Raw genomic sequence first — 71,102 nt, 5'->3', positions numbered from 1 at the left:
AATGTGTAAAAGTCACACACTAGTATCCAGCAAGCATATGAGTCAATGCAAGAATAAACAATAAGGTAATTTCTCAAGATCTTGCTCACCCAGGGCTATAATAACAAGGGCTATCTTCACATTTTATAGCATAATTTTCACTGTCTTAAATACTTGCACTTTTTTTATAAACCTTGCAAAAAAACACCTTAACAACAGGGGAAAGGCACTGCAGACCTACAAACTCTCAGGCAGAACCTCCCTTTCATTCATCCCCTTCTGTTTTCAGCATGCTTTAGATAAAATCACATGTGGTGATTTGATTCAGTTGGGGTCAAGTAAGTCTGTAAAAGGATAGGCAAGGTAAACAATTGACTTTGGAAGTTTTCCAGATTAACCCTTTAGCTTAGTTCAGATCTTTAGCTTACTTAATAGGAACACACTATCATCTTGATTCTGTTAATTTTTCCAGCTCCTGGAGTTCTTAACAATCCTCAGGGAGATTTTTTTGACCTGTGTAATTGAATTAGTTAAATAGAAAAATCTACACTGTCTAAAAGTTATCAAATTGATATATATTTTTCTCAGAAATATATTGGCATCTCCTTTAGTCTTAAGTGAATTTAGCGTAGATGAAAACAAGAGAAAGTTGTCAGGGAAGGGAAGCTTACAAGTGAATGTGAGAGTTTTATAGTGGAAAAGGAGGCAGGGGTTTTCGATGCTAACAATTTTCCACTTGCAACATTAAAATCTTACTAGATCAACGTTTTTCTTTAAAAATGCATAATCTAGACAATTATATACCTTGTTAATACATACTTGACTTAGCTTTTAATAATAATTATAGTACATTTTCATGGTGTAAATTTTTTTCTAACAGTATAGACGAATACAAGGTCAAAAGTAAGCCTTCTACCTCCCCTATTACCCGTTTTTCACATCCCAGAAGTAATGGCAGTGAAAAGATTTTGGTTAAATTGAGGCTATCTAATAGTCCCTTGTCACCCTTGATTTCCATTCAAATTGTAAGTGCTTCCAGTTCTCTGTTATCTGCCCTATTCTAAACCACTTCAAAGTCATGGACTTCTGACCTCCTTGATCAAACCCCTACCCTATCTCCCAACTCTTTCTGCCACTGGCCTATTGTCTTGAGCCACCTCACACTGTTCTGCCTTTTTGGCTTAAATGAAAACCAGCTTTGCATTCAGCAATTCCCTTTAACCAGGCACTTCATCTCCAACTTGACTTCTTCTGCTTACCTTTAGATACCTCTGATTCTCATTCAGCTGTATTTCAAATCTTTAAAAACCTCGTTTCCTGAGGCATTTAAGCCTTCTTTCCCAACTCACAGCAATTTCCTGGGCAGCAAGAATTTGGTCCCAGACCAGCAAGGGAGCAACCCACACGGCACAGCAGACCTCTTTGGTCTCACTCACTGCTCCCCTCAGCAGTGTATTTCAGTAGATCTGCCTGTTCTGCTCCCCACTCTCTCTGGTGACTCCTCTTACCACCCCCCCACCTCTGGCTTACACCCCAGTTCTTGTATGCATAAATAAATAAATTTTTAAAAAAACAAAAAAACAGAGATAATAAATAAATCTTTAAAAAAACAAAAAACAGAGAAAATTCTTCCCAGAGACAATGGCACTCAGGTTTCAAAATCTGACCCTGCCTCAAACTATAAACACTACAACACTTCTGTTTTCCCTTCCTATTTAAGGGAATACTCTCTTGGACTTTGTAAATATCTACACCTCAATGACCTTGATCCAACAATGAATTATTTCCTTTCTTTCTCAAGATGTTCAATATGTGCAAACTGATCTATTCTGCCTTAAAAAGAAAAAAAAGATGCACCATTGACCTCATACTGCTCACCAGTAACCAGCCATGTCTTCTCCATGGAGCCACTTTTCATAAAAAGGTGGCTGTTTCCTTTCTTCCCACCTGTTTCAGCATACTGGCCCCAGTGCATTCTGGGAAAGGTCTCTAATGACTTTTCTCCTCAATTCAGTGAACAGGTGTTGGCCCTGATCTCAGTTATGTGGATATAGGTCAAATGGTAGGATGGATTTTTTTCCTTAGTTTCAGTGACACCGTACTCCCTTCTGACTATCTCTGGAACAAATCACTATCCTTTTAGGACTTAGAAAAGGCATCCAAATATGTACTTGAAATTGCCTAAGCTGTCCTACAGACACTTCAAGCTCTTGTCTGAAGTGCACACTGGAAGCTCGGTAAGCACTGCTTATTCCTATAATTCCATTAGACTGTTCCAGTTTCATAGATGTCATCAAAAGTGCCTCTTGATCTTTTATTCTAAAAATGTAATACCAAAATACAATCTAAAAAAAAAAAGAGCAATGCTTCATCCTCCCCAAGATACCCTCTATTTTCCTTTTCCTGGTTTGTTTTTCTCCGAGATACCAATTACCCTCTGACATACTTTGTTACCCATTCAGGATCTGCCTTTGTTCATTACAATGTAAGTTCCATGAAAACAGGGATTTTACTTTGAATATCATAGTCATCATATTCAGTGACTCTACTAAACTTTCTGCATATATTTGATGAATGAGTGAATACTTAAAAGCAAATTCTTCAATTCTTCTTATTCAGATATTTCTCCTGTCTTCTAAAAATTTGGAGAATAAGGCTATTGTGTATTAGATATTCAGTATGGATCAGGCAATGTGCTGTGAATGATACATGTTACTCTTTCCATGTAAATTAATGAGCACATTGCCCTAATATTTAGTTCCTGTTATTTTTCCAGGTCTATCATTTCTACTTAACTTAGTGTTTTTGGTTTGTTTTTTTTTAAATCTGCCCCCTCCTTTTCATCTCTGTTAGTATTTTGGTGAATGTTATAAGTACCTTATACTACATATAAAATAATATGAAATATTACCTTATCATAGTACATATATAACACAGTATTTTATATTTTTATATCTCACAAGGTGACTTCAACACCTTAGCTAACCTCAGAGCTGCCATAGCAAGGGTGTCAACAACCATCACCTGATTGGAGGTGGTTGGTGTGGCAATGCTGGAGACTGGCTGCCTAGGAAGTAGACCTTCCTGTGAGATTGGTTTGGGGAGCAAATGAGCCTCTGTTGGGTTAGTCTTGAATTGGAATCAGGAGGAAGGGAGGGAAAATATTAGGGAAGCTAGTGGTTACTGACAAAGTACTGACCATTTCAGGTCACTTGCAGCAGAGGTCATGATTTTGCTTCCTGGACTGATTGTTGCAGTTCGTGGGTCGAGGTCTATTTTAATATGTGGCTTGACAAATGTTCATTTTTGTTCAACCTCCCCGCTCCACACTTACTTCATCTCCAGTTCTGCTTTGGACCTTTTAGTGATTTCAGATTACTCTTAGATTAAAATAAAGTTAAAGTACTCCAGAGAACTGCACACAATCAGGTATTTCTCTCTCCAACTCTGACTCACTGTGACTATCTGTGAGTTAATCAAATATGTCCTGTTCTTTTCCATTTCAGAGCTTTCTCATGTTATTTTATGTACCTTGGATCTAGGCTGGGCTTTCTCTTCTCTTCATCTGGCTTTTCCCACTTAATCAAAATTTTGATTAAATGTCACTTTACGTGTGTGTATAATGTGTGTGTATAATGTGTGTGTGCTGCACATACGCCTTTGCTCACTGTACTTGCTCAAGCAACTTTAGGAGTGGACTCTGGAGTTCTTCACATTGTATTTATGTGGAAATTGTGTTAGAGCTTTCAATTTTATACTACTCTTCATTTTTTCTCTAATAGTAAGACATTTACATATATACAAAATATATACAGATATATGATTTGCAAATACTTTTTTCCATTCTATGGATTATTTTTTCACCTTCTTAATTTTTTTTTTTAACATCGTGTCCCATCTACAAGGATCCCCGAGAGAAACATCTGGTTTTAGTATCAAGAATAATTCTGCATCCTTTTTCTTTTTTCTCCCACTACCACCCACCTTTATGTCCCTTGCCCTTCCTCCCAGTAACCTCCCTCTTAACCTCAGCATTCTCAAGGTGTTTATTAATTTTCATTAATTTGTGTGTGTATTTTACTTTGTCAGATCCTTCTTTGCTATACACATTTCCATCATTTGTCTTTGTCATTCTGACTTGCTTTATCACAAAGAATTCCCTCAAACTTCCTCCATTGCTGCATTTCATCTTTACTCATAGCTATATAGTATTCCATAGTGATGAATCCCTTCCACTTTAAATTACTTTTCTTTTCTTTCTTTTTTTTGAATAATTTTCACCAGCAGTGGCTGCTTCACTGAGAAGAGAGTCCACCGCACTCCTCACATCATCATTCTTTAAGTGCCCTCCAGACTTCATATTTCAAGCACCCTTGACATTTTCAATAGAAAGTCATGAGAATACCTGTTCCTCAGACTCTTACCAACACTGGGTGTTATCAACACTTTTACTCTTTGCCAATCTGTTGAACTTGGGCCATCTCAACTGCGAGATGATTCCCAGCAGAAGCACTTGCATCTTTTCACTGCTACATTAGTTAAACCCAGAATGACTGTCAGGAACAAGAAATCTGAAGGAGGTAGAAGCTTCCAGAATAAGGGACTATCTTTATGATTTCAGGATAGGGTCAAAACCAATAGCCTAGGGAAAGCTTGGTGTAATTATCCTGTAAAAAATACATTTTTCTCTTAAATAAAAATTAGTTATATTTTACCCTGCCATCTATTTAAAATTCATTGTTAAATACTAATTATTTAAATAGTTTCATAGCATTTAAAGATTCTTAAGGACCATACTGTTTGTTAAATAAAATACTTAGCACCTTGGTTCTGACATCTTTTCCTTTGGCAGCTCCAAATAACTGCTTTAGCTCTGGTATATATATCATGAGTCAAAATCCAAAATAGTAAAAAAAAAAGTTGAGGCTGGTAATGTGAGTCACTGAGGAAATTTAGATTATTAGATGAAAAATAATTTAATATAAAGATTTCTTTAATACATCAATACAGGTTTTTGAAGACTTATAGGTGCTATGTTATTTTTTTATACTGAAAAAAAGTTGGTACATTTCATAAGTTCATTGTCTATTAAAAAAATTAAGAATGGGTCAATTGGTCTGCTGGGTGGCATTTCTTATTATGATGAATTTCTTTCTCCTTTCCCTCCAAATTTAGATCTTCTCTAACCAACTTCACCAAGTCTGCCAGAAGAGGAGTAAAAGAAAGACACTACTCACCCGCAGGAGAGTGTGATTTCATAGAAGCTCCTGTACAAAAGGAATCATCCGAAAGCACCTAGGATGGTTTATTAGTTTCACAGGAGTCTCTTCTTTCTGGTTCTCTTTAAAGGAAAATAACATAAATTTAAAAGCAATTTCACTCTGAAGCACAATTATTTGCCTGTATAACAAAAATATCTTTTTTCTACACATAATTATTTTTACATGAGTTAAAAGAAAAATACTTTTTAATGTTTAGAACTCTTAATAATAAAAAGTGCAAGAACTGAAATTTTTCTTTCATATCTTATAATTCTCCAAAAGTATCAAAATAGGGCCTCCCCTGGTGGCACAGGTGGTTGAGCGCCGCGTTGTGAAGCTGTCCACAGCCTCTGCAGCGCCAGTTCGATCCCGGCCAGCCTGCGAGGGTCCCACATGGCACGCAGACCTCTCCTGCTGCCCGCTGCTCCCCTCAGCAGTGTATTTTGTCAGTCTGCCTGTTCTGTTCTCCACTCTGTCTCTGGTGAATCCTCTCACCCTCCTGCACATCTGGTCTGTACCCCGGTTCTTGTATAAATAAATAAACAAATCTTTACAAAAAAAGTATCAAAATAACTTTGTAAATGTTTGACTGAATTGGTTATTTACGTAGGAAGTCTAAGAAAAAAACTATTAATTGCTACCAATTTTATATGAGAGCCTTTAGTGTTTATGAACCTATTTTTTAATTTGAATAATATTCATTTAAAATTATAAAAGAAAGCTTGAAATACTAATTGTAGTTCATTTTATTTTAAAACTAAAATGTTCATTTCTGAATCTTCTTATCACATAATTATAAGAAACCAAAATTTGATCTCTTTTGAAGTTCTGTTTTATGTTCTTCAGTCATTTGTACAGATAATTCCTTAGAAAGGCCCACTGGATGTTAACGTTTAAAATATTCTTACGGGCATTTCTCTTGCCTCCCTATGGCTATGCAGGTTCCTCTTTTCACAAACCTGTTCCTTGTGCCTGTGCAAATGTCCTTTTCATTTCCTTTTTTATATAATAAACATGCCCGTCTGGATATATAAAAAATAATAAAATGAAATACATGTATGCCTTCAAAGCCCAAGCAGGGCAATGTTGCTAACCAACATGAATGCTGATCACTTTGCTAGACTCTGATCTGTATGCTGTTCAGTTTGTGGTGGTGAAAGATGTAAAAAAAAATCAAAAAAGGATTTAAGAATGTGATAACTCAAAAAGAATCTCTCCTGTCTCAATCTGAATTATACTGATAATGAGGTGTTTCCAAGTTGTTAAAGATGCTCTGAATTTGTATTGATTTAATGATAGCTTTGTGCCAGAATGTTTTATTATTTTACTGCAAGTTCATCCAGATATGAAATTTACGAAACTATAGTTTGACTAAAAATATTTTGTAAACATTGTAGCATGGGAAAAGCCATAAACCATTAGTCCTTATTTAGCGAAAATAAAAGATCAAGATAAACTTATAAAGAATTTGAAGTAGAAATGCTGGCATGGTAGAGTTTGTCTCTCAAAGTCTACTCATGGTATTTTTGGAATGGAAGGTACTTATCTAAAGCACTGTAGTTAGATACACACAAGTACATGCAAAGATGTTTTATGAAAAGTATTATGTTATTTAAATTGGATATTTTAGTGAATTTCTAACTTATTTTCTTGTTAAAGAACTTTATATAGTCAGAGACATCTCATTGAATACAAGTCTATAATTTTTCAAATATAGATTATTATAGGCATATAAAAAGTTTAAAACCATTTAAGATAAAGCATTAATGCTCAAACTGCACACTTGCTTTGGTCAGAAGAGCCGGGTATAAACAGGAGAAATCCCCTGAAGGAGTCAGACAGCATCTCCACAGGCTGGTTTAGAACACCTCATGCTAACACCAGGATGTATAATCATTTTGGAACCCTGCTCAAAATTTGGTATGGTGTTATGGGGTTGTATTGGGAGAACAAGGTGGTTACCCCAGTAGGTTCAAAATGAGAGAGCAGGAAAAGGAAAGTAACTTGGTGTTTGTGTGATTGTTAGGTGGGGTGGGTGAGGGTCTAGCACAACTAGCAGCTAGCTGCTTTAAAGATCTCACCTCCGGCCTCCCTGGTGGCACTGTTAGGGCAGGGTGGAGTCCACAAGCCTGTATGGAATTAGCTTTAGGACATCCTTTTCCCACTAACAAAATTAATAAGTCCCTTTTAAGCGCGCGGGTGACAGCCAGGCAACCCATTTTATATCGGGGTTGCCCCATAACAGCACCAGGGTTAAAGACAGCACTATCGGGCCTGTCCGGTGGCGCAAGGGGTTAAGACACAACCTATGAAGCTGTTCGCAGCCACTGCAGCACGAGTTTGATCCCCTGCCAGGGAGCTACCCACATGGCGCAGCAGACCTCTCCTGACTCACCCGCTGCTCCCCTCAGCAGTGTATTCCAGTCAATCTGCCTGTTGTGCTCCCCACTCTGCCTCTGGTGAATCCTCTCACCCCCCACACCTCTGGCCTGTACCCCAGTTCTTGTATGCATAAATAAAATCTTAAAAAAAAAAAAAAAAGACAGCACTATCAAGCTATTTCCAGTCACTGCAGCGCGAGTTCAATCCCCAGCCAGCCAGGGAGCTGACCCACAGGGCACAGACCTCTCCTGTCTTGCCCGCTATTCCCCTCAGCAGTGTACTTTCATCAGTCTGCCTGTTCTGCTCCCCACTCTGTCTCTGGTGAATCCTCTTACCCCCTGCATCTCTAGCCTACCTCGGTATGCAAAAATAAATCTAAAAACAAACAAACAAACAAAAAAACCCAAAGGAGGTGGTACCTGGGCTTTCTCATTGGGATTCCAAGATGTGGGGAAATTGGGGAGAGGAGACCTAAGCATGTCTATGCAGACAACATCTCTATCTTCTAGGGCCCTTCCCCACAAAAACATCCTACAAACTAATTGGGAGCTTAAGCGCCTGTATCACATGCACTAAGATGAGAGCCCTGAAAACATTCTACCCCAAATTCTGTCTTCTCAACCCCTCAGAATATATTCAGTCATGGGGTGTAGAAGCACGTCGTAGATGGTACACAAAATTTGTAATATATGTCAATGTAAATACGTAAATGCATTAGAAGTTCCCAGAGCTGACATCCACTTCAAAGAGGGCTGACTCACTCAGTCACACACTGTATAACAGTCAGCCCCTCCCCCACCTACCCCAGCAGCTCCTTTTGTTTTACAGATTACTGGTTGATTTATAGAATAGGTCAGATACAGCTGTCTTTCGTTTTTTCATTCTTTTCTCTTCTCCCACTATAAATTCTTGACTTATGATTTAAATGCACAAGTAAAAGAGTGAAACTACAAAATCCTAAACCTCTTACCCTCAGTCCAAATAAAAGCAGGACCCCAAAACCATGTTCTCTCTCTCTCTAGGTGACCTCACTGTGACCCAGGTGTGGGTGCAATTTCCAGGTCTTGTAAGTAATAAATATTCATCATTAACAAATTTATCTGGTGGTGATTGTTGAAGAGCATCTCATGATCATAAGAACTCTAAGGGTCAATTCATTTGTCATATCAATAGGTCGAAATTGACACAAAATAGCAAATGGAAAAAAAAATTTATTAGTGTGAAATTACAACCTATACAAACTAATCTTAAATCCAGCTACTCGTTAGAGTTATTCCCATGTGTATTGCTTCTCGCATTTTATTTGCTGCTAGTGAAACCCAAAGGATAAATGAAAAACAAAATTTTAGAAGTTGCGTTTAAGTCAAATGAGTAATGTAAAAATTCAATCCTACGCTCACTGACAGTTGTACAATCTACTTGTTATCCATAAATGACAGAAGAAAATGGAGCAGAGTCCCAGTTCAGTCTTCATCATGTCTTCCTGCGCAGACTGTGAGGGGCTGAGAATCCCGACCCACACAGAAGTAAGGCTTGAGCACTTGAGAAAACGTCTCCCTGAAGGAGTGGATGTGGGACCTGTCTTGCACGCTGTAAAAGGAAATCTGGCCCAGCTCATAGTCCAGGTAAATGCCGACCCCTCTGGGCTTCTCCTTCAGAGCCAGAGGCACAGACACGCGGCCCACTGCCACATAGGCCCCAGCGCACAGCCCAAGGGTCCAGCGCACGTCCTGACCTGCCAGGGGCCTCTGCCTCTTCCTGGACAGGGAGTCTGGACACAGCCCCACGGCCCACTCAGGCTTGTCTCCCACCTGCACCTCCCAGTAATGGCGGCCTCCCCGGAAGCCTTGAGCACCCAGCACCGCGGTCTCAGCCACGAACCTCTGCGGATTCCGGGCCACTTTCTGCCTTTTCCTCACAAATGTCACAGACTTGTGATCCTCGGACACGAGCAGGTTAGGGTGTGCTGTCTGGGAATCCAGAGTCACTTCCTCCCTGAATCTCTGGATAATCTTCTGCAGAGCAGAATACAGGGGAGGGAGACTGAAGCCTTCCCACCTTAACTGGAAGGAGCTCACAGCTGGGGCCTCCAGGCTTTGACACCTGACCTGGAGGCTCTTGATATCCCTCAGCAATTTCACCTCTGACATCACGCTCCTCTCTGCCACCTCCTTGAGTAGCCCTTTCAGGGTGGAAATGTGGTCTGATAAAGCCCTTGTGTGGACACTGCATTTCTGCTGAATGTCCCTCTCATCTTCAGCCAGCTTGGACATGGCTGCCTCCTGCTTACATTCTACAAACTGGTTCAGGTGCTCAAATTCTGAGGCTAGTTTCCACCTGTGGTGTCCTACATATTCTCTCAACTCCACTAGTTTTCTGTCTTGAATAGTGACTAGTGTCTCCACATCTGCCACCTGCTTCTTCAGTGTCTCCATGTATCTTTTGAGCCTTTGCCTGTGGTGGGAGGCGGCCTCCTCCATGGGCCTCACCAGGTGACCCTGGTGGTCAGAGGTGCACAGGTCACACACCACCTCCAGGTCATCCTCACAGAAGAGGCCCAGCACCTGGTTGTGCCGCTCACACAGGACCTTCTCTTGCTGCCTGCTCTGGCTGCTGCTGCTGTGCACCATCTTGGCCAAATCAATCATCCTGGCCAGCTGGAGGTTGGCACTGAAGTGCCTCTCTTGTTGTGGGTAGCGGCAGACAGGGCAGGGGAACCTGCCCAGGAGATCCTTCCAGGACTGCTGGATGCACGAGCGACAGAAGTTATGGCCACACGGGATGGTGACAGGGTCTGTCAGGAAGTCCAGACAGACAGGACAATAGACCTCTGCCTGCAGCGCTGCCAGGGTTGCTGAGACCTCCATTGGGCCGCGTGTGAAGGGCTGACTGTGGCAGGTTCTCTGCAGGAAGTTGGGTTCTGCCGTTTCTCTCCTGTGAGAAGCAGACACAGCTTCTGACCCGCTAGTCCTTCCAGTGCTGACTGTCTCTGCAATTAAGGGCAGCCCTGGTGTCCTATGAGGCCTCTGATATCAGGGATGCAGGTAGGGGGCCAGCAGAGTTCCTCTCACCACCTGCAGTTGACCACAGATTAGTTGGACAAGTGTGCTTGCTCTCAGCAGCTCAGCGGATGTGAGGATAAGTTCAACAAATTTCTCAGTCAGAACACAGATTGGAACCTAAGTGAAAAATATGAGAATATTCCTGTATATAAAAAAAGCTAATTCATCTGTGGCCCCCTCTCTGTTCTAGGCTACATTTGGGGCCAACACTGATTATTCTCTCTATACCCCAAATCTACCCACCCTACATTAACCCATAGTGGCCACATGGGGCTGGGGAAAGTATATGCACTGTGGGATGATACTTGGGTGAGATTTCCCCTTGTCACCTTCGTTCTGGGAAAAGTACTTCACATACTCAAATCTAAGAGAATCTGGTAAGCAAGAAGAAAAATCTTAATTTCAATCATTTCAATTTCATGAAAAAACAATCTGGTACCCTTATTTTAAACCACAGAAAGTTCTAGCAGCACTGACTGTAAAATATATATCAAAACGTACTTTTAACTTAAGCTTCTTAACTGCAGGATATATGAATGCATGCATATAAATGGATGTGATTTAAGCCAAACGATATTTATCTGAAGACCCAAGATGGAAACTGGGGTTTTCATATGAAACCTGGGGTTTTCAATTTCACATAACGAAAATTGGAGATCAGGAATAGATTGTCAGAAAAATCTGGCAAGGGTTATCTCCTTCCAGGGGGTGTGAAGTCAGCCTGGCACCAGCCAGTGTGCTCATCTGCAAAAGGTGGTGGCGGGGTGGGGGGGGGGTGGGGGGGTGGGGGGGTGCTATTCAGATCCCACCCTGCAAAGACTGGGGCCCCTCCTTAGGGTGGGAGCGTCTGGCACTTATGGGATATTCAGCAGTGCTGGCTGGGAGGGAACCTCCTTGATTCAATGTGCTGGAAGTGATAATATTCACATCTCATTTGCAACTTTGTAATCTCTGCTTGATCTAATTCCATCTCTACTGATGATGAAAGCGAATCCTTTAGTTGCATTTGACCTTGGAGGAACTAAAAATAGAGCATAAATATAATCATGCTTCCCTCAAAGGTGGGATATATACTCACTCACACACCCAGGAACATTGCTCTCCCTCCAGCATCAATTGCGTGCCTCCTTCAGGTTATCCATCACCATATAAAGGAGGTGCTATTTCTTCCATCTCAAAGGAAATATCTCAAATCTTACTCCTCTGTCCAGCTATCATCTCAGCTCTCTGATCTTTTTACAGGAAGATCCTTGAAAAAGATCTTTATTCTCATTTCTCACATCCTATTCGCTCTTGAACTCAAGAAAAGGCAACGTTTCCTAGTCCCAACTCCATGAACACCTTTTCTTAAAACTTACCAATGATACCTATTTTATTATATTCAATGGCCATTTTCCGTCCATCAGCTCATCGATGAAGTTGATAACTCTCTCCTTCAGAAACACTGCTTATTCGGGCTTTCAAACCACCAACCTAGGGTTTCTCTTTCCTTTTTAGTCATTTCTTTTGAATATCTTTCACTAGAAATCCCTAATCTCCACTTCCTCTACTGGGCGCCACAAATACAGTTGCCTGCTTAGCAAATAAAAACAAGAAAACTTTTGAAATATTGCATGGAACATAATTAACCTAAAAAGCATTTGTTCTTTTACCTTCAGCGTGGGTCCCCTCCCTAAACTCTGACCCAGAGTTCCAGCCTCTACCTGACAGCTCCCCTCACATGTCTAGTGAGCACCAGTGACTTAATAGGCTCAGCACAGAGCCCCTGCTGATGTAACCTGAGCAGGCCGCCTCCTGCTGCCCCTCCTCTGCTTCTGCCAGTGCTTTCTCCAGCTTACCAGTTCCTCGGGCTAAAGAAATGGATGTGTCCTTGATGCTTGTTTTATTCTCATATCCTGTGCAGGATCATCAGCACATGCTGTAGGCGATACTGTCACGGTGGATCCAGAAATCAGCCACTTCTCATCACTCCCTCAGCCACCAGCATTTCTTGCCTGGATTATTAGAGGAAGTTCCTAATGGCTCCCTGCTGCCTTCCTCTTACTATTTTCTATGGATTTTGACACAGTAGCCAATGTTCCTGGTAAACTCTAGGGTCCTCCAGACCCTCCAGGGGCTTCCCCTGGACTCAGTAAAGGAGACTAAGTCTTTCCCACGACCTGCTGACCCGCAGGCACAAGCCTCAGCTGTCTGACTTCACCTCCTAGCTTCTCTCTGGTTCTCTCTGCTCCAGCACTTAACCTCCTTGTCATTCCCTGCACACTTTTCATGCATACTTCCAAATATTTAATTCACTGAATAAATATTGAGATTCTACCATAGGTTAGTAACTTAAGAGATAAAATGATTTCTGAAGTAGAATTACTGTTGCTTGTTTTAGAAGAGGAAAACAAAACAAAACAAACCAGACTTGAAGTTATAAAACATTTGCCCTGGGTCTCACAACATGATTGGAATACTGTAAATAAAAAGGTATTTACATAATAATAAGTAAACTATTTAGGACAGAGTTAAAGAGCTAATATAGGAGGTCACTGGGGACAAGTTTAGACAACACCCCCCACCCCCAACTTCCAGTCCAGGTCCAGCAAGGGACAGAGAAGTTGGGTCAGGCTCCCTTGCCCCCATAGCTGGAGCCACCCCGCCTCACATTCCCACATCTGCATCAGACTTAAGTCTCCACCTTGGGGCCTCCCAGGTGGCGCAGGAGTTAAAGTCTCAGCTTCATCAAGCTATTGCCATCCACAGTGGCTTGAGTTCAATCCCAGGCCAGGGAGCTATGCACATGGTGCAGCAGACCTCTCCTGTCTCGCCCGCTGCTCCCCTCAGCAGTAGATATGCCTGTTCTGCTCCCTACTCTGTCTCTGGTGGATCCTCTCACCCCTGCATCTCTGGCCTGTATCCCAATTCTTGTATGCATAAAAAAAAAAAAAATAAGTATCCACCTTGAAAAACAAGCTCTTTAAAGGTGAATCTAATCAATTCACCCTCCCATAACACACCTATTTCTTGCTCCTGAATTCTCCCAAGTCGGTCATATTTGGGTCTCTTTCCCCATCACAGGCTTTTCAAGACCCAAGCTGCCTCCTGCATAAAGCAACCCAGTAGAATGAGGCATCCATCTGTGTCTTGGGGTTGCAATTGGAGACCCTAACTTTTAAGGAAAAACCCAGTTGGAGTTAACCAGACTCCATCCCTGAACAATGTCTGAGCGACCTGTGGGGGATGGGATAGAAGAATCTCAGGTCTCCACACCAGGCACGTGTGCCAAGAGGTGGGGACACAATACCTGGGTGACTGGAAACCACTCCCCAGTAACTCCCTTTCTGAGCCCGCACTCACCCTGGGCCGGCAAGGGCTCAGCTGTCCAGCTCTCAGCGTTGGCCCACGTGCCCTGACGTGCCCTGGGAGGGGAGCAGCCTCCTCTCCCTGCCTCCTGCTGCTCCTGGACCACCCACCCGGGATTAAGGGCCCCTCCCTCCCCTGCTGCTCAGAGCTGTTTTCTCCTCCAGAAGACATATCACATCCAATCCCCCAGTCACTGCTAAGATGGAACCTGACCGGTTTCCCTTCAAAACCCAGCAGGGAGAGTCTTTTCCAGGCTTTAGAGAGGGGCTGGGAAGGTGGGAGCCTGACAGTGCAGGGAACAACTCACGCAGGGCCTGATTGTTTTGGGGAATGTACAAAATTTGGTTTGGGGGAAGGAGAGTATGTAGCCAGCAAAACACGCTGATGTTGTTCAGAGGCCCCGGGTGATCACAAGCACAAACTACTCTTTTCAGTGGCCACAAACCTGCCAACAGCCACTGAAACTTGACCTTCAGCACTTGCTGTGCCTTCATCTTCTTAATAGATGCAATCACTTCCCTATCAGTTCATGCCTTCAGTCCCCTCTGCCACCAACTTCAAGGATTCAATAACTTAGTCGTTGTCACCCTGAAAACACATGAGTGTCCAAATAGGCACCTGAACGCCCAGGGAGAAGACACAAAAGAGCAATGCAGATTTTGCACCATTTCAGTGTGGATTCAGGAGGGAGGTGGAGGCTTTTTTTTTTTTTTTTTCCACGACACAAATTCTATCCTGCAGACTTGGGCCCTGACTAGGAGGCTAGCGCCACCTGCTGGAAGCTGCGTGAACGATCACGATAGCGCAGGATCAGACGCGGCACCAAATCAACAAAAATGCCGGGACATTCTGCCCTCTAGTGGCCGCGCCGGCGCATGGCAGGGCCGCGGCGTGTGGCTTCCTCCTGGATCCAGCCTGGGGTGGTCTGTGACATTCGGGAGTCGCCTTTCTGGTTTGAAAGTAAAAGGAGAGGATACATGCTCTTCTACAAACTCTCACTTTCTGTTCCCCTCACTCAGAGCCTTCGAAATGTTCCCAGAGCATCACACTCATTTCACATGTGGGCAAGCTGAGCAGAAGCCTGGAGGGAGAATGGACTCATGGTGTAAACAGTGTTTTTGAAAACCCAGTAACATAATATTTCCACCAGATCATTGTTTCCTCCAGTATTTTTTTACCCTCTGCTTTTCAAGCAAAAGCAACCTTTTGCTGAGTACTTTGCTGTGTGAGAGACTGAACGCTGTGCTTTAAAACACCTCATGGAATCCTCGCAAGAGTTGTAGAAGGAAGGGTCTCCCGCTGTTATAGGGCAGCCCCGATATTGAGCGGGTTGCCTGGCTGTGGGTCCTCACCCGCGCGCTTACAAGGGACTTATGAATACTCCACCACAGGCACACACAAAAGGTTAATAAAAGGTTTATTTACAAGGGAAAGGGAATTAAGGAAATGTACAACTCAGGGAGAAAATAGGGAAATAAAGTCTTTAATGCGTCCTACCCGATCCGCCTACCTGGAAACCCAAAGGCACTCTCAGAGCTGGCAGAACGCTGAGAGCTGGCGGAGAGCCAAAATGGGGGACCCACCCCCCCAAAGCCCACGTGTCTACCTTGTATCAACCTGGCTGCTTAACTCCACCCGCAGGTCCCAGCCACCTTCTCTTGGGTGGTGATGGGATTTGGAGTTCCCAGGGTCTTTGGCTTTGGCCTGGGGTGGGGGTGGAGTCCACAAAGCCTGTATGGAATTAGCTTTAGGACAGCCTTTTCCCCCAGACACCACCAAGGAAGGGAAGGGGTTCAGAACCAGCTTCCTTAGGACTACAGGGCAGGAATGTCGCTTTTCGTCCTGCCCCAGTGACCTTTTTCTTTCAAAATACTCACACATATGAACTTTATATCAATTCTGACCTGGTAATTCTCTAGTTGAGAATATTCTCCCCCAAAGTGATCTAAGAAGAGACTAATAGAGATTTATAAGTTTTTTCATGCAAGCACTTAGTAATCGAAGGGAGACAAGCATATCCAGGGGACACAGAAAGAACCCGAGCTCATTCTGAGTGTGGTCTCAGCTCTGTTATTACTTAAGCAGGGTGTCCTGGGACTAGCTGCTTCATTCCTCGGAACCTCAATTTCTTCTCGTGCAAAATAAGTATAAAACAAAAGTCACAGTGATGACATTAATAGTAAAATGAAGATATACATTATCCTAGCAACGGGCACAAAATGGCTGCTTTGTAAATTCTACTAGCCTCAGATCAGAGCCCCACGGGAGGCAAGTGGGTAAGGACAGTAGATTATAAAAAACTCAGTGTACAGAGTCCTTAATCGTTGATTCCCAAACCTTGCTTCTATCTGCTATTGTCTATGGGCTGATGGAATAGGCTAGAATTTATGCATCTTTTTTGATTCTCAGATGTCATTAGGTACAAACTTCCAATATTCTGATTTTGAGTAGGAGAGTGGGAGCAAGAATGGGAAGGGGATAGTTTTGTACAACTTTAAAATATATTCATACAGGTTTTTAAAAAAGATTTATTTTTATTTATTTATGCATACAGGAACTGGGGTGTAGGCCAGAGGTGTGGGGGTGAGAGAATTCACCAGAGACAGAGTGGGGAGCAGAACAGGCAGACTGATTGAAATACACTGCTGAGGGGAGCATGGTGGCTCAGCTACCTGGCTGGGACTCAAACTCATGCCCCAGTGGCTGACAATAGCTTGATAGCACTGAGACTTAACCACTTACCCCCTGTGCCATCGGGGAGGCCCCACATACTGTTTTTTAATTTAATTTTAAACATACAGAAAAATTAAAAGTCTAGTAATTAAATGTTTAGCATGTTTTAACTTTCTCTCTAGCCTCTCATTTTTGTTATCTGTTTTTTAAAGCATTAGAAAATAAGTTTCACAAACCATGACATTTTCCTGCTAACTGCTTAAAGTCTAACATTCTAAAAATGAGAATCTCTCCCATAGAATCACAATTTTATTAATGTAATTAAGAAATATGATTTTAAATTTAATTAATACAGAATATGTGCTTCTCCAGATGATCTAATGCTACCTTCAGATTTATTTTTTAAATTAGTATTTTAATTAATGTTCATACATTGTCATTTGGTCTCAGTCTTTTTTTTTTAACTAGTAAGTTCTCCTAACACTTTTCTTAACAAATATTAAGGGATAATAGGCAGATAATAAAATACAAACTAAGTGCAAAATTTCAGGAGTGCTGACATGTTTAATGGCAGCATCAAGACTATGACAATATCTGTCACCCCCAAACTTTGGTCCATTCCTCCTCCTCTTTGTTCTGTCTTTCATAAACTGTCTTTTATGAAGACTTCAGGCCTGTTGTCTTGGTGACTGTGTCACATTCTAAATTAGCCTGATCATTTACCTATTAGATTCAGGCCAAAGTTCTTCAACCAGAAAGTTGCAGCAATGGGTGTTCTTCCCATTGTGTCCTGTAGGAGGCACTCATGTCAGTTTGAGTAGTTGGCTCAAACCAGTCAGTGAATGTCTCCATTTTAAGGTCCCTTTCTCCTTCATAATTAAGAGTAATTTGTAGACAACCTGATCCCTAACCACATTCCCCACCCCCACCCCCAAGTCTTTAGCAGTCAGTGATGATTTTTGCCTGAATCAGTGGATATTCTGTGGATAAGTAATTTCTCTATTCTCATTTATTTAGTTGCTGACATTCTTCTCTAAAAAAGAGTTTACCTCCCTGACTACCTCTCCTGACTTTTTAAAGTTACACTTTGGACTTACAAATTCTTTTTTTATCCAATTGTTAGTTTCCTTTTAAGACTCAAAATGTTCCACATTTGGCACTTCACCCCCTTAAACCGACATCTGTGCCAGGTCATCGCTAGCCTCTGAGCACAGGCCACTCTGGGACACAAGAGGTTCAGTCCCATCTTTTCTTTCCTGACTCCCCGCGTGTGGATTGTTTTGAATGAAATAAAATCAAGCCCCAGTAGACTCTAGGGAAACTCTTATCTCTTCCTAAACTGCCTGAAAGTATTTAGCTGGGGAGCCTGGCCCAGAAAGAAGCTATTACAGAGACAGTTCTTTTATCTGAGAGACCTGCATGACAAGGTGAATTTCCCGTTAACACATATCTTCTGTTCATGGCTGATGCATTACCTTCCTCCCCTTTGAAGCCCTAGCCCCCATCCCATTCCTTAGCTCGGGGTACATATGACTCACAACTGCCCAACTTGCCCTGCAAACTCATATTTTCACGGGACTCCCATACATACAAAATTAAATTTGTTCTTTTTTCCCTGTTAATCTGTTTTTTGTCAACTTGATTTTTACAACAACCACAGGTGTGATACTCCCCAAAAGGACCTAAACAAAGGGTGAACTCTAGAGAAGTCACATCCAACTAATTGTCCTCTCCACAGCACTCAACAGTCTCCGCACAGTTGCAAGACAGCTACATGCAGAGTTGTCTATAAGGGAAACTCACCTGTCATGGGATCCAAGACTTTATGGGGCTCACGTGTAGGACATGGATCACTGGAATGTTCCATGACTTCCATACTTCATCTGCAGAACTCTATGATCAAACTGTATGATTCAAAAACAGGAACACAGAATTTTTATCAGGCAGGATATTCCAAAGGCTCAGAGGTTATCCTATAGGACACAGTCAAAGGCCAGACCTTCTAAAGATCCATCTTTCAAACTCATGACAATTGCAGCAACATGGATGGAGCTGGAAGGGATTATGCCCAGTGAAATACATCAGAAGGGAAAAGAAAAATATCAGATGCAGGCCTCCCTGGTGGTGCAAGGGGTTAAGACGCAACCTATGAAGAAATCTGCAGACTCTACAGCACAAGTTCGATTCCTGGCCAGCCAGGGAGCAGTCCACATGGCGCAGCAGACCTCTCCTGTCTCGCCCTCAGCAGTGTACTTCCGTCAAGTACACTGCCTGTTCTGTTCCCCCCTCTGTCTCTGATGAATCCTCTCACCCCTCTCACAGGCATCTCTGGCCTGTACCCCAGCTCTTGCATGCATAAATAAATCAATCTTAAAAAAAAAAAAAACTACTAAAAAAAAATGAACAGTGGTGTAAGAAATTAAAAAATTAAAGACCCATCTTTCTTTGAAATGGACAGAGATTGAGAAACTGAAGCCAGATGAGTAAATTCTTAGTAAACCCCTCCCCAGGGGGTCAGAGGAAACACTTCCTAATTAAATGCACTAGCATTTGTGGAGCTAAATTAAGTGTATTCAACCCAGCATTATAATTAAAGACAACAGAAACCTGTATGTCATATGATTTTTGTTACCAAATATATTTTACACCGAAAATATTTTTAGAGCTGCATGGGCCCTTGAGCGGAGAAGAGGCCTGGGAGCTCTTTAGGAAGACCACGCGGCTTGGCACCAGCATGCATCAGGCCCACCATTTCCGTTCAGTTCACACAGGTGAGTCGTTCTCCGTGAATGTAGAACATGTCCAGGGTTTCCCAGTCTTCACCAGGCCCACATGACCTCTCATCATCGGTCCCTTTATCTCACACCAACCCACCCTGGCCTGCTTCAGACCCAGTTCTGCCTTCACTTTCTCCAGGTTGACCTTCCTCTGCCCTAGGGCATTTGAATAAACTGACCTGGGTCCCCAAAGCTCTGACCCCACCATCTGGCTCCTTCCTTAGATCCTGCACCTTCTTCGGATCTCACCCCTCCCCCACCTAATCCCATCAGGGATCTGTGTCAGCCACCTCCCCTCTGTAAACTTCATCATATTTGGGATTCTTTTTGATGTTTAGCAGGGTTTTTCTGTTAAGAACCAAAATAGGACTGAACCTTTCTTGTATTGGTAACTAGGCACCCAATTTAGGTCTGGCCCCAGTGAGTATTTGCTGGGGACAATCGGCTTCCGGGCCTTGAACTGGCTGCTGACCCCTCCAGCCATCTGCCTTCATGGAGGAAGATGAGGTCCTTATATGGGGGCTACCTGGGTCTCCTCCTTCCACTCCCACCCATTCACAGACTATCTGTCTCTTACTGAGACATCCTGGAAGGGGATTCTTGAGCTTCAGATCAGCACTTGTGGGAAACTTGTCACATACACATACTTTTCTGACTTTAGGGACAGTATTGGGTCTGGGTGTCTGTTTTTAACAAACATTTCAACTGATTCTGGAATAGCCTCTTTGAGAGACCAGGACCCCTAAGACAAGACAATAGTTCTGAAATAAGTCAAATGCAATTTGGATTCCCGAGGCACCATCGCTGCTGTCTCATGAAGTATGCAGTGAGGACATCATGGCCTCTCATTCCAACAGACTCTGTGCCTGCCCTAAGACAATGGTCCGCATCACGAGGCAAGCCTGGGGACGCCTAGGTAGCCATCACCGTGGCTGTGTGGTCATGGTTTGAGGTAGTCTGAGGATAGCTCAGGGATCGCGTCACATATATACCGTTCTTTACACAGGAGCCCACTTTGTATGTTTGGTCAGCTCGATGCTTCCAGTTCCTCATATGTTGTAAACTTGTCCCCTCCAGTACCCTTAAAAAATGATTATGCTTTGTCTCCCCTGGACCCTGTTCCTCCTGCTCTTGTCCCATAATTAGTCACACTTGCTTGTTACTGAGAATAAACAGCATGAGGGCTGCTCACTGAGCAGCAGAGTCTTGCCTTGACCTGCTCGTCTCCCTCAGCACACTCCTGATGCAACATCTGTCCACCAGAGACTGGCTACTGCCAGAATGTGGGCTGTGAAGGACTGTAGAGGGTAAGTTTTCTACTGGATCCAGAGTGAGCAGGAAAGGATCTTTGACATTGACCAAAGAACTTTGGAGTCTTCCTTCTAATGACCAGATGTTTTCTGTTCTGAATGTGTTCAGGTTCTATATTATTTGCTTTTTTTTTTTAAATTTTTTTTTTATAGAGGCATGTTTTTATTTATTTATTTGTTTGTTTGTTTTGTTTGTTTATACATGCACTGGGTACAGTCAGAAGCGCGGGAGGGTGAGAGAATTCACCAGAGCCAGAGCGGGAGGCAGAGCAGGCAGAAGGACCGAAGTACACTGCTGAGGGGAGCAGCGGGCGGCAGGAGAGGTCTGCGCGCCATGTGGGACCCTCCTTAGGTGGCCAGGGAGCAGCCGGGGATTGAACCGGCGCCGCAGAGGCCGCAGGCAGCTTCGCAACCCAGCACTCAACCGCTGCGCCACTGGGGAGGCCCCTTATTTGCTTTTTTTTTTCAGATGAGTTTACTAGGATGCAGAGAGGTCCAGAAAGGCCAGAGGAAATTTCAAACCTGAGCCTATAACTTGATTACCTGGGAAAAGATCTTCCTTACAGAAGACTAAGATAGGAATGCACAAAATGAGCACTGGTGTGTATGCAACCTGAGTTTTGAAATTTTTGAAAAGCAACTCATCATTTTAATCACACATGTATGAAAGATATATATTCCTACTAGGTGTTTGATTTCACCTTTATTCCTTTACTTCTTCCTTAATGGCAGAAAATACACAAACACAGGGAGTGAATTTCTGTTGATTTCCAGTAGACAGAATACAGTGTTTAAAACAATAATAAAAAATTGGGCTTCCCCGGTAGCGCAGCGGTTGATCGCTGGGTTACAAAGCTGCCCACGGCTTCTGCGGCACCGGTTCGATCCCCGGCTGCTCCCCGGCCACTGGAGGAGGGTCCCACATGGCGCGCAGACCTCTCCTGCCGCCCGCTGCCCCCCTCAGCAGTGTACTTCGGTCCTTCTGCCTGCTCTGCTCCCCGCTCTGGCTCTGGTGAATTCTCTCACCCTCCCGCGCTTCTGACTGTACCCAGTGCTTGTATAAACCAACCAACCAACCAACCAAATAAATAAATAAATAAAACATGCCTCTATTAAAAAAAAAAAAACAATAATAAAAAATTTATCTTGGGCCTCCCCTCGTGGCGCAGCGGTTGAGCGCTGGGCTGCGAAGATGCCCGCAGCCTCTGTAGCTTGTTCAATCCCCAGCCGCCGGGCGAGGGTCCCACATGGCACGCAGACCTCTCCTGCCTCCCGCTGCTCCCCTCAGCAGTGTACTTCATCAGTCTGTCTGTTCTGTTCCCCGCTCTGGCTCTGGTGAATTCTCTCACCCTCCCGCGCTTCTGACTGTACCCAGTGCTTGTATAAATAAATAAATAAATAAATCTTAAAAAAAAAAACATCTCTATACATCATTTCAGTACACTTTCTATTAATTTATAGGTTGTTAGAAAATAAGCCAGTTGGTATCTATAAAGATGTGGATGAATCTCTGCAATCAATTCTGAGTTACAATTCACCTCATGAATTGGCTGCTAAAAATGAATTGTGTTGCAGAATGTCAGAGCTTCAGAGCTACCCAGAGAAATTGATATTTAGCCTGAGATCTGAAGAAAATAAGGGAGCAAATAAAGTGTGGGTTCACTAGGGCTGCCATGGAGGAAAGTTGCCTGTGCAAAGGCCCTGTGGCAGGAGGATGTTTTGTGCTGAGTGTTCGGGGAGGGGCAGGAGGCTGGAGCCTGACCGTGAGAACAGCAGGGTACAGAATTGCAGGGCTTCACAGATGTGGCAAAGACTTCTCTTTTCCAAGAGTTATGAAAGTCACTGCATTATTTAAGGAACATGATGAATATTTCATTTGAAAGACAAGTACATGGAGTGAATGGAGAGAGGTGAGGGAGAGAGAACTGGAGTGAATTACGTAACAGACCGTGCGGTAGAGTCAGGTGGAGAGGACCTGCTGTCTTCCTGAGCATGAGGGTGGGCTGCGGGCCTGCAAAGAGTGGGGCTCATTCAGCTTGCTGCTGCCTCAACCCCTTGTGCATCAAAGGAAACAGGAGAGGGGGATGTGCTGAGGTCCCTATTCTGCGCTTCTGCTGTCCCTGGATCTAGGAGTCCTATTACATTCTGAGGTGCCCTGGGTGCATCTTTGTCCCAAGAGATCCCTTCTGCCAGTTCCTTCATTTCTTACAGACAAGGAGGCCAGAACCTGACTTGCACAACTGTCTGCTTGGTGCGAGACAGCTCCAGAGTCTGTGTCTCCAGGGTCTGAGTCTGCCCCTCTCTGGGTGGGAGCATTCTGCGGCCCTGGGATAGGTACAGTGGCCAGGAGAGTGCAGGGACTAAGGGGGAGAGTCAAACAGACCCCTAAACCTGAAGGTACAGAGTCACTCACTCTACTGCACAGACTGGGGGTGCAGACTGAGAGGCCAGGATGACCCCGGACCCCAGCTCCACTTCCTACTGGGAAAAAGAACCCACATCACTGAGCATTCAGATTTCTGTGTCTTCATCAGCAATGATTGGATTAAGTGGCACTGGAAGCCAGGGGGGGGATTACAGAGGGCAAATGAGTCTGCAGATTAGCACAACTCAGGGCACAAATGTCCCATTTCTCAAAAAACTTCCTGCCCCACCCTCCTAAACGACCCACCCCCAGCTCCAGCATCATTGAACTAAATCCACTCATCTAGGTAGGTGCCACCCTCCCTTTCCAGGGAGGGCGGGGGAGACAACACCTTTGTAGGGTGGGGCCCAGTAGCCCCACCCACCTAGCAGGCTATAAGTAGCCTGGTCACACCAGAGGCCCTGCACTCTGCTGCCAACCTGGCTTCAGACCCCTTCCAAGGGACTGACCTCAGGGACCAGCCTCACAGACCATAAGCCCTGCCAGAGTCAGTGGAGTCAGCAGCACAGGTAAGGGGGAGGCGGCACCGGTGCAGGAGGGAGGCCCAGAGCAGAGACCTGGCTTCCTGATGCCCACGGCTTTGGTGCTGAGATCGCATGCCAGAGGCTATGCAGGCTCCATTTAGCTGGTTTTTAAATAGTCCCTTCTAATTTGGTTCCCAGGCCCTTTGATTTGAGCATAAAATCTTCCCTGAATTCCCAGAGGAGGTGACTGAGTGGAGAGGTGGCCCACTAGAGTGGGGCTCTAGTGCCAAAACCCATACTCTCCCCAGCCCCTTTCAATCTCTGGGGTTGACATGGGCTGGTTGGGATTTGGGGGTGGATGGATCACACAGAGGTCTCCTTTAAAAAGGGTGACGAGCAGAGCACAGGGCAAAGTAGCCTTATTTAACTGCAGGAATCTCTTCTCATCCTCAGGACCAAAGAGACCCTTGAGAGCCCGGCTGACTTGTGACTAGAGAATTGCTGAGCTTGGCTCCACATCCTCTCAGCTGCCTGCCAGCCCAAACTCCTGAGGAAACCTCCTCAGCCCAGCCCAGGCCTTCACACGCGGCCCAATGGAGGTCCCAGCAACCCTGGCAGCGCTGCAGGCAGAGGTCTACTGTCCCATCTGTTTGGACTTCCTGACAGACCCCGTCACCATCCCGTGCGGCCACAACTTCTGTCGCTCATGCATCCAGCAGTCCTGGAAGGATCTCCTGGACAGGTTCCCCTGCCCTATCTGCCGCTACTCACAACAAGAGAGGCACTTCAGTGCCAACCCCCAGCTGGCCAGGATGATTGACTTGGTCAAGCTGGTGCACAGCAGCAGCAGCCAGAGCAGGCAGCAAGAGGAGGTCCTGTGTAAGCGGCACAACCAGGTGCTGGGCCTCTTCTGTGAGGATGACCTGGAGGTGGTGTGTGGCCTGTGCACCTCTGACCACCAGGGTCATCTGGTGAGGCCCATGGAGGAGGCCGCCTCCCACCATAGGCAAAGGCTCACCAATTATAGGGAGACCCTGAAGAAGCAGGTGGCAGATGTAGAGAAACTAGTCACTATTCAAGACAGAAAACTAGTGGAGCTGAGAGAGCAGGTGGGACACCGCCGGTGGAAACTAACTTCAGAATTTGAGCACCTGAACCAGTTTGTAGAACGTGAGCAGGAGGCAGCCATGTCCAAGCTGGCCGAAGAAGAGAGGGACATTCAGCAGAAACTCAGTGAGAATGTAAACGCCTTTACAGAGCACATTTCCACCCTGAAAGGGCTACTCAAGGAGGTGGCAGAGAGGAGTGTGATGTCAGAGGTGAAATTGCTGAGGGATATCAAGAGCCTCCAGGTCAGGTGTCAAAGCCTGGAGGCCCCAGCTGTGAGCTCCTTCCAGTTAAGGCGGGAAGGCTTCAGTCTCCCTCCCCTGTATTCTGCTCTGCAGAAGATTATCCAGAGATTCAGGGAGGAAGTGACTCTGGATCCCCAGACAGCACACCCCAACCTGCTCGTGTCCGAGGATCACAAGTCTGTGACATTTGTGAGGAAAAGGCAGAAAGTGGCCCGGAATCCGCAGAGGTTCGTGGCTGAGACCGCGGTGCTGGGTGCTCAAGGCTTCCGGGGAGGCCGCCATTACTGGGAGGTGCAGGTGGGAGACAAGCCTGAGTGGGCCGTGGGGCTGTGTCCAGACTCCCCGTCCAGGAAGAGGCAGAGGCGCCTGGCAGGTCAGGGCACACGCTGGACCCTTGGGCTGTGTGCTGGGGCCTATGTGGCAGTGGGCCGCGTGTCTGTGCCTCTGGCTCTGAAGGAGAAGCCCAGAGGGGTCGGCATTTACCTGGACTATGAGCTGGGCCAGATTTCCTTTTACAGCGTGCACGACAGGTCCCACATCCACTCCTTCAGGGAGACGTTTTCTCAAGTGCTCAAGCCTTACTTCTGTGTGGGTCGGGATTCTCAGCCCCTCACAGTCTGCGCAGGAAGAGATGATGAAGGTTGAACTGGGACTCTGCTTCATTTTCTTCCTGTCATTTATGGATAATAAGTTGAAGTTGCATACCTGTCATGAGCATAGTAACATTTTTTATTATACTCACCTGAATTAAAATTATGCACTAAGTATTTCTTGTCTTGTTTCTTTTTTTTTTCATTTTATTTCCATAAGGATGTGATATGGGGTTAACATCCCCCCCCCAAAAAAGTGACTTACTTGTTTCTGAATTTCTTCAATTGCCATGCATACAACTTCCACTGCCCCAATATACCCTGCATTTTACACATATTCTACACATACAAGTTTTCCTGTCACATAAGGAGAAATGTCAGGTGGGACTCAGTTCTCAGTGTGTCTCTCAAAGGACTCAGTTGGGCCAAATGCACTCTCCTCTGTAGTATTTTGGGGACCGACAACCAGGAAAGGTGAGTTGGAATCTTGAGGAAGCACAAAGGGCAGTTTTTTTTATAACCAAGGTGAGGAAGATAGTATCTCTCTCCATGAAAGTTCAGACAGATTCTCTCCCATCATAAAGGGCTTGGCATTACCTGACTGGCCCTGGTGTATTGGGAATTCAACTTATCTAAAACATGGAAGTTTTGGTCTCATGCCCAGGGATTGGGAAGATCAAGTGAGATGATGTCCTGGGGTCTGATACATATAAATGACGTAATTCAAATGATAAGGATCCATCTCTGATGGTGTCTGCTTTAAATGACAGATTACCTTGTTTTCAAATTTTGCAGTTCATAAAATTGTATGCTTTGATTTGGAGCAGTGCAGTCAGCAGTTTATTCTGCCCCCCTCCCTGGAAAGAGATTCTGCCTGCATGTCTCCCTAGGGTCAACTGGTCAACACCTTTCTCTCCCTGCCGGGGGAGGGAAAGGGAGAGACCAAGGATGTCTATGCAGAGGAAAGTCCACATGAGAAGAGAAGCCTCATGAGAAATTATGATATTGAACTATGATCTTGAACTTCTAGCTTCCAGAACTCTGGAGAATTCATTTCTGTATTAATCACCAAGTCTGGTATTTTCCTATGGCAACCTAGCCAACTAGTCCATCTGGTCTTGTCTTAAAAAAATTAGAAAAGGAACTATCATCTTCCAGTAAGTCACCAAAATAACCAACACACAGGGGAAGAAGAGAGGCCCCACTACTCTTTAAGAAAACAGGGAGGTGCTCCTTTGGTCACAGATATGCAAACCTGCAAGAAAGGCGACATTGTGGACATGAAGAGAATGGGCACTTTTGGAAAAGGAATGCCCTGCACGTTAGCATGTTAACACTAGAGTGTCTACAATGTTACCCAGCATGCAATGGGTATTGGAAACAAACAGGAGCAGGATTCTTGCCAAGAGTATTCATGTTCATATTGGGCACACAAAGCTCTCCAAGAGCCCAGAGAATTTCCTGAAACACTTGAAAGAAAAAGATCAGAAAAAAAAAAAAAAAAAAAGGAAGCGCCAGCCTGTTCCACCCAGAGAAGCAAGCACAGCTTGTGAGATCCCACAGAGAGGAGCCTGAGCTGCTGGAACCCATTCTCTGCGAGCTCACCCATGGTAGGTATGAAAAAAGAGACCTGGATTATAGAAAAATAAAAATTATTAAAATTTAGCCAATTAGCAAAGGACACCCTTACGAAGGTTTACTTATTCAAAAACTGAGATAAGGTGCAATTTTGTGTTCCTTCTGAGAATGGACACAGGAAAGGATTCTGGCTATTGTGTTTGACACTGTGTTGGGTTGCTAACCAGTGCACGGATGCAAGAAAAGGAACAAATACCTACAGGAATATTTTTTCATCCTCAAGATCAAATAGTCACTTTAGAGCCTGACTGACTTCTGATGAGAACAGCCAAGCTGGGCTTCACACGGTCTGAGGTGCCCAGTGTGACTGGACATCCTCACACAGCAGCCTGAGGGCTCTGAGGGTAAGAGGGAGGGTGATGGAGTAAGTAGTTATAAAAAATAACTTTCCAAGTTTATTTATGTAAGGATACTTCTGGAGGCCCTACCACAAAGATCTGACTGTCCAAAGAACTGAAAGGGACGGTGGGATTTGAGGGTGTCCTTCATGTGGGTGCTGCCTCCAGCCACAAATCAGCATAAGGGGATTCCTTAAGGATGGTAGTAATTACCCAGTGAACATTATTTAGATTTATTGGCTGTAGAGACTTTTTTTTTTAAAGATTTATTTATTTATACAAGCACTGGGTACAGTCAGAAGCGCGGGAGGGTGAGAGAATTCACCAGAGCCAGAGCAGAGCAGGCAGACTGACGAAATACACTGCTGAGGGGAGCTGCGGGCGAGGGAGGAGAGGTCTGTGCGCCATGTGGGACTCTCACCGGCGGCCAGGGATCCAACTGGCACTGCAGAGGCTGCAGGCAGCTTCGCAGCCCAGAGCTCAACCTCTGCACCACCAGGGGAGGCCCAATGCAGAGACTTTTTAAAGAATGAGTGACATAGACAAATTTAGAAACAATCACTTATAAAGGAGGTGTCACTTGGAAGCAAACTGCTCCCACATCCCAGGCCAGCAGGTCTCCTCATTCTGCTCCAGCGCGGCCATATTTAACTGTCTCTGAGTCCGTCCAGAAATACAATGTTATATACAAGTACACAAGCTTAGATATGATTACTATTGTGGTTAGTTACTGTTGTGGTTGGTTGGAGAACTCCACAAATGCGGCACCAAAGGCACAGCAGAATGTGCCCACCTACCTGGGCAGCAGAGCCAGTTCCAGTCAAGCCCCCGGGGAGCCCACCCAGATGGTGGCCTCCAAGTCTCCACCAGTTGCCAACATCACAGTTACTGAGACCCACTTGTTTAGCCAGGGTGGCTCCCCCCACTCCCACCACATATGTTTCCAATGTCAACACTGGCGCTGTGATACACACAGCAGAAGGTTGTGAAAATGTTGATTAGTCCCAGAATGAGGTTTATGGGGGAGTGAGAAGGCTGACAGAGTCAATCCCAAAAAGCCTGGGAATGTGGGGTGAAGAGACCGGCTGAGGCACATAAGGGGTTATTGGGAAGTTTGGGTGACTGCCCAGAACTACTGTGGACTCATGGGTTTTGTTGCAGATGGAGACACCTGAAGGCCTTTAGTGTCTCTTGAAAACAGAATTTCACAAAACTCCAGAATGAAGCCAGCCACAGAGTTTATCAGGAAGGGATAGTATAGAACAGGGCCAGAGGGGCAGGCAGTCTCAGAAAGCAGAGCTGCCATGAACAGTAAAGCAGGAGGGTTTTGTTTTTCTTTTTTAACTTTTTTTTAAGATTTATTTATTTATACAAGAACTGGGGTACAGGGCAGAGGTTCAAGAGGGTGAGAGGATTCACCAGAGACAAAGCGGGGAACAGAACCGATAGACTGACGAAATACACTGCTGAGGGGAGCAGTGGGCGAGTCAGCAGAGGTCTGCCACGCCATGTGGGTTGCTCCCGGACTGGCTGGGATCAAACCTGCACTACAGAAGCTGTGGACAACTTCACAGTCTGGTGCTCAACCATCAGAGCCACCAGGGAGGCCCTTAAGAGCTTTTTTTAAATTTTCCCCTCTTTAGATGGGGCAGGGTGGCTCCTAATTATGCAGACTCTGTTCCAGTCACTCCTCTAGACTCAGGGACTAACTGGAACATCCCCCTCCCTCTTCTCCAGTCCAGAGGAAACTGTAGTTAAAAGACCCAGATCTGCCAGAACTGCCAGGTCTTTAAAATCAAGTCACAGCCCCAATTGGAGTGTGGGATGACGGACATGCATCTGAGTCCTTGGGGGTGTGTGAGAGAGCCCTCTTTTATCCCTAACAGTGTGTCTTCCACCTGCTACAAAGGAAGATGCATATGGGCCTTTTTATCAGCTTCCCAGTTGTGGTTGAAGGGAAAAAGGACAAATCCTAAGTTTTCAATAAACAGGGAAAATGGAGTGAAAATCTTTATTGTCAGTATGCCTCTCAATAACAAAGAAGAAATACACTCATACAATATCACCTCCAGGTAGTTGATCACGCCTCTAAGACAATAAGCTGAGTGTCAGGGGTTTTGAGGAAGGCCCAAAGGAGAAATAGGGCATCAGTTTTTCGGTGAACAGGTCAGTGAATGTATACAAATAGCACCTGCGATTCAGGTCAAAAAAAGAAAGCTCCCCCAACTCATAATCCAAAAAAACCCCAATCCGCACAACTTGCTCTGGGTCCCATGGACCCCGCGCCCACAGCGAGGGCTGAAACTGCCAGCACACAGGGCCCGGGCACGGTGACCTCGGAGCCTTGCTGCAGAAGGATTCTTTGCACACACCTAGGCACCAGGCCCTTGTGCCTCTGGCTTCCACCTGCCAGCATCAAAGCCCTCCCGACTCTGGACCCCTGGGTGAGAAGGAGCACCCCGGGTGCCCCCGAGGCCGCCTGGCGGCAGTGTTCTCACTGTCACAGTTTTTCTGTCCTGGGACACAATGAGGCCTGGGTGGGCCTTTGCCGGATCTAGGGTCAAGTCTTCCTGGAAGGCGCTCATGATGTTTTGCAGGCCCAAGTAATGCGGAGGGAGCGGGCAACTCTCTCGCTGGAGTTCATAGGAAATCACTGCGGGAGACTGAAGGAGCTCACACCTGCTCTGGAGCCTCTTGACGCTTGTCAGTAACTCCAGGTCTCCCTGCAGACACTTCTCTGGGATTTCAGTGAGCAGATTCTTCAGCGTGGACAGGTGGCTTAACAGCCGGCTCTTGTTTTCCACGATTTCTCCGCCTATGATCTTCTCCTCTATGAGCATCCGGGCTTGAATCGCCCCTTGCTCCTTTTTCAGGAAAGTTCCAAGTTCCTCAAATTCAGGGCGTGATTCTTCCCTGAAGCTTTCCATCTTCCATTTCAGTTCAATGGATCTGCAAATTTGCATTTCACACTCTGTTTCAGCCACTTCAACCTGATGCTTCAGAAGCTCCATGTAGCTTTTGAGCTGCCGCCTGTGCTTGGCTGCAGCTGGCCCAAGGGGCGTCAGCGGGTGGTCGCGGTGGTCAGAGCGCACCCCGCACTGGGGACACAGCAGCTGCAGGTCCTCCTCACAGAACAGGCTCAGCACCTGACAGTGCTTCTCACACAGGGCCCCTTCCTCCTGCTTTGGGCCTCTCTCGGCGGGAAGCTGCTTGACAATGTCCACCATGCGACATAACTGGGTGTTCCTCTTGAGGCTCCCGGCGAGGCAGTGCTGGAGGCACACGGGACAGGGCAAGATGTCCTGGAGGTCTTCCCAGCGCTGCCGGATGCAGGAGCCACAGAAGTTGTGGCCGCAGTCCAGGGTCACTGGGTGTCTCAGGTAGTCCAGGCAGAGGGGGCAGCTGGCCTCTGCTTGGAGCTCAGCCAGGCAGGCGGCAAAGGCCATTGTGTAAGAGGCGCTTTCTGGGCAAACACCTTCCACCAAGTCGTGGTCCTCCAGCCCCTGGGGGAGGTGAGAAGCAGCTGTCTCCTCGGCACCTACTCTCCCCAGGTCTTCCCAGGGTTCCAGGAAGCTGTAATCCCACGAGCGTGTTTGTCCTCCTTCCTCTCTCTGAATCAGCTTCCAGGCGGAGACAGGGCCCAGACAATCACTGATCCCCTGGCTCAGTCACCTTCACTCACGTTCTTCTCGACTAGTGTGTCCACTTTGTCAGGAATGAGCCACAACTTCCAGAAGTGGTGGAAATGTATGTCTAGGTAGGGCATCAGCTGGACAGTCCATCAGTTTTCTTCAACAATAAATAACAAGGGAAAAAGAATTGTATATGTTAAAGTAATGAAGGGGCTGTATATCAGTGACAAATAGTATCTATTTTATTTTCCTGATACATACATATATATATATTTCTAAAACAAAATAATTAGTGGAAATAAATAGTGGAAATCTTTTAAAAATATTCTTCTCTAGTACTGCAATTATTGCCTTGTGGAAAAGGTTTTCTTCACATATAGAGGGAGACATGGGGACATAATTTTCTACGTATGTTCATGGTTTTGGGTTATTTCTCTACTTTGTTTTAGGGTAAAAATGTGTGCTAATAAGAGATGTTAATGCTTCTAACCATTATTGTCAATGTGTCACTGCTCCTGGTTCCCACAAACCAATCACTGCTTTATAGTTTTCCTTGGGCCTCATGTTTCTCTTTCCCTTTAGTTCAAAGTTCTGAGATCCTTTGTCTTTACAGTTGACTCAAAGCTGCCCTCAACCTCCTTCCATTCCAACTCCATCTGTCTGTAGGTCCCCACTCCTCTGACCACAGGCAAATCCCCCATTCAGATGAATTTAGTGGTGACAGAGCAAAGCCAGGCATAAGGATTCCATCTGCTACTGGGCCTCCCCGGTGGCACAAGGGGTTAAGATGCAACCTATGAAGCTATATGCAGCCACTGCAGCATGAGTTCAATCCTCGGCCAAGGAGGTACCCACATGGTGCAGCAGACCTCTCCTGACTAGCCTGCTGCTCCCCTCAGCAGTGTATTTCAGTCTTCCTGTTCTGTTCCCTACCCTGTCTCTGGTGAATCCTCTTACCCCCACACCTCTGGCCTGTACCCCCAGTTCCTGTATGCATAAATAAATAAATCTTTAAAAAAATAAAAAAAAAAAACAAGGATTCCATCTGCTACCACTATCTCTCAGAGACCAGAGCCACAACTGGACATCCCCCTCATACACCTCACATGCTCTGTCCTCCCCTGACCCCATCCCATGTACCTCCTAGTCGGAAGTGTCTTCAAAATGATTGCCAACAGCACCTCTTCTGAGTAGCTTCCCGCCACCCCACCCCCCCCCCGCCCCCCTCGCATGGGCCAGTTTCCCATTTACTCACTCATGGGCTGGGATGAGGAGCTCTGGCAGGGATCCCCACTCTGAAACTCCTTTTGCACAGGAAATGCATGCCCTACTCACTGCCCCACCCTGGCCCCTGTCCTTCCTACTGGGTCAGAGAAGCAGGAACACTGGGCCTCATAAACTGTCGACTCCCTACCTATTCATCAGCATCATTCATGAGACTTTCTGGAAGCGGATTCCTCATCTGCTTTCAGACAAACACTTCCGGGAGCTCTGTCACAGGCAGTCACCAACCCTCAGACTGATATCAGTCACCAGTCCCCTGTCACTTTATGCCCACTCCGCAGACACTGAGACAAGTTGGAATATGGGCATCTCCTCAGCATGAATTTTCAAGGCAAAGCTCATTTTAGCACTGGCCATCATTATAAATGGCAGGTGCTTTAATAAGCAAATAGAAATTGGATCCTCCTTGGAATATGAGCTCAATCCCTGCCAGGGCCAGAAAACTCAGAGAGCCAGGGCTCTCCCCAGGTCCTCATTGTCACATGCCTGCTTACCTTGAGCTTGTGGTTTTGGGCTCTTTTCAATTTTGCTGGGCCTTTCTCTCAGGAAGATCTTCTTGAAGGGGGGTCTGAGTTAGTCTGGAACCAGCTAGAGTGGTCTCTGATGTGACCAGGGTATTTATATATGACTAGGTGGGTGGAACACTAGGGCACCACCCACAAATACTGGTGGCTCCTCCCCTGAGTGGGAGGGCTGGTCCGGTCTGGAGCTGAGAGGATGTTCAGATGTCTGGTTGGTGGACAGGGTGTGGCTGGGACTAAATCAGGCCAGATGGGGGGGGGGCATTGTGCTCATGTGGCAAGTCTGTAATCCTGCCTTAATCCTCTCAATGCCACTTAATCCCATCAACGCTGATGAGGAAACTGAAATCAGAAAGATCACCAGAGCAAAGATGTTTTCTTAATCAGAAAGTGGATCTGGGGCCATCATAGTCCTCCATAGTCTGCAGTCTCCTTAAATTTACTTAGGCCCAACTTCAATCTTCAGTGAAATAGATGCTACAATAATGTCACAATATTTGTATGAATTACCTCATTTGGCCATCAAAATTTCTTGCTACGATAGACTGAAAATTCTCTTTCAGGCAAGAACAATTTCAGGATACACTATGGATAATCAACAAGGTCCAAATCCCTTCCAGTAGGAGGGAATCCACCTGGCATTTGCCTTGGGGAATGACAACATCTTTCCTAGGTTGGACAATAAACAAGTCAGCCCTTTGCTCTACATGGAGACACCTCCCTCTGCCTTCCAAGGTATTCCCCACAAAAACACATTTGTAAGTACAGTCGGAGGTCTGTGCCTCCCCCCACTCAACAGAAAGGTGACTGTCTCCCTGAAACTGCCTCTTCTCTCTCACCTGAAACCTTTAGGTACTTTACAAACAGTAGAATATTTCTGTGAACAAATGTAGACATGTCTACTGGCACTGGAAAAGGGTCATTTTATACACCGAAATGGCTGAGAACAGTCTCCCTGAGGTTACATCTGTTCTATCACCTGAAACATTTGGTCAAAGGGAAAATATAGATGTATAGGTTGAATGTAAATGGACACCATAAGTAGGGGCTCTGAGAGAGCCACCAGGGTGACACCACAGTTCCTCCCCTTGGCCCTGTTCGTCCTTGCTCTCGTCCTCTTTATCTTTTCTTGCAGACAAAAATAGAAATCCTGGCAAAACCCACTGAGACCAAGATGGAGATAGAATGAAGACAGATCCTCTCCCCCTTCCCCATGCCCCGCACCTCTGGTCTACACCCCAGCTCTTCTATACGTAAATAAAATAAATCTTAAAGAAAAAAAATATGCCCTCCAGCACCATGACTGACCTGTCAGAACAAACAAAAGAAATAGGGGCTTGCAGAACCTGAAAATCCCTGGATAATCCAAGGATTCCTGCTACTTATGATATCTTGAAAGTTCTGATTTTCTTTAGCCTTCCTCCCTTCGTAGCATTCCTTGTTAAGTCCCTGATTCTCCCCAATCCAGGAGATGGCCTTATGGAGAATATTCCAGCATATTCACAGGTTGCTTCCTCATGAGGCTCCGAATTAAACCTGATTCCTCCCACCCACTTTTATCTCTCCAACTATTGGCTTTCCAGTAGTGAAGATCTGGATCCAGGAGCCTGTGACCATTTTATAACTGGCAGTGTCAGATTTTCACAAACAGCAATTCCACATCTCTGCTGTTGTCCCCAAGATCATAATTCTGGATGAAGCAAAAAGAAACAAACAAACACAACATATTTTTTCATGATTTTAATTTTAATGAATATGAAAAAAATGTTGCTACATTTACTGACAGATCTACAAACTTCAACTGGTTATCCATAAATGACAGGAAGAAAATGGAGCAGAGTCCCAGTTCAGTCTTCATCATCTCTTCCTGCGCAGACTGTGAGGGGCTGAGAATCCCGACCCACACAGAAGTAAGGCTTGAGCACTTGAGAAAACGTCTCCCTGAAGGAGTGGATGTGGGACCTGTCGTGCACGCTGTAAAAGGAAATCTGGCCCAGCTCATAGTCCAGGTAAATGCCGACCCCTCTGGGCTTCTCCTTCAGAGCCAGAGGCACAGACACGCGGCCCACTGCCACATAGGCCCCAGCGCACAGCCCAAGGGTCCAGCGCACGTCCTGACCTGCCAGGGGCCTCTGCCTCTTCCTGGACAGGGAGTCTGGACACAGCCCCACGGCCCACTCAGGCTTGTCTCCCACCTGCACCTCCCAGTAATGGCGGCCTCCCCGGAAGCCTTGAGCACCCAGCACCGCGGTCTCAGCCATGAACCTCTGCGGATACCGGGCCACTTTCTGCCTTTTCCTCACAAATGTCACAGACTTGTGATCCTCGGACACGAGCAGGTTGGGGTGTGCTGTCTGGGGATCCAGAGTCACTTCCTCCCTGAATCTCTTTATAATCCTCTCTGAATACAGAGGAGGGAGACTGAAGCCTTCCCGCCTTAACTGGAAGGAGCTCACAGCTGGGGCCTCCAGGCTTTGACACCTGACCTGGAGGCTCTTGATATCCCTCAGCAATTTCACCTCTGACATCACACTCCTCTCTGCCACCTCCTTGAGTAGCCCTTTCAGGGTGGAAATGTGCTCTGTAAAGGCGTTTACATTCTCACTGAGTTTCTGCTGAATGTCCCTCTCTTCTTCGGCCAGCTTGGACATGGCTGCCTCCTGCTCACGTTCTACAAACTGGTTCAGGTGCTCAAATTCTGAAGTTAGTTTCCACCGGCGGTGTCCCACCTGCTCTCTCAGCTCCACTAGTTTTCTGTCTTGAATAGTGACTAGTTTCTCTACATCTGCCACCTGCTTCTTCAGGGTCTCCCTATAATTGGTGAGCCTTTGCCTATGGTGGGAGGCAGCCTCCTCCATGGGCCTCACCAGGTGACCCTGGTGGTCAGAGGTGCACAGGCCACACACCACCTCCAGGTCATCCTCACAGAAGAGGCCCAGCACCTGGTTGTGCCGCTCACACAGGACCTTCTCTTGCTGCCTGCTCTGGCTGCTGCTGCTGTGCACCAGCTTGACCAAGTCAATCATCCTGGCCAGCTGGGGGTTGGCACTGAAGTGCCTCTCTTGTTGTGAGTAGCGGCAGATAGGGCAGGGGAACCGGTCCAGGAGATCCTTCCAGGACTGCTGGATGCATGAGCGACAGAAGTTGTGGCCGCACGGGATGGTGACGGGGTCTGTCAGGAAGTCCAGACAGATGGGACAGTAGACCTCTGCCTGCAGCGCTGCCAGGGTTGCTGGGACCTCCATTGGGCCGCGTGTGAAGGCCTGGGCTGGGCTGAGGAGGTTTCCTCAGGAGTTTGGGCTGGCAGGCAGCTGAGAGGATGTGGAGCCAAGCTCAGCAATTCTCTAGTCACAAGTCAGCCGGGCTCTCAAGGGTCTCTTTGGTCCTGAGGATGAGAAGAGATTCCTGCAGTTAAATAAGGCTACTTTGCCCTGTGCTCTGCTCGTCACCCTTTTTAAAGGAGACCTCTGTGTGATCCATCCACCCCCAAATCCCAACCAGCCCATGTCAACCCCAGAGATTGAAAGGGGCTGGGGAGAGTATGGGTTTTGGCACTAGAGCCCCACTCTAGTGGGCCACCTCTCCACTCAGTCACCTCCTCTGGGAATTCAGGGAAGATTTTATGCTCAAATCAAAGGGCCTGGGAACCAAATTAGAAGGGACTATTTAAAAACCAGCTAAATGGGCCTCCCCAGTGGCGCAGCGGTTGAGCGCTGGGTTGCGAAGCTGCCCGCGGCCTCTGCGGTGCCGGTTCAATCCCCGGCTGCTCCCCGGCCACCGGAGGAGGGTCCCACATGGTGCGCAGACCTCTCCTGCCGCCCGCTGCTCCCCTCAGCAGTGTACTTCGGTCCTTCTGCCTGCTCTGCCTCCCGCTCTGGCTCTGGTGAATTCTCTCACCCTCCCGTGCTTCTGACTGTACCCAGTGCATGTATAAACCAAACAAACAAACAAATAATAAATAAATAAATAAGACATGCCTCTAGAAAATTAAAAAAAAAAAAAATGTTATAAAAACCAGCTAAATGGAGCCTGCATAGCCTCTGGCATGCGATCTCAGCACCAAAGCCGTGGGCATCAGGAAGCCAGGTCTCTGCTCTGGGCCTCCCTCCTGCACCGGTGCCGCCTCCCCCTTACCTGTGCTGCTGACTCCACTGACTCTGGCAGGGCTTATGGTCTGTGAGGCTGGTCCCTGAGGTCAGTCCCTTGGAAGGGGTCTGAAGCCAGGCTGGCAGCAGAGTGCAGGGTCTCTGGTGTGACCAGGCTACTTATAGCCTGCTAGGTGGGTGGAGCTACTGCGCCCCACCCTACAAAGGTGTTGTCTCCCCCGCCCTCCCTGGAAAGGGAGGGTGGCACCTACCTAGATGAGTGGATTTAGTTCAATGATGCTGGAGCTGGGGGTGGGTCGTTTAGGAGGGTGGGGCAGGAAGTTTTTTGAGAAATGGGACATTTGTGCCCTGAGTTGTGCTAATCTGCAGACTCATTTGCCCTCTGTAATCCCCCCTGGCTTCCAGTGCCACTTAATCCAATCATTGCTGATGAAGACACAGAAATCTGAAAGGTCAGTGATGTGAGTTCTTTTTCCCTGTAGGAAGTGGAGCTGGGGCCCGGGGTCATCCTGGCCTCTCAGTCTGCACCCCCACTCCGGGCAATAGAATGAGGGACTCTGTACCTCAAGTTTATGGGTCTGTTTGACTCTCCCCGTTAGCTTCTGCGCCCTCCCGACTACTGTGACCTATCCCAGGACCATAGAATGCGCCCACCATAGAGTGGTGGTTGATAGAGACAGACTCCAGAGCTGCCTCGCACTCAGGTAGAGAATATGGTGTCCCAGCCAAGGGCACAGTTGTACAACTCAGGTTCCGGCCTCCTTTCTGCAAGAAATGAAGGAACTGGTGGAAGGGACTCTTGGGACAAAAGGTACACCCAGAACAAATCAGAATGTAACAGCCTGCCTGGTCCAGGGGCAGCAGAGCAGCAGAATAGGGGACTCAGCACATTGCCCCCATCTCTTGTTTCCTTTGATGCACAAGGGGTTGAGGCAGCAGCACACTGCCTTGCTAGCCCTCAGCGCCTGCAGGAGATGCTCCACCAGAAGTTCCCTCTTCACCTGGGAGAGCCATGGGTCAGCAGTTAGCACACAGCAGAGCATTCCACAGTCAGCTCTAAACAAGGAGCCGGGACCAGCCTTGCACAGGACACCTTTCTGCATAATGCAGCTGACTGACTGGCTGTGAAGGTTTTAAAGAGTATCTTGAAATGGTAATCAAATTTGGCATCACCTAAGTTTTAAAGCTGCTCCGTGATACCTTATGGAGGAGATTATGAAAGATTTGATTTGCCAGACAAGGCTGCAACAGATAGTTAGGGATTATGACTAATAAGGAGAATCTGTTAGTGAAGATCTAGCAAGAACTGCATTAGTTACTGTGCCCTGTAGCTTTGGTTCAATGGCAGGACTCTATGCTGTTAACCAGAAAATAAACAGAGGTATGTTAGTTGGAAATGTTTGTCTCTCTGAATGAATCCTACCTGGTTGTTAAAGTCTTGGGGGAAATTGGTTAGGGAACAAGGCATTAGATCCACAAACAACTTTGTATTACGAAAGGAAAGGCGCCTTCACTTTGGAGACATTTCATGTCACCCCTCAAACCAAAAGATAAAAGGGTATGTGTGCCCCCTACTGGCATAGAGTGGGAAGAACACATTGCCTGTGTAATTTTGTGGCCAAAGATATTTCATTAGAGTTTATCAAGCGGAACTCATCTAGAAAGTGGGTTTGTCATTCTGACAACTGACCTGACATTCTTGTAAAGTTCAAAGTCATAAGGATAAAACAGGGGGCTGAGCAGGAACACTGTTTAGATGGAACACATATGGGCATCAGGGATATTTTCTTAGTCTTGATGTTGCTGATGATTACATGGGTTACACACAGGTCAATGAAAATTAAAATTTGGCAGTTTATTGTTTATCAATTATCCTTTAGAAAAGTTTTGAAGAAAAAAGTAATGGGAATTCCTCCAGTTTAAAAAACACTGAAGCCATGTGACAATGGATAAACTTTTATTAAAATATAAATTTTGAAAATATATTGAAAGATAGCTTTAGATCAATTTGGAGAAATTGGTATTATGAATTAATATAATCACTTTGGGTTTTGGGAGTGACACACAAAAGATTAAAATTTCTTCAGTTTGTTAAATTCAAATTTCTTCAATTTGTTAAGGCAGATTAATTTGCCTCTATAGTAATTTTGTGTTGTTAAAAGTTGATGATGCTGAATTCTCTTAAATGAAATGTTAAACTCAACATGTTCTTTTGTTGTAAAAGAGCTGATGTGTAAAATGCATCATAAAAATTCATTGCTGCCTTCCCTACTTTGACCACTTCCAGTGAGTAAATGAATGATTTCAATAAATTATTTGCCCTTCACTCATTTTGCATTATTATTATGCCTGAGTTTGGACAGTCCTACACTCCACAACAACTTTCTATCCCAATTTTCCAGCTTTTCCTTTGAGATTTTGATATAATTTTAGTAAGGGAGATAGAAATCTGTATTTAAAGGAAAAAATGATTAGGTTCATTTTTCATCTTTTTTTTTTTTCATTTTTCATCTTTAAGAATCATGTGGCAGGGCCTCCCTGGTGGCACAGGCGGTTGAGCGCCGCACTGTGAAGCTGTCCACAACCTCTGCAGCACGGGTTTGATCTCGGCCACCGGGCGAGAATCCCACATCACGCTGCAGACCTCTCCTGTCTCACCCGCTACTCCCCTCAGCAGTGTATTTCATCAGTCTGCCTGTTCTGTTCCCCGCTCTGTCTCTGGTGAGTCCTTTCATCCTCCTGCACATCTGGCCCATACCCCAGTTCTTGTATAAATAAATAAATCTTAAAAAAAAATTCATATGGCTACTTGAATACCAATTTTGAGATAATGTGCATGCTATTCATGATCTTATTTTGTCACTATTTATACATTAAATGGAAAGCATTTCCAAAACGCAGTTTTGAGAAAAAGGGTTTTAATAGAATTTTCAATGTGTGAGGTAAATATTTGCAGAAGTCAAACACTAGGTGGCACCCAGTCCTCTTTGCGTTGGAAATAATTGCTGATTCTGAACCTAATGTGCAAAGAAAAACTCCCCACAAGAATATTGTTTAGATCATATGCATGTATTTAGAATATATTTACAAAAGAAAGTATGTGAAAAAGTGTTACATTTTCAGAAATCAAATCATGTGAGCTACAATTTTGAGTGCCTTAGAAACATTTAATTTATGTATAAATGAAATGATATTTCCAAACAACTAGTATAAATTAAGCCTTTATTAAGCACAAATTATATGCAGTGGGAGAAATGGGAAGGGGAGTTAAAGATGACCTGGGGTGGAAGTGAATGGCTATGATCCCTGAAGACAGGGAAGGAAAAACACACATGTCCATGGTGAGGAAGGCCCTGGAGACGACCAAGGTGCCCAGTGCTAGTCACCAGCTGGCGTCACCAGCTGGCATCTGCAGCTCCAGGTTGCTTTGTGGCTTTCAGAGCAGGATGGTGAGAATGAAGGCCAGAAAGAGTGAGGCGAAGGATGAGTTACAGTCTCCCTCTTAGATGCATTGACCTTCAGTGTGTCTCCCTGGGACTCCTTGCAGCCCTCAGGCCAGCGGCTGCCCACAGCCACTGCAGTGGATTCACAACCATGCTCTCAAGGCTTTTGCTTAGACCTCCATTAACTTTGCAGTTAGTCTTCCATTAATTTGTCTCAAAGGTTTTCCTTGGCTGACACTGGAAATTCCCACCATGGGGATTTTCAGAGGATGGCAGGACACCAGCTTCCTCTTGAGCAGCAGGAGGCTGCTGCACAGCAGGAGGGCTGATGCCCTTGGCCCTGCGCAGCACCCTCCGGTATTTCAGGTACTTCCTCTTGTCCCTGGCTTCATGCCAGGGCAACTAGAGTAAGATGATAAAATAATAAGCCACGTTCATTTCCTGCACTCTCAAGCCACACTTGGCCCATCCACAAGCTACCCTGCTCCATGGGCATATTGTCAGCCTCCCCTGGACTTTTAGGTGAGAGGGGCCTCATCAGCCTCCAAATCTGGACAAACTCGGAAAGTGGATTATTCCCATGGTGATAGCAACAGATTACTTAGGATATTTTATAATACCTCTTCCATTCTTGGGTTTTCTCATCCCAGGAAGCCCAGGGTATTTGTCTTTTGCATTCCAGCAACTATTACAGTCCATTTTTGCCCTTCTTTCCTATAATTACTTATAAAGTAGGGAAGTAATTATTATTTGTAATTATTTGTCATGAGGAAGGCATGGGGATAGAATAATTTCTTTGAACTTCTAAAATAAAAATATTTCTAAACGTGTAAATACATCACTTGTTTGTGTTTATATAATTTTTAGCTACAGATGTTTATACAGACTTTTCTCAATGTAGAAATATCACTATAATCTCTGTCCTTTGGTTTTACATTGAGAAGCTGAAAGTGAAGCTTTACAAGTGAAGGCTGAAAGCAACAGATGCAATGGATCAATGTAGGTGGATATGGGAAAAAAACCAAAGACACATTACACTTCTCACCTCTAGTGAGAGCAGATGAAAATCTGTTGCAAAGTGCAAACAGCATTTAGAGCATGTGCACATCATACAACTAAACACTACAATAAAAATGTCTCTGTGTCTCTGTTTATTTGTACGTGATAGAGTATTTCTGGGAGTTTAGAGAAGACAGTAAAGAATGGCCGTGCTGGAGGGCGGTGAGGAGACCTGGTAACCGGGTGTGGGAGCAACTGGCTTTATAGTGTCTTCCACAAGAGATTTTTTTGTAATTCTATTTCTAGGTTTCTCTAAATTTCTCAAAGTTTATCTGTGTCTGAGTTTATTTCTCAGAATATCATTCCAGTTTTTAAAAAATCTTCACAACCGCCATTGTCTCTGCCATATCTCTAAAGCCACCAGAACCAAGGACCAGCCTCCGTGTGCCTCTCTCACCTATCTGTTCCTGCCCCAATGCATATCCAATCACCCCCTGTATTTCCTAGCTGGCCCCTCCCATTCAGAGATTAGGATTTGTAGGCCAAGGTGGGGGCAGGAAATGGCGGCCCCCAGAGGCAACTGCTCTGGCAAGTCCTCCCAGTTTCTTGGAGCTGCTCTCTGAAAGAGATAATCTCATTTTTTTCAAATAGTACCCTTGAGTTTGAATTTATTATTGTTTTGATTCTTCCTTTCATAATAAATCAAATCAAAACAAGTTATGAACCTTAGAGCTAAAAAAAAATCCATGTTAAACAAAGTATAGAAGAAACACAATGCAACATTGCAATCAAGGAGAGGAAGGTGGCAGTCACTTGCCCTACACAGAAATCTCTCCAGGGAGAGAGGAACAATCCACGCTGCACTGTTCCAAATCAAACAGAAAATTTTATTGATCCCCAACATTTGAAAACCAAGAAAATCTGGTATTTAAGCAAAATAGCATCAAAGATGGGTCCTTCTCTATGTCAATTATGTCAGGATATAAATATAACTTCAGAACTCAGATGAAATCACCTCACTTCATTTTTCCTTTTGCGATAGACATGAGCTTCTGTTCCAGGTGAGTCATGTAGGATATACCAGGAAATCCCAAGTCTGTTGTGGAGGGAAGAATCTGCTGGACCATCCCTGGAGGATGACCCTGTCTTTATTACTATGGCCATAAACCAACCGTCCTATTGCTCTGCATGAAGAAACCAGTCCTACCTTCCACATAAAAACATTTGAAGAAACTCTGGACAGGCCAGTGTCTGCCCCTCAGCGCCCCCGCCCTCACTCAGGAGGACTGAAGGGACCCACTGAAAATTATCTCCTGGAACTGTCTCTTCTCATTCTCCTGCAACTTTTAAGGTGTTAGGGCTCATCATCTCTTCCTGCGCAGACTGTGAGGGGCTGAGAATCCCAACCCACATAGAAGTAAGGCTTGAGCACTTGAGAAAATGTCTCCCTGAAGGAGTGGATGTGGGACCTGTCTTGCACGCTGTAAAAGGAAATCTGGCCCAGCTCATAGTCCAGGTAAATGCCGACCCCTCTGGGCTTCTCCTTCAGAGCCAGAGGCACAGACACGCGGCCCACTGCCACATAGGCCCCAGCGCACAGCCCAAGGGTCCAGCGCGTGTCCTGACCTGCCAGGGGCCTCTGCCTCTTCCTGGACAGGGAGTCTGGACACAGCCCCACGGCCCACTCAGGCTTGTCTCCCACCTGCACCTCCCAGTAATGGCGGCCTCCCCGGAAGCCTTGAACACCCAGCACCGCGGTCTCAGCCACGAACCTCTGCGGATTCCGGGCCACTTTCTGCCTTTTCCTCACAAATGTCACAGACTTGTGATCCTCGGACACGAGCAGGTTAGGGTGTGCTGTCTGGGGATCCAGAGTCACTTCCTCCCTGAATCTCTGGATAATCTTCTGCAGAGCAGAATACAGGGGAGGGAGACTGAAGCCTTCCCACCTTAACTGGAAGGAGCTCACAGCTGGGGCCTCCAGGCTTTGACACCTGACCTGGAAGCTCTTGATATCCCTCAGCAATTTCACCTCTGACATCACACTCCTCTCTGCCACCTCCTTGAGTAGCCCTTTCAGGGTGGAAATGTGCTCTGTTAAAGTCCTTATGCGGGCACTGATTTTCTGCTGAATGTCCCTCTCTTCTTCGGCCAGCTTGGACATGGCTGCCTCCTGCTCACGTTCTACAAACTGGTTCAGGTGCTCAAATTCTGAGGCTAGTTTCCACCAGCGGTGTCCTGCCTGCTCTCTCAGCTCCACTAGTTTTCTGTCTTGAATAGTAACTAGTTTCTGCACATCTGCCACCTGCTTCTTCAGGACCTCCCTATAATTAGTGAGCCTTTGCCTATGGTGGGAGGCGGCCTCCTCCATGGGCCTCACCAGGTGACCCTGGTGGTCAGAGGTGCACAGGCCACACACCACCTCCAGGTCATCCTCACAGAAGAGGCCCAGCACCTGGTTGTGCCGCTCACACAGGACCTTCTCTTGCTGCCTGCTCTGGCTGCTGCTGCTGTGCACCAGCTTGACCAAGTCAATCATCCTGGCCAGCTGGGGGTTGGCACTGAAGTGCCTCTCTTGTTGTGGGTAGCGGCAGACAGGGCAGGGGAACCTGTCCAGGAGATCCTTCCAGGACTGCTGGATGCATGAGCGACAGAAGTTGTGGCCGCACAGGATGGTGACGGGGTCTGTCAGGAAGTCCAGACAGATGGGACAGTAGACCTCTGCCTGCAGCGCTGCCAGGGTTGCTGGGACCTCCATTGGGCCGCGTGTGAAGGCCTGGGCTGGGCTGAGGAGGTTTCCTCAGGAGTTTGGGCTGGCAGGCAGCTGAGAGGATGTGGAGCCAAGCTCAGCAATTCTCTAGTCACAAGTCAGCCAGGCTCTAAAGGGCCTCTTTGGTCCTGAGGATGAGAAAATAAGGTTAATTTTCTTGTGACTCTGCTTACCACCACATTTAGAGGGGATCACTGATTACCATTTTCCACCAAAAATCCCAACTATCTTCACATCAAATCCACAAGTACTGAATAGTACTAGAAAGTGTGTATGGATTTGAGGACAAAAGCGCCTTAATTTGGGTTAGATTCCCCTTCTGTCAGCTATGGATAAGGTTATAAAATTACTTACCCTCAAATCAATGGAACTGGAAACCAAAATAAAAGGGAAGTGTATAAAAATAACCTAGATGGAGAATGAATATCCTTTGAGGTGTGATCTCAATGCTATCAGAGCATGCACTGAGGAAGCCAAGGTGATTACCTGCTCTGGCCTCCTACCCAACCTAGTCCCAGCTCCCTGCTTACCTGGATCCCAGGACTTCAGCGGCTGTGGGAGGGCCTAGGTGGGCCTCTGAGATCAATTCCTTGAATGGGCTATGAAGCCAGGCTATGAAGCCACAGCAGTATGTGAAGTCTCTGATGGGGCCAGGGTATTTATAGACCACTGAGGGGGCATGGGTAGCTCTTGGGACCACACCCAGGAGCCTTGGTGGCTCCTCCCCCAAGGAGGGAGGGTGGGGAAGCCTGGACCTCAGTGAGATCAGAGGTCCTAGTTGAGGTGTAGAGAATCTCCTGGGACTAAATGGGGGCCACAAGGGTCGGGTGGTAATTTAATATGCAGCTTCTCATTTGCATATTCGTAATCCTCCCTAATCTTCTTAAAGCCACTTAATCCCATTTTGCTTACCAGGAAATTGAACCTAAAAGGTTTTGTGAGGTGACTGCCTCACAAGAACCTATAAATAGACTCTATCAGTTTCACCTTCCTTCCCAGCCTGCAGGTTCCAGCACTGCCTGGACCACTTTTAAATGATTTTCCCTCAAACACTATTTAAACATCTTTGAATTTGTAATCAATCACCTGCTACCTTAAAATCTACCTGTTTCCATTTTCGGGACCCGGTAGGACCTCGGCCTCCGGAGCCAAGGGCGCCCCAAAAGATGACCACCCGGGCAAGGCCAACCTTTGAACCCGCGAGAGGTGGAAGAGAGAAAAGAGAAGGGGATTTGAGCTAACTCTCAAAGCATTATTCAAGCAGAGACCTACCTTCCCATACAAAGATAAAATACAGACAAACTGCTCAGGATGCCCCTGAAGAGGTTCGGAACTGCGACTTGCGGAGGGAGTTGGCGGAGAGGGAGCGAGAAAAATAGAGGTCGTCCATCTCGGGAAAGGACGAACTCCTCTTCAGTGTCAAAGAAGTCAAAGAAGCCTCGCTTAGACCAGCTTCCCGCTGCGAGCCTCGGTACAGATGATCCTCTGATAGTGGAGGGAGATGAAGATGTTGCAGAGGAGAGTGATGATGATATAGCAGCTCTTCTTGCAGAACTAGAAAAAAATTTAAAAAGAAAGAGCCCAAGGGCGGGCCAGGGAGGAACAAGAACAAAAAGCTTAAGAAGAAACGATTTGATTCGTCTGGAAAACTTCCGGGTGGGAAACCCTCTCCTGAATCTGGCTGGCCCAGCCCAGCCTCAGGCCAACTTCAAGGTCAACAGAAGGTGGGGTGACGATGTTGTTTTCAAGAACTGCGCCAAAGGTGTCCATGGTCAGAAGAAAGACAGAAGATTTGTGAATGATGTGCTGCGATCTGAATTTCACAAGAAGTTCATGGAAAAGTATATTAAATAGTATAGTTTTATGTGCTTAATTAAAGACTATAAAATTTAACACTTCATTTGGATTTTGTTTTTTTCTTTGTTCTGTCTGAACTGTGGCTAGGTCTTCCTCACTGTAAGTTCCCATAAGATCCTACTCGAGGAGGACTTGGGATCTGGTTTCACCCAGTTTCCATCCTGTGAATGTTTCCAGTCGCGTTTTCCTTTTACTGGGAAAGGTGATCTACTTGTAATATTTTTAACAATCTAAGTGAAAAACACAACAACAAAACCCTAGCTATTTCCACTCTCAATATCCATGTAATGGTAACTCCATTTACCAAAGTGCAAATGTGGAACCCCTAGAAGCACCTATGATTTCTTTCCTTCTTTAATGACAACCAGTCAATCCAACAGCAAGTTCTGTGGGCATTAGTTTGAAACTATATCAGTGCTTTCTTATACGCATTTCCCAGCTCCCTCTGTTACAGGGCAGGGAGGGGGGCACCCCAGACCCCACAAACCTGCCTGCTCTAAATAGGTTCTGCCATCCGCCACATCAACACAAAACATTTGAGACTTTAATGGGAAAGAACTTTAATATAATTAGGAAACAATACAGGAAAGACAAAGAATAGAGTTTCTAAATGAAGCACCCAAAGTTACCCGTCCCCTCGTGGGTAAAACTCCATCCAAATGGGATCGGCCCAGAGCAAGGCCCCAAAGCCTGCCACAAGTCTAAAGCATCTTCCAGTGGGGACCCACAGAAAAGAGTCAGAAACAACCAGACAAGTCTGGAAGGAAAAGAGCAAAATCAAAATCAAGACAAAGACTGCCATTGTCACCTCCCCATGGGTCTCTGACCCACATCTATGTCACCCAGTCCATGACCAAAAGGCAAGTGTAGTTTCACGTGTCTCTCGGCTCCATGTGCCTTCTCCAGGTCTCCTTCTGGCTCTCTATATGCTGCTTTCTTCCTTCCTCAGTCTCCTCTTCAGCCTCTTCTCTCTGCTCAGCTCCACCCTCCTTTTGGGTGGGCAGGAAATCTGGAACCTCCCCCTTTCCTGGGGACCACCCTGTTACACCTCTACTCTGTCCCTCTTCCTCACTTTCCCCTTGAAGGACACAGTAGGAGTGGGAAAAGTCCCATTTCGTATGAATCCTGGTGTTAAGTATGAACAAAACAAGCCCAAGATGGAGGCCTTGCAGTCAGGAGCCCATCAAGAGTTAATCCATAATCTCACTGCAATTTCACCTTCTCCCAGAAGTAGAGTCATAAGCCAATCAATCGAATTTCCTGGTAAGCACCAGTGAGGTCATCTTCATAAGACTTCATGCGTTTCCTTTTAGGAAGCTGGCTTTACCTGAAATAATCTTTTATTTTGCTAAATAACATGTCCACCTCCTTTTTGGAATATCCTCATTGTGTAACCCTTTGCAGGATCTGAGTGGGACGCTTCCCCGACTTACGCATTTCATGAATCATTTAATAAAATTAGAACTTTAACACTGTGACTCCTGTTTTGTAGCACTTTGTTGGGTGTGACAGAATTCTAAACAAACTTCCATGGTAAAATGGGGATAAGGAAAAACAGAGTCAGGATGCTAGAGAAACTTGTGGAGTTTTCCATCTTTTTTACCATTTTCCATGGTCGTGCATAAGTTCCTCTCAATTGGAGTTCAACTCTGCTTTCAGCTTTTCATCTAATTGGCTTTTCTGTCTGAGCTTTGTGGGTAGCTCGCTACCCTGGCCTTTGTCTGAACATCCATGCTGGAGGTCCCTTTCCCTTTTTCCAGATGTTGTGTGGGAACTGTGGGTGAAAAGTGCACCCCATAGTTTAGACTCCTCCAGATTCCTGTGGAAACTTGGTGGCAGTTGCAGTCCGTGGTTTGCAGACCCCCTTCTTTGAAGTCAGCTGGTTCCGGACTGCCCCCATTCCCTCACTGGGTACTGCTAGCCCCTCAGTTTTGTTCTTTGGACACTGCTGGAGTATGTGTGTAACAGAGGAACCTCCATTGAAAGAGGAGGCTCCATGTCCCCTGCCCCACCCCATGAAGAGTGGAGGTACAGGGCGAGGGGAAGCTTGAAACACAGAAGAGACACAGGGAGTAGAAAGACACAGGAGAGAACACTTGGAGACAGACGCATGGAAAATAAGGGCATGCTAGCTTCTGGGCTTTGGATTTGCACCTAGGACTTGGGGGACATGGAGTCATGTGGAAGACAGACACTTGGGAGAGATTTATGTGGTAAAAGACCCTCGAGGAAGCTGACAATGGGTGCGGTTTTGATTTGTACTTTGATTCTGCTTCTATTATCCAGTTTCTATAGTTCCCTGCAAAAAGGTGCTTTAGACTTGTGGCAATCTTTCAGGCCTCAGTTACCCAGCTTTGGGCCAACCCAGTTTGGCTGGGCATTTCCTGACAAGAGGATGGGCAAATTCAGGTGTCTCAAAGGAGAATTTTCTTCTTTTTCCTTTCTCAACAGAACATAACCTAGTACTTTAGTTTATATCAAAACATCTGTCCCTTAGACCACCTCCCCCACCCTCAGACCCCTCCATCCCATTTAAGATTGGTCTGTATTTTAGCCATTTAGTTTTTTTTTTTTTTAAAGATTTATGCATACAAGAGCTGGGGTACAGGCCAGAGATGCGGGGGGTGAGAGGATTCACCAGAGACAGAGTGGGGAACAGAACAGGAGGATCTACTAATAGTGCTGAGGGAGCAGCAGGCGAAACAGGAGAGGTCTGCTGTGCCATGTGGGTTGCTCCCTGGCCGGCCGGGGATTGAACTCGTGCTGCAGAGGCTTCAGATTCCTTCATAGTGCGGTGCTTAACCCCTTGCGCCACCAGGGAGGACCCCATTTAGGTATTTCTTAAGCACAAAAAAAGGAGAGTGAAGAAGGAAAACTAAATAGGAAGACAAGAATGAGGCCATGCTTCAGCTTGAACTAGGGCCGGGAGGTCTAGAGGACAGAAGTGTTTACAGGGATGTGGTTCCCCTTCTGGTGAGGAACTGGCAACCATCCAAACCCAGAATTAGTGAGATTTCTTTTTCAAATGGTTTATTTTCCCAGGGCTGCCAGGGGGCGGGGGCATTAGGACTTTAGAAACTGGAGCTGTCCTCTCTTGGCAAGGCTCTGGTGGGGTCAAAGACTTGAGCAATCAGAGGTGATTTGTTTGCCCGCTTCCCAGCTGAATGTGGCTAATTGTCCTGGTCCAGTCCTCTTCTGCCTAAATAACAGAGCACAGCATCATCATCTCAATCCACTGGGGTGATACATCCTTAAGAGATTTTTAGTCCTGAGGAATTAGAGCTAAATCTAGTGGTAGGGCTTGGGGAGACCCTGCTACTACCAGCATTAACACCACTTCCAACACCACCCTGTGCTTGCATCACGCTGTTTTGGGTGATCTGGAAGGAAGATGTTTGTTAGGACAGAATATCCAGCTCTTGGCATTCTATGGAGATGAAATCAATGATTTTGAGGACCCCAAATAGAATCACTGATTTTACAAAAGTTTAACAAAAAGTCAACACTTCCTCCTTGAATCATTAGATGCTGTGGTTTCTGAACACGGGGGCAGCGGGGAGCATGGCCTTCTCATAGGCTCCTCAAAATGCTGGTTCTCGGGCTACAGCCAGGTCTACATTTATGCCTCATTTGGGATCTAAGCCATCATTCCCGGAGGCTTTCTCTGGAGCTGCTACTCACCATGTGGGTGAGTTATTTTCCAACTTTTTTTTTTTTTTTAAAGATTTATTTATTTACACAAGAACTGGGATACAGTCAGAGGCGTGGGAGGGTAAGAGGATTCACCAGGGACAGAGTGGGGAGCAGAACAGGCAGATGGACCAAAGACACTGCTGAGGGGAGCAGCGGGCGAGACAGGAGGGGTCTGCCGCACCATGTGGGTCCCTCGCTGGCATGGAACTGGCGCTGCAGAGGCTGCGGACAGCTTCACAGCGTGGCGCTCAACCTGCTGCGCCACCGGGGAGGTCCTATTTTCCAACTTTGAACTCAGTTTTTAAGATGGGCAAGTCAGGCAAGACCTTGTAACTGATTGAAATAGCGCCCAGGTTTAAAAGCTAATCGTATACTCCTCTGTGGTCCCCGTGAAGCTGTCCCGGTGGGACAGCCGTGTCTTTGAGCAGGGGACAGTGTCACACTCCAAGGAAAGAGCCAGAGGTTCAGGCCATGGCTCTGTGACCCCCTGGCCCAAGTCACATCTGCGAGCGGCTGAGCTTCTGCATCTGGGCCCGTCACTATCAGCTGGGCGGTGCACCTAACGCACCGGGCTGTTGGGAGGGACTAGATATGACAAAGGATGTTGACTATTTTTTGTCCACAGAGCCCACACTGTGCAGCATTAAATTCATTTTTGTTGAACTTCATCTGTTTTAAGAACAAAGCTAAATAAAAATGCTGGGTTCCTAGGCATTTACCTACAAAAAGTCACCTCTTTTCCTCCTCTCCATTTCTCCAGGCTGCTCTCTTACCATAAATCCTCCTCCTCTGGACCCCAGAAAACTGTTTGCTCCCTGGGAACGGCAGCTCCATCAGCGCTCTCAGAGGGACTGCTCCAAGCCGCTGTGGGAATGAGAAAAAAGGCCCCATGAGCACTGTGCTGAGGGAGCTCAGCCGCACACTTCCCTGGGCACCAGGCAGTCCCCCAGCTCACCAGGTACCTTGGACACGATGTTCTGAAGGCCATGGAGGTGGGGGCTCCCTCTTGACTAGATTCCCTTAGAGGGGAGCAGAGGCAGTTCGGCTCCCCTGCGACCTGGTCTCAGCCTGAGCTGCCAGCACTGTGCCGAGCCACGCTGTCACCTTGTCCTGTACACCATGGTCACGGGGCTGCCACTCATGGGAGAGGACTGCTGGAAGGCTCCAAAGTAAGTATTCTCATAGTCCTTATAGTGGTGGATTCTGTTACTGCCGTGTTTTTACAGGGTGGTATACAACAAAAAGTTCTTAAGTCAAAGTCCAGGAACGTCCTGGCTGTCCCACAGCCTTGGCTGTGACCAGAGAGAGAGGCTGGAGGCAGGGCAGGTTTGTAAGCGTAGAGGATTTTCATCATGGTTGCTGGTCTCCTCTGGGGCTATTGCATCGCTGCATGTGGCACGGGTGGAGGTGGATGGGGTCCTGGTGGTGCTAGAGGCAGGGCTGGAGGTGGTGGTCCTTGGCTCCAGGATGGCTGGGAGACTCGCAGACTGTGTTTCTACTGCTGGCCTTGGGCCCTGAGCCTGGGCCACAACAAAATGCCAGGAGGACAGGCTCGCACATAGGGGTTGCTGTCTGCCCAGACCTTCAGCTGAAGGGCGGGCTGGGGAAGGATTGTGGCTATCGGGGAGCAGTGGGGGCAGGGTGGGGAGAGCCTCCCCAAGATGGCACAGCCCTCCACCTTATGCTTCTGGGCTCTCAAGTTAAGATACGATGCCATAACATCGTCAAACCATCTCGCTGCCACTGATTTGTGGATTTGGTTCCTTTACACCCCATGACTCTCATGTCCTTGTCCCCTGGGGTAGCTGTGACGGGATGACTCAGAAAAGACACGAGTTCTTTCATGTTTACTGAGGTATCGTATGTCTTCTGTTTTCCCTGTCTCTGGGGTTAAAGGTCATCATTTTTTCAACAGATTTTCACATTCGGGTGATGAGAGGGGATGTGGAACTGTCCACTGAGTACACACTGCCGCAACTTACAGAAATCCTCTCCTACAAAAGGCAGGGTCCCAGTGACGCCCACCGGCTGCAAGTGTCTGCTGTGGGGCCGTCCTCACATTGCCGTCGGGAGGGTTCAGGGGCAGCTTATCCAGGCTACCACCATAGGTGTTCAGTTTTGGGTCAGTAAATACTATACTATACTCAAGCCACAGTCTGCTGGTTTTATATTCTGCTATCAACAAGGAGGTTCTCTGGTTTCAAGTCCTGCTGTGCTATACCTTTCTGATGGCAGTACCTCAAGGCTGACATGATATATTCAAACTTGCCTCGGGTCTTATTTTCTACCAGGCAGTGGTCCTGGAGATAATCATGCAAGTCTGCCCCTTTCTTATGCTCCACAGCGAGCATGGGCACGAGCGGTGGCTCCAGGCCTTCATACTGTGGGCTGCGCAGGAGCTCAGCGTCTTCTTGATAATCTTCATGGCCACCTCTGCGCTGGAATTCACCGTGGTAAAGGCTCCCTCACCTGAGAATCATGTAAATTGCTGATCTGAGTCTCTTCAGCAACAGAGGTGACCATAGGAGATGGGGCCCTCCTAACTACACTAATACTAACAAAGCTAACTATGGTTAGTATCTATGCTAACAGAAAGTACAATGCTAACTAAATGCTAATTAACAATCATTATCTAAATATGCTAACCACACTAACAGTACTAACAATGCTAACACTAAGTATCAGAGGGAAAAAAAAAAGAATTGATAGAACAGACTTTCTCACAGGGTCTATCTCCCCCTAAAACCTGTGCTGGTTACTCGCTTCTCTCACTCTTGGTCCCTTCCCTATGTAGACTCAGGGCTTGGTTAGTGCAGAGGCATCCCCCCTGGGTGGCCATCCAAGAGCGAACTTCCTGGGGAGAGCTGATGGCTCTGGACTTCCCCTCCTTAGGGTTTATTGCAGCATGCATGCCAGGTCTCTCTGCTCTGGCTGCTTTTTTGATCAATGGCTGGGACCTTGGGCAGGTTTTCCCCTAATGAATATTCAGGAAACAAAGTATTCTGACAAATATTAGAGTGAGGCCAATTTACCTTACCTTAGACAGACCACACCCTCAACAAAGGCCAAACAGGCAAGGATAATGTCAATCAATTCATTTTTGTTTTCTGTCAGTTCTAGTTCTTTTTTTTTTTTTAAGATTTATTTATGCATACGAGAACTGGGGTACAGGCCAGAGATTGGGGGGGGGGGTTTGGAGAATTCACCAGAGACAGAGCGGGGAACAGAACAGGCAGACTGACCGAAATACACTGCTGAGGGGAGCAGCAGACGAGTCAGGAGAGGTCTGCCGCGCCATGTGGGCTGCTCCCTGGCCGGGGATTGAACTCATGCTGCAGTGGCTGCGGATAGCTTCATCAGTTCTAGTTCTAATGAACTAAAATATGGCTTAATAACAAAGCTAGTTGAGAAGTTTTGTTGCAGCAGCGATGAGGCTTGGAGCACTCTAAAGAGATGGGGAAACCATCAAGAAAATGTCCTTAATTTTGACCTAGGACGCAAAAATATTTTATTTATTCATTGGCAACGGCTGAATTCCTTTCACCTGACCCCCCCTGGGTGCCTGAGCCATGGCCACCCCTGGAGGAGACCATTACGCAGCGCGAAGGTGGAACCAGGCACTTTCTCGGGCCAGGGGCGGGGGCGGCGGGGCTCGGGGTGAGCGCGCAGAGGCGCCCTCAGCACCGGGCGCTCGGGGACAGCGCCCCGCGCCCCGCGCCCGGCCCGGAGCCGCCCCGCGCCCGCTGACCGTCGCGGAGCGGGGCCGCGGGGTGACGGGCAGGCGGGGCGCGCGCCCCCGGGGCGCGGGGGAGGCCGGGGCGCGGGGGAGGCCGGGGCCCGCCAGCGCCTCCAGGACGCCGCGCCCCGCGCGCCCGGCCCCCTCCCGACTCGCGCCCCCGCCCGGAGCCCGCCGGGCGCCCGCCGCCCTCGCCCCGCCGGCCCCGCGCCCGCCGCGCCCCGACCCCTTACCTTCCCGTTCCGGGGGCTGCCGTTGAGGAACAGGGTCACCCGCCGCATCGCGCCGCCCGCGCCGGGTCCTGGGGGAGCCGCCACCCTCCCGCCCGGCTCCCCGCCCACCCGCGTCCTCTCCGGCCCGTCCCCTCCCGCCGCCCACTCGGACTCGCCGCCCTTCGCCACCTTCCTGCCCTGGCGGACACCGACACGCACGACGCGCGCACACCCCGTCCCGCACCGGCCCGGCGGGTCCCTTCCCCACCCCGCCCCTGGGCGCCGCAGCCCGTCTGGGCCCTTCCCCCATCGCGCCAGACGGACTCTAAGTTCCGCCAATCCACCGGCAGCGCCCGGGAGCGCTCAGCCAATCATCACGCGGCCTGGGGCGGACTCCCTCTAGCCCCGCCCAGGAGGAGGGAGGGAAGAGAGGCGGCCGCGTAGTAGACGGGAAGGGTTATCCGTCAATCAGAGCCGAACCTGGAGCCTAACGGCGGCCAGAGCAGCTACTGCGCAGGCGCAAACTCAACAGCAGGTAGCCCTCATCTGCATACGGAGGCGGGGTTTGAGGAAGGAGGAGTTTGAGCATACCTGTGCCCAGGTGTGGAGATCTTTCCATTCAGTCTTTGGGGAGAATGCTGACTTGATCAGAAAGAGAGAAACTCTTAGTCCAAGACCAGCCATGACGCACCTCTGTGGGCAGAGAATGGGAACCTTAAAATGTGCTCTTGTGTTTATCCCAGCATTTGCTCTTGTTTTTATTCCAACAAATGCCTTCCATGTGCCAGGCACTGTTGAAGGAATGTGGAATAAATCAACGGAACAAAGCACCCCTGTCCAGCTGATTCTGTAGGAGCCACTTTTCCCATAATTCTCTAGATTTCTGCACCACGTGCTTATCATGTTCCCTCTCAGACTGGTACATTGATGGAATTCAGGCCCTGGTTTCTTGTATTGATCCAATTTAAAAGGAAGTCTTCAGTCTTCAGCGGTACATGGAGAAAATATGCAAACGGATGAACTAAATAAAACAAAAATAAACTTTTAGACTGTAAGGGCAAATAAGCCCCACTGTCAGAGGCATAAGAGTTGGTAAATCGTTATTCAAGAACATCACACACATGTAAGATAACTCCTTTAAGTAAAATAAGTCTTAAATCATTCTTTTGGGAGAATTAGAAATAATTATTAGTATGGAATTTTGGTGATTCACTAAAAAAAGACTCACAAAGAATAACTGAACACAATGGAATGAAGGAAAGAACTTTTTTTAAAAAAAGATTTATTTATTTATGCATACAAGAACTGGAGTACAGGCCACAGGTGTGGGGGGTGAGAGGATTCACCAGTGACAGAGTGGGGAGCAGAACAGGCAGATCTACTGAAATACACTGCTAAGGGGAGCAGCAGGGGAGGCCTGCTGTGCCATGTGGGTCACCTCCCTGGCCGGGGATTAAACTCATGCTGCAGTGGCTGAGGGAAGCTTCATAGTTCTGTGTCTTAACCCCTTGCACCACCAAGGAGGCCCTGGGAAGAACTTCTTAATTGGGAAAGACTTCTGTGGATAAGGAGCGAAAGACCTGCTGAAATGAATGGAGAGAGAGAGCATGAGTGAGTAGGCCAGACCTTGAATCCTGATGCAATATATCCATATTGAATATGAAAATTAACCAGGGACAGTAGCCCCTGATAACTTCAGCTCTAGCTGATGTGTGCAGTCACGGCCTGGTCTTTCCAGTGCATGCTTTCTAAGTACTAATTTCATTTTAGCTATTTTTGAAATTTGGGTAAGCTGAGGGTCTCTCAAGTCATTGAGAGATCCTGGTTACTTTCTGCTTAACTATTGGCTTAATTTCTCTCTTTACTGTCCTATTTTACTAGAAGCAGCAAGGAGGTTACTAGGCTATAGCTTCAATATGTTGCTTGGAAATCTGAGTCAAAGACCCAAGCTCATTATTTACCAGTTCTGCTTCCACACAGCTGTAGGGCACACACACTCCAAGTATGCTTTTTCCCACTAGATAACAACAATCTCCTTTCTTCCACTTTCAAATAACTTGTTTCTCTGTGGTACCTGAACCCTCACCATAACAAACTTAAATTTTTGTGTTCTCACCAATAATCTCCTGAGGAGATTCTCCTCAGGCTAAACTTATATGTTACAGGCTCCCTGGTGGGCTGGCTAATCCCACCACCCATAATATGGCTTACAATGCAGAAATATTCAGTAGGGAAGAACTGAATTCCAAAGAAGTTGACTTAGACAGTTATTCCACACTGGTTGAAACTCTTAGAATAGTGATAGGAAGAATTCATCTTTGTCTCCTACTCATATTTCAATACAAAACTATCTGACACTCAAACTTAATGCTCAAATGAAACTATTTTCTCCAACTTCAAAGTGCTCTGGCAACTATGTCCCTTCACTGCTCTTCTGTGTTTTTTCACTTAGTTTTGCTTACAGACTTTGTTCTTGTCAATGGCATTAGCCCATCAATCAGGATTCTATGCCAGTTCCTGTTTGCCAGGATTCACATGAATAGGGCTTTTCCTATAGTTCAGTGGTTTTACAGGGAGACTGAGGTGGAGAGGACAAAGCAGGGACTGGAAAGCAACGTGATAGTTTCAGCTAATTCCCACCAGGTGAGCTGTTTGATTGTTTGATTGGATTAAGGAAGGAGAGAATTCAAAGAAGCTTCTATGGATTTTTTGCACTTGCACTTAGGTAAATGGAGACTCCACTCAGAGTTGTGGGAAGTAGGCTATAAATAGTTTTTGAGGCAATGTGTGAGGTTGGTTGCGAATCAAGACACAAGTTTTGCACAGTTAGATGGAAAATAATTTCAACTGCCTACCTTCTAGTGCCCTAGTGACTGAAGAATGAAGGACAGTGAAGGGCCCCATTTAACAATCCCCAGGTAAAAAATAACATGAACTCCCTCTCATAGTCTTTCAGATTTCCATGTCAGTAAAGATGTAGTGTTTGAGAAGATTAAGGGAGGATTAAAAGGTGCAAATGAGATTATGTAAATTAACAAAGTGTCCCACCTCTTAGTTTATACTCCCAGGAAATCCCCCTACAACAGCAGTTCAAGACCACCTCCCTTTCTGGGGGAGGAGTCACCAGTCTTTCCTGCTTGGGGTTGTCATAGCCCCTCCGAGGGTCTATAAATACCCTGCTCACATCAGAAGCCGCTCAGACTGCTAGCAGACTACCTCAGATCTCCCTTATAGGAGATCTACCACAGAGACAAACCAGGCAAAGTAGCCAAGAGCCACCAAGAACCACCAGCCTCAGGTAAGGAGGGAGGTGTAGCAATGTGGGCATGGGTGAGGTAGACAGATAGAGGCTTACTGGCTTCCTGACCTTTCTACTCCCTTTAGGGCAGAAATCACGCACTTCCAAAGGAAATCTGATTTCTATTGCTTTTCAAAAAACACATGCCATTTCTTATGGAGCCTAGTCTCTCAATGAGCATTGTCCTAAATCGCATACATTTTGTTCACTTGATACACCCATTTCCCACCCTAGCCCTTGGAAGTATGTGTGTCTGCTTCAGGAAAATGGATTAGGTAGGATTTGTCATTGATACACATGCCCCTCAGTACTTAATATATATACATATTTTTTTTTTCCTTGTTGTTTTGTGTTGAAGAAATCTGGTCTATTGTTCCATTGAGATTGGCTACCCTGACACCCATTTCCATTATTTTTTTAAAGTTGTGGCTTTTTCTAACGAGAGGACCCACTAGTCAAAAATAATGTGAGTGAAGGTGACTGAGCCAGGGGATCAGTGATTGTCTGGGCCCTGTCTCCGCCTGGAAGCTGATTCAGAGAGAGGAAGGAGGACAAACACGCTCGTGGGATTACAGCTTCCTGGAACCCTGGGAAGACCTGGGGAGAGTAGGTGCTGAGGAGACAGCTGCTTCTCACCTCTCCCAGGGGCTGGAAGACCTCGACTTGGTGGAAGGCGTTTGCCCAGAAAGCGCCTCTTACACAATGGCCTTTGCCGCCTGCCTGGCTGAGCTCCAAGCAGAGGCCAGCTGCCCCCTCTGCCTGGACTACCTGAGACACCCAGTGACCCTGGACTGCGGCCACAACTTCTGTGGCTCCTGCATCCGGCAGCGCTGGGAAGACCTCCAGGACATCTTGCCCTGTCCCGTGTGCCTCCAGCACTGCCCCGCCGGGAGCCTCAAGAGGAACACCCAGTTATGTCGCATGGTGGACATTGTCAAGCAGCTTCCCGCCGAGAGAGGCCCAAAGCAGGAGGAAGGGGCCCTGTGTGAGAAGCACTGTCAGGTGCTGAGCCTGTTCTGTGAGGAGGACCTGCAGCTGCTGTGTCCCCAGTGCGGGGTGTGCTCTGACCACCGCGACCACCCGCTGACGCCCCTTGGGCCAGCTGCAGCCAAGCACAGGCGGCAGCTCAAAAGCTACATGGAGCTTCTGAAGCATCAGGTTGAAGTGGCTGAAACAGAGTGTGAAATGCAAATTTGCAGATCCATTGAACTGAAATGGAAGATGGAAAGCTTCAGGGAAGAATCACGCCCTGAATTTGAGGAATTTGGAACTTTCCTGAAAAAGGAGCAAGGGGCGATTCAAGCCCGGATGCTCATAGAGGAGAAGATCATAGGCGGAGAAATCGTGGAAAACAAGAGCCGGCTGTTAAGCCACCTGTCCACGCTGAAGAATCTGCTCATTGAAATCCCAGAGAAGTGTCTGCAGGGAGACCTGGAGTTACTGACAAGCGTCAAGAGGCTCCAGAGCAGGTGTGAGCTCCTTCAGTCTCCAGCAGTGATTTCCTATGAACTCCAGCGAGAGAGCTGCCCGCTCCCTCCGCATTACTTGGGCCTGCAAAACATCATGAGCGCCTTCCAGGAAGACTTGACCCTAGATCCGGCAAAGGCCCACCCAGGCCTCATTGTGTCCCAGGACAGAAAAACTGTGACAGTGAGAACACTGCCGCCAGGCGGCCTCGGGGGCACCCGGGGTGCTCCTCACCCAGGGGTCCAGAGTCGGGAGGGCTTTGATGCTGGCAGGCACTTTTGGCAGGTGGAAGCCAGAGGCACAAGGGCCTGGTGCCTAGGTGTGTGCAAAGAATCCTTCTGCAGCAAGGCTCCGAGGTCACCGTGCCCGGGCCCTGTGTGCTGGCAGTTTCAGCCCTCGCTGTGGGCGCGGGGTCCATGGGACGCAGAGCAAGTTGTGCGGATTGGGGTTTTTTTGGATTATGAGTTGGGGGAGCTTTCTTTTTTTGACCTGAATCGCAGGTGCTATTTGTATACATTCACTGACCTGTTCACCGAAAAACTGATGCCCTATTTCTCCTTTGGGCCTTCCTCAAAACCCCTGACACTCAGCTTATTGTCTTAGAGGCGTGATCAACTACCGAGGTGACTATGTATGTGGGTATATTTTCTCCCCTTGTTATTGAAAGGAATACTCATAACACATATTTGTTTGCATATATGATTATTGAAATCCTTTAGGACTTGCCCTTTTATCTTCTCCTTAATTCCACCAGGAAAAGAAGTCCAAGCAATCCTTCCTTTAAGAAGGAAGGAAATGAAAACAAGCAAATGCCTGGTAGTTATAGAACCCTCACCCAACACGGTGTGCAGGCAGCAGAAACGCATTCCCTTGCCTCTTCTCCCTTAGCTCTCAGGCATTTTGGGACCTTCCCTGATAACCTTCCAACTCTCCCTGTAAAACCTCATTCTGTGCTTAATAAATTTTGTCATACCCTTTTGTCATAATATTCTGCTGAGTGTGATGTCATGAATTTTGTTATCATTATACTAAGCGATTATAAATTTATTTTGTTTTTTTTTTTGTGCTTCACATTCTAAGTTTTCTATTAAATAAAATTATTTTATTGTTTTTTATTGAGGTAACATTGGTTTACAAAACTGTATATGATTTAGGGGAAGAGATTCACACTTCATCGAGGTCTGCCACCACACCACACCCAGGACAAAGCACCCACAGTCCTGTACCACAGACCACTGGGCACCTCCTCATTTTCTCCCATCACTACACTCCCCCTTATAGCCTCCATTCTGCAGTTAAATTTCTAGGGTTTGTTTTGGTTTATTTTATTCAGCTCCTTTATTTTGTTTCTCTATAATATGCAGTATTTGCCTTTCTCCTTGTGACTTACATCATTTAGCATAATCCCCTCCAGATCTATCCAAAGGTGGACAGGAAAAAGAAAACCTCAAGGCACATTAAATTTAAATATAATACAGGGGGCCTCCCTTCTGGCACAAGGGGTTAAGTCACAGCACTACAAAGCTATCCATAGACATTGTAGCATGAGTTTGAGTCCCGGCTGGCCAGGGAGCAACCCACATGGTGCAGCAGACCTCTCTTGTCTCCCCCTCTGTTTCCCTCAGCAGTGTATTTCAGTAGATCTGCCTGTTCTGCTCCCCACTCTGTCTCTGGTGGATCCTCTCATGGCCCTGCAACTCTGGCCTACACCCCAGCTCTTGTATACATAAATAAATAAAATAAATCTTAAAAAGTAAATATAATACAGAACATGCTCAAATTACACACACACAATAATACAAAAGTCTGCCTTGTGTATGTGTATATAATAGTCTTCTGGATGGATGCCCAAGTCAGTTAAGAATGGCCGTGTGGAAAAGGAGGAAGGAGACCGATGGTGTCCAAGCACTTTGCTTGTCAGTAACACATCTAAAGAATGTCCACTAGACTATTGCTTCAATCCCTATGGGCACCCATTATGCTTCTCTCTACCTGGTGGCAATGTCCATGTGCAAGACACCCTTAAGCCTCGTGTCTCTTTCTGTTCTCTGGACCATTCTTCATGGAGGGTCTCCAGAAGGAATCTTTATGTCCCAGGCTTCAGCCTCAGTACCTTCCCTTTAGCTGATAAAGACTGTTGCATAAATAACTCTATGAGATGCCTTCTACTAAGATTGATGAGATCAGCAAGATCTCAGTTAAAAATGTGCACCTGCCATTTTCTGTGAGTCATTTTACCAGGAGCAATGGGCAGTTCTCAGTTGCTTCTGACCCAGAGGTTTTGCTTTTATGCTCCTAGAGAGGCCTGATCTGCTCCCGCTTCCACTCTGCCCCCTGAACATCAGCGCAGTATGAAGGAGGGGAACAGTCTGGGGTGCTCTTCTCCCAGGAGCTGGGGGGTGAAGAGCCAAGGATATCAACAACAGATGGCACCAAAGGAGGAAACCTGGTAATGAGCTCATGTGCTGGCCAAAGAGAGGAAACCTTGTGAATCCAGCATGTGAGGAGGTGCTCCTGAGACTGGGAGCAAATTCAGGATCTTGAGAGTTCAGAAAACTCAAACTCAACCAGATAAGATTTCAAATTTGGACACCAAGGTGCTGATAAAATTTGGAAATTGTCTCAGAACTGTGGTAGAGGAAAGTGACAGATGGCTTTTTCTGAGTGGGGAAGACACACTACAGTGAATCTTTTGGCCAAGAAGATATAAGCAACACGGGAACTATTTTTATTAATTGTCTGGTCAAAATACCAGTTTTCTGCACTGTGTGATAGAATCATTGCATCTTGTTTTGCTCCACAGTGCAGATGAAGGAAAGGATCAGCTCCCAAAGCTATTGCAGTGGTCATTTTTTTCTTACCAAAAATAGGATAAATGAAGTTGGTCAGGCTTTTACACCATTGACCTCTGTGGTATCACCTGTGGCCCTGATCTTGTTAATGGAGAGGGTGAGTGGGTGTGGGCACTTGTGCCTGACTAGGGACACCTGAGCATGGGTGTGTGCACATGTGCATGTGTGCATCCCTGTGCCTGGAGGGCACAGCTACTTGAGTATGGTCAGTGGTCATTTTTCTGTCCTGAACATGTTTGATCCATCAGAAGCATTTGATGTAATTGATAACATAGGCCTGAAACATTTTCACTTTCAAATCACCAATCCAGGGTTTGTCTTTTCTTTCTGGTCATTTCTTTGAATCTGAGTCTCTTTTACTAAAGACCCCGAACCTCCATTACCTTTAGCCATAAGCAGAGTTGCCAGACTAATACAGGATAATCATTTATTTTTGAACTATTGCATGGAACATACTTAGCTTAAAAATCATTTGTTCTTTTACCTTCAGCGTGGGTCCCCTCCCTAAACTCTGACCCAGAGTTCCAGCCTCTACCTGACAGCTCCCCTCACATGTCGAGTGAGCACCAGTGACTTAATAGGCTCAGCACAGAGCCCCTGCTGATGTAACCTGTGCAGGCCGCCTCCTGCTGCCCCTCCTCTGCTTCTGCCAGTGCTTTCTCCAGCTTACCAGTTCCTCGGGCTAAAGAAATGGATGTGTCCTTGATGCCTTTTGTGTGTGTGTGTGTGTGGGATCCTTGCCCGCCATCGGGGAACGAACCAGCGCTGCACAGGCTGTGGGCAGCCTCGCAGCCTAGTGCTCAACCACTGCGCCATCAGGGGAGGCCCCTTGATGCTTGTTTTATTCTCATGTCCTGTGCAGGATCAACACACGCTGTAGGTGTTACTGTCACGGTGGATCCAGAAATCAGCCATTTCTCATCACTCCCTCTGCCACCAGCATTTCATGCCTGGATTGCTAGAAGTTCCTAATGGCTCCCTGCTTCCTCCCTCTTCCTCTTTTCCATCGGTTTTCAATACAGTAGCCAATGTTCCTGGTAAACTATAGATGGTAAACTATAGCCCTTTCTCCAGACCCTCCAGGGGCTTCCCCTGGACTCAGTAAAATAGCCAAAGTCCTTCTCATTATAACAGGGTGTTCCCCAGGAAAGGGGGAGGTCCCAGGTTCCCTGCCCCACCCAAAAGGAGGTTGGAACTGAGCAAAGAGAGGAGAGGCTGCAGAGGAGACTGAGGAAGGAAGGAAGCAGGATGGGGAGCCAGAAGGAGACCTGGAGGAGGCACTTGGAACCGAGAGACACGTGAAGAAACTGCACTTGCCTTTTGGTCATGGACCTGGTGACACAGATGTGGGTGAGAGACCCTTGGGGAGGTGACAATGGCGGTTTTTGTCTTGATTTTGATTTTGCTCTTTTCCCTCCAGACTTGTCTGGTTGTTTCTGATCCTTTTCTATGAGTCCCCACTAGAAGATGCTTTAGACTTGTGGCAGGCTTTGGGGACTTGCTCTGGGCCAATCCTGCTTGGGTGGACTTTTACCCACGAGGGGACGTGGGTCACTTTGGGTGCTTGATTTAGAAACGATATTCTTTGTCTTTCCTGTATTGTTTCCTAATTGTATTAAAGTTCCTTCCCATTAAAGTCTCATATGTTTTGTGTTGATGCGGCGGATGGCAGAACCCATTTAGAGCAGGCAGGTTTGCGGGGTCTGGGCTGCCCCTCTCCCTGTCTTGTAACACCATGACCTGCTGACCCGAGGCACAAGCCTCAGCTCTCTGACCTCACCTCCTAGATTCTCTCTCTCTGGTTCTCCCTGCCCAAGCACTTATTCTCCTTGTCACTCCCTGCACACTGTTCATGCATTCTAATCAAATATTTAATTCACTGAAAAATTGTAGTGCTCTACCATATGCTAGCAATTTAGGAGATAAAGTGATTTCAGAAGCAGTATTCTAACTCCCTCCTGGGTACAGAAGAGAAAAAAAAAAAGATTCTAGTAGGTCATATATAATTTCCCCACAGTCTCACAGCATGCTTAGAATACTTTTTAAAAAATTGAAAAAGATATTTACATAAAAACATCTTCATATCTATGGTAATTTTCAAGCAAAAAGAAAATGCTTAGAGTCACTCAGAAGAAACACACACTCTCTTATACGCCTTTCCCTACCTTCTCCACACTGCTGGGGACACAGTGATGCTGGTTAAAGGTGAAACAGATTAATTTGCCTGCCCATGACACCCCCTTTATTTTGCTCCTGAACTATGCATGGTGCCCTGTCATATTCAACAGAAAATGGTGCTTACAGAATGGCAAAAGCACGCAAGCGTGTAAGCCGACTGGCAGGTAGCAGTAGGAACCAGAGCTGATGTCAGCTTGTTCTAGATTAAGCTCCTATTCTGGGTCCATCCATCTTCAGAGGTGTCAGACTGCCCGAATAATGTATAATAAAATCAATACATAGAAAAATCAAGGGACACAGGTGATTTATTACATATCCCAAAACTCTACAAAACGAACTCCCTGCTTCCCTTTGAGTTAAACATTTGGACCAGCCTGAAGGTGATTTTTCTAAAACTTTACTATTTTGAAATAATTATACAGTCACAGGAACTTTCAAAGATAGTGCACAGAAGTCCCAAGTATCTGTCACCCATATCCCCATGTTTCTTAACAATAACCTATCAAAGCTGGGAATTAGCATTTGTCTTAAAAACAATATTTGAGGGCCTCCCTGGTGGAACAAAGAGTTAAGATGCAGCACTATGAAGCTGTCCACAGCCACTGCAGCCAGGGAGGTGACCCACATGGCACAGCAGACCTCTCCTGACTAGCCCACTGCTCCCCTCAGCAGTGTATTTCAGTCAGTCTGCCTGTTCTGTTCTGTCTCTGGTGAGTCCTCTCACCCCCCCACACCTCTGTCCTGTACTCCAGTTCTTGTATGCATAAATAATCTTTTAAAAAAAATATATGAACATCACATTCAAAGCCCCTTCATCTGTAAATACTTCAGCATGTATTTCCTAAAAGTAATATAGCTTATGCAGCTACAATGCAATTATGAAATTAAGGAAGCTTAATTTTGTTTTATTATCCAATGAATAATGCATAGTCATGTTTTTCCCACTGCCCTATTCTATCCACTTCATTACAATTTTTCTGTCAAAAGCTGGTCAATCTGCAAACTCTGGGAGAAGAACATTGTGATTACGAGATGCACAATCAGCTTCTGACCCATTTTTGTGCGTAGGACTAGAGGTTCAGTAAGAGGAATAGGAGGAGGCCCCGAGATGTGCTGCAAGGAAAATACTCTCTACTACTCTGAGACCCTGAGTGGAAGGTGTTGATGGACCTGAACAAAGGGACTTGTGCAGAACGCGAACCTGAGAATTTTGGAGTCTGGGAAGCTGGCATTGCTCGGGCAGACATGTCGTCTCCCACGTCTAGCTGAGTGGAGACTGGAAGGGCAGGCCTGAGCCCAGGTCTCAGACCCAGTGGGTATTCTGAGTACTCCTGAGTGTTTCCAGTTATTCAGATCTGATCAGGGAAAATACAAGCACCTGCAACATGAAGGGTTTCCCCACCTCCCCAAGTTGTGGGGATGCCTGCAGCAAGGGCTATGACCTTTGAGCTCTAGCCTCTGTCATGTCTTAGAACTATGGTTATGCCAACAGACTTAGAACACACTTGAATTACATGGCCAAGACTTTTTCAGATGAATGACCAACTATATATTTCTCACATGTACTTTGCCTTAGCCCAAGGTTACTGACTCACAGTCACAGCTCCAAAGCCCTTGGAAATTCCTTCAGGCTAAGAGCCTTGGGGGTGTCCATTGTCTTCATTTGCTGAAAATAGGCCTTAAAGGTGAACCGGGTGTTTTTGTTATTCATAGCATGCCCCTAGCAACCACAACTAACTAATGGGTAATTGAGAATTTAAATTTTCATTCTCACCCCCTGATTTCTGGAGAGGTGAAACATTCTGGAGGTCAAGGCAGTCACTTAGGGCAAAGGATTTAGTCAGTCATGCCATGGGATTTAGTCAATCATAACCCCCAAAGGAAGGGGTTCTGGGAGCCTCCATACTCTTAGCCAGGGCACACCCTCACCCTACCCTGCTGGGCCCCAAACCCCCACAACGGAAGCTGTGGCCATTGTTTCATTTGGCTGGTGAACAGCATCATTTACTACCCTTTGTAATAAACTGGTGATCTAGTAAGAAGGGGGTTGTGGGAACCTCTGATTTACAGCCAGGTGGCCTGAAGCACAGGCAACAGTGGATGGGCAATTGGTGCCTGAAATAGAGGGCAATCTAGTGGGTGTCCAGGTAGATGGTGTTAGAGTGACCAGGCCCAGGGGTGTGTGTGTGTGTGTGTGTGTGTGCATGTGTGTTAAATAGACGCTTCAGACGGTAGATAAAGGAGAGAAGAGAGCCAGAGACTTCTTTCAAAAAATAATTCAAAGGAAAGGGAAGGAAAATCAAGGTGAATTCTGAAGAATTTAATTAAAGCCTTGGAACATTTCTGCCTCGAGGAAGTAGAAAACTTTAGATTTGTGTGTAATGAGATCTTCATACTTTCTTGGTCCACTTACATGACTTTCCTTCAGGTTAGTGGTAATAGATGTAAAATGTCTTTTTGATTGAATTTCTCGAAATGTTTTTTGTAATGTAATTTCAGATTTATTTCTTGTAAATACCCAATGAAAAATTTTAAAAAGTATGTTTCATTCTGGGGACAGGAAAAGAAAACAAACCAGAAGCCCCTGCCATGTGCCTATTATGTGACCGATTACCTCAGTTTCCTACCATTCAGTTTAATTATCATTATAACCTTATGAGGTAGACGTTAGGGCCCCCATTATACATTGGAGCTGAGATCTCACAGACTGAGCATAGTACCTGGTTCTTTCTACTGGCACAGCCAGATTTTGAATTCTCACTAGCTTGACTACAGAACCCATGTTCTTTTAAAATACCAAGAAGATTTTGTCTCTCCTTTTTACAAACTGAGAGAATTTGGGCAAGTTATGTTGCTTGAATGAGACTAAGTAATACTTTGAATTTTCAAAGGAGATGCTTCTGGGAATCTAGAAATGTGCAGAGGAGTCATTGCTGGCCAAGTTTCTCGTGGAAGGAAACACTGCACTCAAATAAGTTTTCCTATTTGTAGTTTTATTTGGAACCCTTGAACTATGCAGGAAAGAGTCTTCTGAAACTGCTTAAATGCTTTGGCCTCAGTGAGGCAGGAATATCTCAGCAATTCTAAGCCACTTCAAGTCACTGAAATTATTCACATATAAACCATAGGATACAATGAAAGGACAGGAGTACAAGACTCTTGATCATTATGGAAGCTTTAAGGCCATGGGAATGCATCACTATATTACTATTTTTCATGGTTTCAGAAATATGGAGTATCTCATATCAAACAGCATATTAATTTTTTTAAAGATTTATTTATTTATTTATACAAGCACTGGGTACAGTCAGAAGCGCGGGAGGGTGAGAATTCACCAGAGCCAGAGCGGGGAGCAGAGCAGGCAGAAGGACCGAAGTACACTGCTGAGGGGAGCAGCGGGCCGCAGGAGAGGTCTGCGCGCCAGGGGGGACCCTTGCCCAGTGGCCGGGGAGCAGCGGGGGATCAAACCGGCACTGCAGAGGCTGCGGGCAGCTTTGCAATCCAGCGCTCAACCGCTGCACCACCGGGGAGGCCCAGCATATTAATTTTTTAACTTACAAACTCAGTTAAAGTATTTGAACACTCATAGTAATGTGCATTTGTTTTCTTCTTTTTCTTCATGGTTATTTCACAAAACTGTCATACACTTGAAGGTAGTAGTATTTTTTTTTATTAGATTTATTTATTTATGCATACAAGAGCTGGGGTACAGGCCAGAGGTGTAGGGGGGGTGAGAGGATTCACCAGAGACAGAGTGGGGAGCAGAACAGGCAGATTGAGTGAAATACACTGCTGAGGGGTGCAGCGGGTGAAGCAGGAAAGGTCTGCTGCGCCATGTGGGTTGCTCCCTGGCTGGCTGGGGATCCAACTCGTGCTGTAGAGGCTGCGATTGCTTCATAGTGCTGTGCTTAAACCCTTGCGCCACCAGGGAGGCCCCCAGAAGTATAGTATTAAGAGTACAAAGCTCTGTTGTCAGATTATAGAGCCTGGAATAGAGATAGAAAATAGCTGGAAAATGGGGCCTCCTTGGTGGCACAAGTTGCTGGGCACCGCACTATGAAGCAGTCCACAGCTTCTGCAGCGTGAGTTCAATCCCCGGCCAGCCAGGGAGCAACCTATATGGCACAGCAGACTTCTTCTGTCTCCGCGGCTGCGCCCCTCAGCAGTGTATTTCACTCAGTCTGCCTGTTCTGCTCCCCACTCTATCTCTGGTGAATCCTCTCACAACCCCGCCACCCGCCCCCCCCCGCCCCCGCCCCGCATCTCTGGCCTGTACCCCAGCTCTTGTATGCATAAATAATCTTTCAAAAAAATAGCTGGAAAATTTAACCTCTTGTACATTCCAGAATTTAAGTGCTCACACATTCTTTCACTTGTCTTTCCAGACCTAACTTCTAATATTTCTTTTTGCAAAGCTCTTTTGCCTACCAGGATGATGTCCTTCACAAAATATGCATTTTTAACTGTGACTTTCCTTATGCTTGGAATGTGTCCATATTTCATCTGTTTGTGCTCTTCTTTCATAGAAGAGTTCAAATCACTATGAAGACTCCTTTGTGGTTCTTAATGTCTGTCCATTCATAAATTACCATTCTGCTACTTCATTTTTTTCCCTTTTTTGCTCTATTTGCACGTTTTTAATCCCTTATTTGCCTCTAAATTATTTGAGAGCAAGGGTTGTATCTTGCATGTTTTTGTATTTTTAGCATCTAGCACTTAATGCTGGTTGACGATGGTTGATGACTGACAGGCCCTGGGCAGTTTTAGATCATGCCTAGAGAAAAGCTTGCCCTTTTGACCCCCTCAGCCTATTTTCTTTATTCCTAACCCTATCTTTGGCAACACCAGTCTCTGTACTATGCTTCTGTGAAACATGTAAGTGTGATTTTTTGGATTCCTCATATAAGCAAGATCATAGAGTATTTGTCTTTCTCTGTCTGATTTATTTCAAGTAGAACATCCTATGTATATTATAGTCTGTTTTGTGTTGATAGCTCCTTAATTTTGAACACCTTCCAAAACTTTACAGTAAAATATTTTTTACTTCCTCTCCCCACATTTCATATTTTTGATGTCTCACATTATAACTTTATATTATATAATATATATAATTGTATAATATACAATATGTTACTATATAAATAATACAATAATATAATAATTATTTGACTAGTTATTGAAGCTTTAGTTAATTCTACTACTTTTGTCTTTTAATCTTCATGCTTCCTTTAGAAGTGATTAGTCCCACTTACAAACTTTTGCTGTATAATTACTTTTTCGTATAATTACCTTTAAGGGAATTTTTTCCTTTGTGTGTTTTCTTAAACATTCATTTTAAAGGGGATAGTTACCTACATGTTTAACCGAGGTTAAGGTAGATCTCAGAAAAGATTCTGAGGGGAGATTAATTTTTGAGAAATTAGCTTAGAGACCAAATGTGATTCTATTTTTACATTCTAATTCCTTTCTTTTTTCTTGACATTTCATTATATTTTGAAAACTTACCACTGGATTTGTTTCCTTACTGATGTTAAGAATAAAAGTTTATTAATGTAAAAATTCGGTGTGTTCACAATGCATTTCTCTCTGCATACTAGCAAGATGCTTGCGATGAGCAGATCTTGTCTTTCTGATTACCTGTCCATGACCATCAGTACCAGTCTGGAGCATGCAGTGGAGTACGTTGGCCACTGGGTGGTGCTCTTGGCTCTTGCTGCTTTTATTATGGGCGTTTAAGCAATAGTTCTGCAAAACAGACTTGCTCGGAAGAAGTTGCTACACCGGCTCGGTCACCATTGGTGATTAGGGTAGGTTCCTATGGTGATGAGGGCCAGGGGGGAAGTGGTTGGGATGTTTATGGCTTTGTAAGAGCAAATGCCTGTGAATCATCAGATAGCTTCCCTTTATGGTAATGGCTGACACAGCAAATTCATGAAAATCCCCTCAGACTGTAAAATGTAGTGTTGTTATTCTTTCTGTGCTCCGTGATATACGTGCTTTCACTCAGTCATCAAAAGTGACACAATGTATTTTTAAAGCGTGTGAATCATATCCTACCATAGATTTTTTGTTATTTTCCATATTTGTTTTCTTCCTATCACCAGCATTTCTCACAGTGCTGAGTTTCTTTTCTCTTGTCTTTTATGTTGTTTTAAATAAAATTATTCCATAAGAAAAGCTTCATTGGTTTAACAGGTTTTGGGAAATATTAAATGCTAATGCCTTTGAAGATTCACAGCACACACCAACATATTAAAATATATGTGAAGTCTTGATTCATTTCCAAAAAGTCATATGACAACTGAAACCATTTTAGTGGAAGATTCATTAACACTTAAGGAATCTACCCTCATTTTGTTCCTCAGATTTAAATGAATAGTCCATTAAAAATAGGTTCAATTGTACTTGAATATGTTTATATATGTCTTCTCAATGAGGTGATGTGTTCCTTTTATAGCACAGACCAAGCAAAGATTTAGTGCATAATGGAAACTCAATAAATGTTAATTCTTTTGTGGATGCCTATGAAATTCAATTTTTGAATTGAATTATCTGTCTATGGATTCTATTGATTGTAGCTATTCTTTATAAGCCCGTGTTTTAATGGCAAATTGACTCTAACACCAAACATAGCCAATTGCATTAGTAATAACTCTTTCGTAACTTAGCACCAAAATGATTACCACATTCTCATCAAAGGACAAAGAATTGAAGCACTTTCACCTCTACTCACCATTTATTTTCCATTTCATTGTATTTTCAATGTTTTAAGAGAAATAAGTTGCTAGCAATTTTTAAGAGACTCATTCCCCTTGTGAATAATCATTTGTGACGGACCATAAAACATAACCCATAACATCCCCATAAAAATGCAAAACACTGAGTATTTGTGCACATACGCTTTGTCTTCACAGGGAGTCATCCTCACTAATATTTTATAGTGTGCATATGCTTTGTCTCTTGCCTTTTTTGAAAGTGTCATGTATGTCTGAACCTGCTCCCATGAGCATGAAAAAGAACAACAGCCATGGACACCTGCAGGGCATGCTCTTGCTGAGATCTGTGTCAGGATACCAAACAGAGGTCCCCTGACTCCTTTCCTTGGGTAACTTTATGCTGCTCTGTTGATAGAGGATCTTCGCGAAATAATGTAGCCTTTACTTGATGTTGGATCTCAGGCTCAAAACCCTATTTCTACTCTTTATAATGTGTGCAAGAGGAAAGGGGAGTACCTCTGAGCCTTCATTTTCTTATCTCTGAAATTGGGGTAATAAAATCTACCCAGTGGGTCACTTTGATGATCAAATACAATAACATGTGTAGTGAAGCAAAAAGTCGCTATATATTGATAGGAAATATTAGCATGAACCCTTGAATTTTTTATTTGAAATTGCTTCTCTAGATTTGTCCACTGAAAAGGCTTAAGAAAAATGACAGTCCTTTGTTTGAAATTGA

The 71,102-nt window shown here is 46.0% G+C and overlaps 6 protein-coding genes and 1 pseudogene across 7 annotated transcripts; 3 read left to right on the top strand and 4 right to left on the bottom strand.

Moving 5' to 3' along the window:
- Positions 1-9,085: 9,085 nt before the first annotated feature.
- On the bottom strand, positions 9,086-10,489 carry LOC311178851 (tripartite motif-containing protein 75-like; the record flags this gene model as incomplete). Its single annotated transcript, XM_084245580.1, has 1 exon — positions 9,086-10,489. The coding sequence occupies one exon, from the start codon at positions 10,487-10,489 to the stop codon at positions 9,086-9,088; it is 1,404 nt and encodes a 467-aa protein (XP_084101706.1).
- A 13,785-nt stretch (positions 10,490-24,274) lies between these two features.
- Positions 24,275-25,678, top strand: LOC311178090 (tripartite motif-containing protein 75-like; the record flags this gene model as incomplete). Its single annotated transcript, XM_084244471.1, has 1 exon — positions 24,275-25,678. One exon carries the CDS (start codon positions 24,275-24,277, stop codon positions 25,676-25,678), a length of 1,404 nt encoding a protein of 467 aa, XP_084100597.1.
- A 4,293-nt stretch (positions 25,679-29,971) lies between these two features.
- Positions 29,972-31,045, bottom strand: LOC311178850 (tripartite motif-containing protein 75-like; the record flags this gene model as incomplete). Its single annotated transcript, XM_084245579.1, has 1 exon — positions 29,972-31,045. The coding sequence occupies one exon, from the start codon at positions 31,043-31,045 to the stop codon at positions 29,972-29,974; it is 1,074 nt and encodes a 357-aa protein (XP_084101705.1).
- Positions 31,046-34,883: 3,838 nt separating this feature from the next.
- Positions 34,884-36,281, bottom strand: LOC311178849 (tripartite motif-containing protein 75-like; the record flags this gene model as incomplete). Its single annotated transcript, XM_084245578.1, has 1 exon — positions 34,884-36,281. One exon carries the CDS (start codon positions 36,279-36,281, stop codon positions 34,884-34,886), a length of 1,398 nt encoding a protein of 465 aa, XP_084101704.1.
- A 6,657-nt stretch (positions 36,282-42,938) lies between these two features.
- Positions 42,939-44,342, bottom strand: LOC311178848 (tripartite motif-containing protein 75-like; the record flags this gene model as incomplete). Its single annotated transcript, XM_084245577.1, has 1 exon — positions 42,939-44,342. One exon carries the CDS (start codon positions 44,340-44,342, stop codon positions 42,939-42,941), a length of 1,404 nt encoding a protein of 467 aa, XP_084101703.1.
- A 1,178-nt stretch (positions 44,343-45,520) lies between these two features.
- LOC311178506 (spliceosome-associated protein CWC15 homolog) lies at positions 45,521-46,208 on the top strand (annotated as a pseudogene). The gene has a single exon. The product of its transcript is annotated as a spliceosome-associated protein CWC15 homolog (transcript).
- An 11,644-nt stretch (positions 46,209-57,852) lies between these two features.
- Positions 57,853-59,220, top strand: LOC311178846 (tripartite motif-containing protein 75-like; the record flags this gene model as incomplete). The annotated part of the gene is made up of 1 exon (XM_084245575.1): positions 57,853-59,220. The coding sequence occupies one exon, from the start codon at positions 57,853-57,855 to the stop codon at positions 59,218-59,220; it is 1,368 nt and encodes a 455-aa protein (XP_084101701.1).
- Positions 59,221-71,102: the final 11,882 nt, after the last annotated feature.

Source organism: Talpa europaea, assembly GCF_964194135.1.
Source record: "Talpa europaea genome assembly, chromosome: 10".
Taxonomy (NCBI): domain Eukaryota; kingdom Metazoa; phylum Chordata; class Mammalia; order Eulipotyphla; family Talpidae; genus Talpa; species Talpa europaea.
The sequence above is the reverse complement of the archived record's forward strand: the minus strand, read 5'-3'. Positions and strand labels throughout refer to the sequence as shown.